Here is a 70,005-nt window from a genome sequence, read left to right as displayed (position 1 = left end):
TCTCCAGGACAACATAAAATCTGGGGCTCTGTGCTTTCTTTCGTTCTGAACAAGTGTTACTGTTTTCTGCACAAAAGCGATTCTTGCGAAGCAATGAGAACACTTCTGTTTCCCAGGCACAGAGAAGGTGCTAGCAGGGAATTCTCTACCTGCATTTCGTCAGTGCTCTGCAAGCTCTCCAGGACAACATAAAATGTGGGGCTCTGTGCTTTCTTTCATTCTGAACAAGTGTTACTGTTTTCTGCACAAAAGCGATTCTGCGAAGCAATGGGAACACTTCTGTTTCCCAGGCACAGAGAAGGTGCTAGCAGGGAATTCTCTGCCTGCCTTTCCCAAGTGCTCCGCAAGCTCTCCAGGACAACAAAAAATGTGGGGCTCTGTGCTTTCTTTCGTTCTGAACAAGTGTTACTGTTTTCTGCACAAAAGCGATTCTGCGAAGCAATGGGAACACTTCTGCTTCCCAGGCACAGAGAAGGTGCTAGCAGGGAATTCTCTACCTGCATTTCCCCAGTGCTCTGCAAGCTCTCCAGGACAACATAAAATCTGGGGCTCTGTGCTTTCTTTTGTTCTGAACAAGTGTTACAGTTTTCTGCACAAAAGCGGTTCTGCGAAGCAATGGGAACACTTCTGCTTCCCAGGCACAGAGAAGGTGCTAGCAGGGAACTCTCTGCCTGCCTTTCCCCAGTGCTCTGCAAGCTCTCCAGGACAACATAAAATCTGGGGCTCTGTGCTTTCTTTCGTTCTGAACAAGTGTTACTGTTTTCTGCACAAAAGCGATTCTGCGAAGCAATGGGAACACTTCTGTTTCCCAGGCACAGAGAAGGTGCTAGCAGGGAATTCTCTGCCTGCCTTTCCCCAGTGCTCTGCAAGCTCTCCAGGACAACATAAAATGTGGGGCTCTGTGCTTTATTTCGTTCTGAACAAGTGTTATTGTTTTCTGCACAAAAGCGATTCTGCGAAGCAATGGGAACACTTCTGTTTCCCAGGCACAGAGAAGGTGCTAGCAGGGAACTCTCTGCCTGCCTTTCCCCAGTGCTCTGCAAGCTCTCCAGGACAACATAAAATGTGGGGCTCTGTGCTTTCTTTCGTTCTGAACAAGTGTTACTGTTTTCTGCACAAAAGCGATTCTGCGAAGCAATGGGAACACTTCTGCTTCCCAGGCACAGAGAAGGTGCTAGCAGGGAATTCTCTACCTGCATTTCCCCAGTGCTCTGCAAGCTCTCCAGGACAACATAAAATGTGGGGCTCTGTGCTTTATTTCGTTCTGAACAAGTGTTACTGTTTTCTGCACAAAAGCGATTCTGCGAAGCAATGGGAACACTTCTGTTTCCCAGGCACAGAGAAGGTGCTAGCAGGGAACTCTCTGCCTGCCTTTCCCCAGTGCTCTGCAAGCTCTCCAGGACAACATAAAATGTGGGGCTCTGTGCTTTCTTTCGTTCTGAACAAGTGTTACTGTTTTCTGCACAAAAGCGATTCTGCGAAGCAATGGGAACACTTCTGCTTCCCAGGCACAGAGAAGGTGCTAGCAGGGAATTCTCTACCTGCATTTCCCCAGTGCTCTGCAAGCTCTCCAGGACAACATAAAATGTGGGGCTCTGTGCTTTCTTTCGTTCTGAACAAGTGTTACTGTTTTCTGCACAAAAGCGATTCTGCGAAGCAATGGCAACACTTCTGTTTCCCAGGCACAGAGAAGGTGCTAGGAGGAATTCTCTGCCTGCCTTTTCCCAGTGCTCTGCAAGCTCTCCAGGACAACATAAAATGTGGGGCTCTGTGCTTTCTTTCGTTCTGAACAAGTGTTACTGTTTTCTGCACAAAAGCGATTCTGCGAAGCAATGGGAACACTTCTGCTTCCCAGGCACAGAGAAGGTGCTAGCAGGGAATTCTCTACCTGCATTTCCCCAGTGCTCTGCAAGCTCTGCAGGACAACATAAAATGTGGGGCTCTGTGCTTTCTTTCGTTCTGAACAAGTGTTACAGTTTTCTGCACAAAAGCGGTTCTGCGAAGCAATGGGAACACTTCTGCTTCCCAGGCACAGAGAAGGTGCTAGCAGGGAACTCTCTGCCTGCCTTTCCCCAGTGCTCTGCAAGCTCTCCAGGACAACAGCAAATGTGGGGCTCTGTGCTTTCTTTCGTTCTGAACAAGTGTTACTGTTTTCTGCACAAAAGCGATTCTGCGAAGCAATGGGAACACTTCTGTTTCCCAGGCACAGAGAAGGTGCTAGGAGGAATTCTCTGCCTGCCTTTCCCCAGTGCTCTGCAAGCTCTCCAGGACAACATAAAATGTGGGGCTCTGTGCTTTCTTTCGTTCTGAACAAGTGTTACAGTTTTCTGCACAAAAGCGATTCTGCGAAGGAATGGGAACACTTCTGCTTCCCAGGCACAGAGAAGGTGCTAGGAGGAAATCTCTGCCTGCCTTTCCCCAGTGCTCTGCAAGCTCTCCAGGAAAACAGCAAATCTGGGGCTCTGTGCTTTCTTTCGTTCTGAACAAGTGTTACTGTTTTCTGCACAAAAGCGATTCTGCGAAGCAATGGGAACACTTCTGTTTCCCAGGCACAGAGAAGGTGCTAGGAGGAATTCTCTGCCTGCCTTTTCCCAGTGCTCTGCAAGCTCTCCAGGACAACATAAAATGTGGGGCTCTGTGCTTTCTTTCGTTCTGAACAAGTGTTACTGTTTTCTGCACAAAAGCGATTCTGCGAAGCAATGAGAACACTTCTGCTTCCCAGGCACAGAGAAGGTGCTAGCAGGGAACTCTCTGCCTGCCTTTCCCCAGTGCTCTGCAAGCTCTCCAGGACAACATAAAATGTGGGGCTCTGTGCTTTCTTTCGTTCTGACAAATATTACTGTTTTCTGCACAAAAGCGATTCTGCGAAGCAATGGGAACACTTCTGTTTCCCAGGCACAGAGAAGGTGCTAGCAGGGAATTCTCTACCTGCATTTCCCCAGTGCTCTGCAAGCTCTCCAGGACAACATAAAATGTGGGGCTCTGTGCTTTCTTTCGTTCTGAACAAGTGTTACTGTTTTCTGCACAAAAGCGATTCTGCGAAGCAATGGGAACACTTCTGCTTCCCAGGCACAGAGAAGGTGCTAGCAGGGAATTCTCTACCTGCATTTCCCCAGTGCTCTGCAAGCTCTGCAGGACAACATAAAATGTGGGGCTCTGTGCTTTCTTTCGTTCTGAACAAGTGTTACTGTTTTCTGCACAAAAGCGATTCTGCGAAGCAATGGGAACACTTCTGCTTCCCAGGCACAGAGAAGGTGCTAGCAGGGAATTCTCTACCTGCATTTCCCCAGTGCTCTGCAAGCTCTCCAGGACAACAGTAAATCTGGGGCTCTGTGCTTTCTTTCGTTCTGAACAAGTGTTACTGTTTTCTGCACAAAAGCGATTCTGCGAAGCAGTGGGAACACTTCTGCTTCCCAGGCACAGAGAAGGTGCTAGCAGGGAATTCTCTGCCTGCCTTTCCCCAGTGCTCTGCAAGCTCTCCAGGACAACATAAAATCTGGGGCTCTGTGCTTTCTTTCGTTCTGAACAAGTGTTACTGTTTTCTGCACAAAAGCGATTCTTGCGAAGCAATGAGAACACTTCTGTTTCCCAGGCACAGAGAAGGTGCTAGCAGGGAATTCTCTACCTGCATTTCGTCAGTGCTCTGCAAGCTCTCCAGGACAACATAAAATGTGGGGCTCTGTGCTTTCTTTCGTTCTGAACAAGTGTTACTGTTTTCTGCACAAAAGCGATTCTGCGAAGCAATGGGAACACTTCTGTTTCCCAGGCACAGAGAAGGTGCTAGCAGGGAATTCTCTACCTGCCTTTCCCCAGTGCTCTGCAAGCTCTCCAGGACAACAGCAAATCTGGGGCTCTGTACTTTCTTTCGTTCTGAACAAGTGTTACTGTTTTCTGCACAAAAGCGATTCTGCGAAGCAATGGGAACACTTCTGCTTCCCAGGCACAGAGAAGGTGCTAGCAGGGAATTCTCTACCTGCATTTCCCCAGTGCTCTGCAAGCTCTCCAGGACAACATAAAATCTGGGGCTCTGTGCTTTCTTTTGTTCTGAACAAGTGTTACAGTTTTCTGCACAAAAGCGGTTCTGCGAAGCAATGGGAACACTTCTGCTTCCCAGGCACAGAGAAGGTGCTAGCAGGGAACTCTCTGCCTGCCTTTCCCCAGTGCTCTGCAAGCTCTCCAGGACAACATAAAATCTGGGGCTCTGTGCTTTCTTTCGTTCTGAACAAGTGTTACTGTTTTCTGCACAAAAGCGATTCTGCGAAGCAATGGGAACACTTCTGTTTCCCAGGCACAGAGAAGGTGCTAGCAGGGAATTCTCTGCCTGCCTTTCCCCAGTGCTCTGCAAGCTCTCCAGGACAACATAAAATGTGGGGCTCTGTGCTTTATTTCGTTCTGAACAAGTGTTACTGTTTTCTGCACAAAAGCGATTCTGCGAAGCAATGGGAACACTTCTGTTTCCCAGGCACAGAGAAGGTGCTAGCAGGGAACTCTCTGCCTGCCTTTCCCCAGTGCTCTGCAAGCTCTCCAGGACAACATAAAATGTGGGGCTCTGTGCTTTCTTTCGTTCTGAACAAGTGTTACTGTTTTCTGCACAAAAGCGATTCTGCGAAGCAATGGGAACACTTCTGCTTCCCAGGCACAGAGAAGGTGCTAGCAGGGAATTCTCTACCTGCATTTCCCCAGTACTCTGCAAGCTCTCCAGGACAACATAAAATGTGGGGCTCTGTGCTTTCTTTCGTTCTGAACAAGTGTTACTGTTTTCTGCACAAAAGCGATTCTGCGAAGCAATGGCAACACTTCTGTTTCCCAGGCACAGAGAAGGTGCTAGGAGGAATTCTCTGCCTGCCTTTTCCCAGTGCTCTGCAAGCTCTCCAGGACAACATAAAATGTGGGGCTCTGTGCTTTCTTTCGTTCTGAACAAGTGTTACTGTTTTCTGCACAAAAGCGATTCTGCGAAGCAATGGGAACACTTCTGCTTCCCAGGCACAGAGAAGGTGCTAGCAGGGAATTCTCTACCTGCATTTCCCCAGTGCTCTGCAAGCTCTCCAGGACAACAGTAAATCTGGGGCTCTGTGCTTTCTTTCGTTCTGAACAAGTGTTACTGTTTTCTGCACAAAAGCGATTCTGCGAAGCAGTGGGAACACTTCTGCTTCCCAGGCACAGAGAAGGTGCTAGCAGGGAATTCTCTGCCTGCCTTTCCCCAGTGCTCTGCAAGCTCTCCAGGACAACATAAAATCTGGGGCTCTGTGCTTTCTTTCGTTCTGAACAAGTGTTACTGTTTTCTGCACAAAAGCGATTCTTGCGAAGCAATGAGAACACTTCTGTTTCCCAGGCACAGAGAAGGTGCTAGCAGGGAATTCTCTACCTGCATTTCGTCAGTGCTCTGCAAGCTCTCCAGGACAACATAAAATGTGGGGCTCTGTGCTTTCTTTCATTCTGAACAAGTGTTACTGTTTTCTGCACAAAAGCGATTCTGCGAAGCAATGGGAACACTTCTGTTTCCCAGGCACAGAGAAGGTGCTAGCAGGGAATTCTCTACCTGCCTTTCCCCAGTGCTCTGCAAGCTCTCCAGGACAACAGCAAATCTGGGGCTCTGTACTTTCTTTCGTTCTGAACAAGTGTTACTGTTTTCTGCACAAAAGCGATTCTGCGAAGCAATGGGAACACTTCTGTTTCCCAGGCACAGAGAAGGTGCTAGCAGGGAATTCTCTGCCTGCCTTTCCCAAGTGCTCCGCAAGCTCTCCAGGACAACATAAAATGTGGGGCTCTGTGCTTTCTTTCGTTCTGAACAAGTGTTACTGTTTTCTGCACAAAAGCGATTCTGCGAAGCAATGGGAACACTTCTGCTTCCCAGGCACAGAGAAGGTGCTAGCAGGGAATTCTCTACCTGCATTTCCCCAGTGCTCTGCAAGCTCTCCAGGACAACATAAAATCTGGGGCTCTGTGCTTTCTTTTGTTCTGAACAAGTGTTACAGTTTTCTGCACAAAAGCGGTTCTGCGAAGCAATGGGAACACTTCTGCTTCCCAGGCACAGAGAAGGTGCTAGCAGGGAACTCTCTGCCTGCCTTTCCCCAGTGCTCTGCAAGCTCTCCAGGACAACATAAAATCTGGGGCTCTGTGCTTTCTTTCGTTCTGAACAAGTGTTACTGTTTTCTGCACAAAAGCGATTCTGCGAAGCAATGGGAACACTTCTGTTTCCCAGGCACAGAGAAGGTGCTAGCAGGGAATTCTCTGCCTGCCTTTCCCCAGTGCTCTGCAAGCTCTCCAGGACAACATAAAATGTGGGGCTCTGTGCTTTATTTCGTTCTGAACAAGTGTTACTGTTTTCTGCACAAAAGCGATTCTGCGAAGCAATGGGAACACTTCTGTTTCCCAGGCACAGAGAAGGTGCTAGCAGGGAACTCTCTGCCTGCCTTTCCCCAGTGCTCTGCAAGCTCTCCAGGACAACATAAAATGTGGGGCTCTGTGCTTTCTTTCGTTCTGAACAAGTGTTACTGTTTTCTGCACAAAAGCGATTCTGCGAAGCAATGGGAACACTTCTGCTTCCCAGGCACAGAGAAGGTGCTAGCAGGGAATTCTCTACCTGCATTTCCCCAGTGCTCTGCAAGCTCTCCAGGACAACATAAAATGTGGGGCTCTGTGCTTTATTTCGTTCTGAACAAGTGTTACTGTTTTCTGCACAAAAGCGATTCTGCGAAGCAATGGGAACACTTCTGTTTCCCAGGCACAGAGAAGGTGCTAGCAGGGAACTCTCTGCCTGCCTTTCCCCAGTGCTCTGCAAGCTCTCCAGGACAACATAAAATGTGGGGCTCTGTGCTTTCTTTCGTTCTGAACAAGTGTTACTGTTTTCTGCACAAAAGCGATTCTGCGAAGCAATGGGAACACTTCTGCTTCCCAGGCACAGAGAAGGTGCTAGCAGGGAATTCTCTACCTGCATTTCCCCAGTGCTCTGCAAGCTCTCCAGGACAACATAAAATGTGGGGCTCTGTGCTTTCTTTCGTTCTGAACAAGTGTTACTGTTTTCTGCACAAAAGCGATTCTGCGAAGCAATGGCAACACTTCTGTTTCCCAGGCACAGAGAAGGTGCTAGGAGGAATTCTCTGCCTGCCTTTTCCCAGTGCTCTGCAAGCTCTCCAGGACAACATAAAATGTGGGGCTCTGTGCTTTCTTTCGTTCTGAACAAGTGTTACTGTTTTCTGCACAAAAGCGATTCTGCGAAGCAATGGGAACACTTCTGCTTCCCAGGCACAGAGAAGGTGCTAGCAGGGAATTCTCTACCTGCATTTCCCCAGTGCTCTGCAAGCTCTCCAGGACAACATAAAATGTGGGGCTCTGTGCTTTCTTTCGTTCTGAACAAGTGTTACAGTTTTCTGCACAAAAGCGGTTCTGCGAAGCAATGGGAACACTTCTGCTTCCCAGGCACAGAGAAGGTGCTAGCAGGGAACTCTCTGCCTGCCTTTCCCCAGTGCTCTGCAAGCTCTCCAGGACAACAGCAAATGTGGGGCTCTGTGCTTTCTTTCGTTCTGAACAAGTGTTACTGTTTTCTGCACAAAAGCGATTCTGCGAAGCAATGGGAACACTTCTGTTTCCCAGGCACAGAGAAGGTGCTAGGAGGAATTCTCTGCCTGCCTTTCCCCAGTGCTCTGCAAGCTCTCCAGGACAACATAAAATGTGGGGCTCTGTGCTTTCTTTCGTTCTGAACAAGTGTTACAGTTTTCTGCACAAAAGCGATTCTGCGAAGGAATGGGAACACTTCTGCTTCCCAGGCACAGAGAAGGTGCTAGGAGGAAATCTCTGCCTGCCTTTCCCCAGTGCTCTGCAAGCTCTCCAGGAAAACAGCAAATCTGGGGCTCTGTGCTTTCTTTCGTTCTGAACAAGTGTTACTGTTTTCTGCACAAAAGCGATTCTGCGAAGCAATGGGAACACTTCTGTTTCCCAGGCACAGAGAAGGTGCTAGGAGGAATTCTCTGCCTGCCTTTTCCCAGTGCTCTGCAAGCTCTCCAGGACAACATAAAATGTGGGGCTCTGTGCTTTCTTTCGTTCTGAACAAGTGTTACTGTTTTCTGCACAAAAGCGATTCTGCGAAGCAATGAGAACACTTCTGCTTCCCAGGCACAGAGAAGGTGCTAGCAGGGAACTCTCTGCCTGCCTTTCCCCAGTGCTCTGCAAGCTCTCCAGGACAACATAAAATGTGGGGCTCTGTGCTTTCTTTCGTTCTGACAAATATTACTGTTTTCTGCACAAAAGCGATTCTGCGAAGCAATGGGAACACTTCTGTTTCCCAGGCACAGAGAAGGTGCTAGCAGGGAATTCTCTACCTGCATTTCCCCAGTGCTCTGCAAGCTCTCCAGGACAACATAAAATGTGGGGCTCTGTGCTTTCTTTCGTTCTGAACAAGTGTTACTGTTTTCTGCACAAAAGCGATTCTGCGAAGCAATGGGAACACTTCTGCTTCCCAGGCACAGAGAAGGTGCTAGCAGGGAATTCTCTACCTGCATTTCCCCAGTGCTCTGCAAGCTCTGCAGGACAACATAAAATGTGGGGCTCTGTGCTTTCTTTCGTTCTGAACAAGTGTTACTGTTTTCTGCACAAAAGCGATTCTGCGAAGCAATGGGAACACTTCTGCTTCCCAGGCACAGAGAAGGTGCTAGCAGGGAATTCTCTACCTGCATTTCCCCAGTGCTCTGCAAGCTCTCCAGGACAACAGTAAATCTGGGGCTCTGTGCTTTCTTTCGTTCTGAACAAGTGTTACTGTTTTCTGCACAAAAGCGATTCTGCGAAGCAGTGGGAACACTTCTGCTTCCCAGGCACAGAGAAGGTGCTAGCAGGGAATTCTCTGCCTGCCTTTCCCCAGTGCTCTGCAAGCTCTCCAGGACAACATAAAATCTGGGGCTCTGTGCTTTCTTTCGTTCTGAACAAGTGTTACTGTTTTCTGCACAAAAGCGATTCTTGCGAAGCAATGAGAACACTTCTGTTTCCCAGGCACAGAGAAGGTGCTAGCAGGGAATTCTCTACCTGCATTTCGTCAGTGCTCTGCAAGCTCTCCAGGACAACATAAAATGTGGGGCTCTGTGCTTTCTTTCGTTCTGAACAAGTGTTACTGTTTTCTGCACAAAAGCGATTCTGCGAAGCAATGGGAACACTTCTGTTTCCCAGGCACAGAGAAGGTGCTAGCAGGGAATTCTCTACCTGCCTTTCCCCAGTGCTCTGCAAGCTCTCCAGGACAACAGCAAATCTGGGGCTCTGTACTTTCTTTCGTTCTGAACAAGTGTTACTGTTTTCTGCACAAAAGCGATTCTGCGAAGCAATGGGAACACTTCTGTTTCCCAGGCACAGAGAAGGTGCTAGCAGGGAATTCTCTGCCTGCCTTTCCCAAGTGCTCCGCAAGCTCTCCAGGACAACATAAAATGTGGGGCTCTGTGCTTTCTTTCGTTCTGAACAAGTGTTACTGTTTTCTGCACAAAAGCGATTCTGCGAAGCAATGGGAACACTTCTGCTTCCCAGGCACAGAGAAGGTGCTAGCAGGGAATTCTCTACCTGCATTTCCCCAGTGCTCTGCAAGCTCTCCAGGACAACATAAAATCTGGGGCTCTGTGCTTTCTTTTGTTCTGAACAAGTGTTACAGTTTTCTGCACAAAAGCGGTTCTGCGAAGCAATGGGAACACTTCTGCTTCCCAGGCACAGAGAAGGTGCTAGCAGGGAACTCTCTGCCTGCCTTTCCCCAGTGCTCTGCAAGCTCTCCAGGACAACATAAAATCTGGGGCTCTGTGCTTTCTTTCGTTCTGAACAAGTGTTACTGTTTTCTGCACAAAAGCGATTCTGCGAAGCAATGGGAACACTTCTGTTTCCCAGGCACAGAGAAGGTGCTAGCAGGGAATTCTCTGCCTGCCTTTCCCCAGTGCTCTGCAAGCTCTCCAGGACAACATAAAATGTGGGGCTCTGTGCTTTATTTCGTTCTGAACAAGTGTTACTGTTTTCTGCACAAAAGCGATTCTGCGAAGCAATGGGAACACTTCTGTTTCCCAGGCACAGAGAAGGTGCTAGCAGGGAACTCTCTGCCTGCCTTTCCCCAGTGCTCTGCAAGCTCTCCAGGACAACATAAAATGTGGGGCTCTGTGCTTTCTTTCGTTCTGAACAAGTGTTACTGTTTTCTGCACAAAAGCGATTCTGCGAAGCAATGGGAACACTTCTGCTTCCCAGGCACAGAGAAGGTGCTAGCAGGGAATTCTCTACCTGCATTTCCCCAGTACTCTGCAAGCTCTCCAGGACAACATAAAATGTGGGGCTCTGTGCTTTCTTTCGTTCTGAACAAGTGTTACTGTTTTCTGCACAAAAGCGATTCTGCGAAGCAATGGCAACACTTCTGTTTCCCAGGCACAGAGAAGGTGCTAGGAGGAATTCTCTGCCTGCCTTTTCCCAGTGCTCTGCAAGCTCTCCAGGACAACATAAAATGTGGGGCTCTGTGCTTTCTTTCGTTCTGAACAAGTGTTACTGTTTTCTGCACAAAAGCAATTCTGCGAAGCAATGGGAACACTTCTGCTTCCCAGGCACAGAGAAGGTGCTAGCAGGGAATTCTCTACCTGCATTTCCCCAGTGCTCTGCAAGCTCTCCAGGACAACATAAAATGTGGGGCTCTGTGCTTTCTTTCGTTCTGAACAAGTGTTACTGTTTTCTGCACAAAAGCGATTCTGCGAAGCAATGGCAACACTTCTGCTTCCTAGGCACAGAGAAGGTGCTAGGAGGAATTCTCTGCCTGCCTTTCCCAAGTGCTCCGCAAGCTCTCCAGGACAACATAAAATGTGGGGCTCTGTGCTTTCTTTCGTTCTGAACAAGTGTTACTGTTTTCTGCACAAAAGCGATTCTGCGAAGCAATGGGAACACTTCTGCTTCCCAGGCACAGAGAAGGTGCTAGCAGGGAATTCTCTACCTGCATTTCCCCAGTGCTCTGCAAGCTCTCCAGGACAACATAAAATCTGGGGCTCTGTGCTTTCTTTCGTTCTGAACAAGTGTTACTGTTTTCTGCACAAAAGCGATTCTTGCGAAGCAATGAGAACACTTCTGTTTCCCAGGCACAGAGAAGGTGCTAGCAGGGAATTCTCTACCTGCATTTCGTCAGTGCTCTGCAAGCTCTCCAGGACAACATAAAATGTGGGGCTCTGTGCTTTCTTTCATTCTGAACAAGTGTTACTGTTTTCTGCACAAAAGCGATTCTGCGAAGCAATGGGAACACTTCTGTTTCCCAGGCACAGAGAAGGTGCTAGCAGGGAATTCTCTGCCTGCCTTTCCCAAGTGCTCCGCAAGCTCTCCAGGACAACAAAAAATGTGGGGCTCTGTGCTTTCTTTCGTTCTGAACAAGTGTTACTGTTTTCTGCACAAAAGCGATTCTGCGAAGCAATGGGAACACTTCTGCTTCCCAGGCACAGAGAAGGTGCTAGCAGGGAATTCTCTACCTGCATTTCCCCAGTGCTCTGCAAGCTCTCCAGGACAACATAAAATCTGGGGCTCTGTGCTTTCTTTTGTTCTGAACAAGTGTTACAGTTTTCTGCACAAAAGCGGTTCTGCGAAGCAATGGGAACACTTCTGCTTCCCAGGCACAGAGAAGGTGCTAGCAGGGAACTCTCTGCCTGCCTTTCCCCAGTGCTCTGCAAGCTCTCCAGGACAACATAAAATCTGGGGCTCTGTGCTTTCTTTCGTTCTGAACAAGTGTTACTGTTTTCTGCACAAAAGCGATTCTGCGAAGCAATGGGAACACTTCTGTTTCCCAGGCACAGAGAAGGTGCTAGCAGGGAATTCTCTGCCTGCCTTTCCCCAGTGCTCTGCAAGCTCTCCAGGACAACATAAAATGTGGGGCTCTGTGCTTTATTTCGTTCTGAACAAGTGTTATTGTTTTCTGCACAAAAGCGATTCTGCGAAGCAATGGGAACACTTCTGTTTCCCAGGCACAGAGAAGGTGCTAGCAGGGAACTCTCTGCCTGCCTTTCCCCAGTGCTCTGCAAGCTCTCCAGGACAACATAAAATGTGGGGCTCTGTGCTTTCTTTCGTTCTGAACAAGTGTTACTGTTTTCTGCACAAAAGCGATTCTGCGAAGCAATGGGAACACTTCTGCTTCCCAGGCACAGAGAAGGTGCTAGCAGGGAATTCTCTACCTGCATTTCCCCAGTGCTCTGCAAGCTCTCCAGGACAACATAAAATGTGGGGCTCTGTGCTTTATTTCGTTCTGAACAAGTGTTACTGTTTTCTGCACAAAAGCGATTCTGCGAAGCAATGGGAACACTTCTGTTTCCCAGGCACAGAGAAGGTGCTAGCAGGGAACTCTCTGCCTGCCTTTCCCCAGTGCTCTGCAAGCTCTCCAGGACAACATAAAATGTGGGGCTCTGTGCTTTCTTTCGTTCTGAACAAGTGTTACTGTTTTCTGCACAAAAGCGATTCTGCGAAGCAATGGGAACACTTCTGCTTCCCAGGCACAGAGAAGGTGCTAGCAGGGAATTCTCTACCTGCATTTCCCCAGTGCTCTGCAAGCTCTCCAGGACAACATAAAATGTGGGGCTCTGTGCTTTCTTTCGTTCTGAACAAGTGTTACTGTTTTCTGCACAAAAGCGATTCTGCGAAGCAATGGCAACACTTCTGTTTCCCAGGCACAGAGAAGGTGCTAGGAGGAATTCTCTGCCTGCCTTTTCCCAGTGCTCTGCAAGCTCTCCAGGACAACATAAAATGTGGGGCTCTGTGCTTTCTTTCGTTCTGAACAAGTGTTACTGTTTTCTGCACAAAAGCGATTCTGCGAAGCAATGGGAACACTTCTGCTTCCCAGGCACAGAGAAGGTGCTAGCAGGGAATTCTCTACCTGCATTTCCCCAGTGCTCTGCAAGCTCTGCAGGACAACATAAAATGTGGGGCTCTGTGCTTTCTTTCGTTCTGAACAAGTGTTACAGTTTTCTGCACAAAAGCGGTTCTGCGAAGCAATGGGAACACTTCTGCTTCCCAGGCACAGAGAAGGTGCTAGCAGGGAACTCTCTGCCTGCCTTTCCCCAGTGCTCTGCAAGCTCTCCAGGACAACAGCAAATGTGGGGCTCTGTGCTTTCTTTCGTTCTGAACAAGTGTTACTGTTTTCTGCACAAAAGCGATTCTGCGAAGCAATGGGAACACTTCTGTTTCCCAGGCACAGAGAAGGTGCTAGGAGGAATTCTCTGCCTGCCTTTCCCCAGTGCTCTGCAAGCTCTCCAGGACAACATAAAATGTGGGGCTCTGTGCTTTCTTTCGTTCTGAACAAGTGTTACAGTTTTCTGCACAAAAGCGATTCTGCGAAGGAATGGGAACACTTCTGCTTCCCAGGCACAGAGAAGGTGCTAGGAGGAAATCTCTGCCTGCCTTTCCCCAGTGCTCTGCAAGCTCTCCAGGAAAACAGCAAATCTGGGGCTCTGTGCTTTCTTTCGTTCTGAACAAGTGTTACTGTTTTCTGCACAAAAGCGATTCTGCGAAGCAATGGGAACACTTCTGTTTCCCAGGCACAGAGAAGGTGCTAGGAGGAATTCTCTGCCTGCCTTTTCCCAGTGCTCTGCAAGCTCTCCAGGACAACATAAAATGTGGGGCTCTGTGCTTTCTTTCGTTCTGAACAAGTGTTACTGTTTTCTGCACAAAAGCGATTCTGCGAAGCAATGAGAACACTTCTGCTTCCCAGGCACAGAGAAGGTGCTAGCAGGGAACTCTCTGCCTGCCTTTCCCCAGTGCTCTGCAAGCTCTCCAGGACAACATAAAATGTGGGGCTCTGTGCTTTCTTTCGTTCTGACAAATATTACTGTTTTCTGCACAAAAGCGATTCTGCGAAGCAATGGGAACACTTCTGTTTCCCAGGCACAGAGAAGGTGCTAGCAGGGAATTCTCTACCTGCATTTCCCCAGTGCTCTGCAAGCTCTCCAGGACAACATAAAATGTGGGGCTCTGTGCTTTCTTTCGTTCTGAACAAGTGTTACTGTTTTCTGCACAAAAGCGATTCTGCGAAGCAATGGGAACACTTCTGCTTCCCAGGCACAGAGAAGGTGCTAGCAGGGAATTCTCTACCTGCATTTCCCCAGTGCTCTGCAAGCTCTGCAGGACAACATAAAATGTGGGGCTCTGTGCTTTCTTTCGTTCTGAACAAGTGTTACTGTTTTCTGCACAAAAGCGATTCTGCGAAGCAATGGGAACACTTCTGCTTCCCAGGCACAGAGAAGGTGCTAGCAGGGAATTCTCTACCTGCATTTCCCCAGTGCTCTGCAAGCTCTCCAGGACAACAGTAAATCTGGGGCTCTGTGCTTTCTTTCGTTCTGAACAAGTGTTACTGTTTTCTGCACAAAAGCGATTCTGCGAAGCAGTGGGAACACTTCTGCTTCCCAGGCACAGAGAAGGTGCTAGCAGGGAATTCTCTGCCTGCCTTTCCCCAGTGCTCTGCAAGCTCTCCAGGACAACATAAAATCTGGGGCTCTGTGCTTTCTTTCGTTCTGAACAAGTGTTACTGTTTTCTGCACAAAAGCGATTCTTGCGAAGCAATGAGAACACTTCTGTTTCCCAGGCACAGAGAAGGTGCTAGCAGGGAATTCTCTACCTGCATTTCGTCAGTGCTCTGCAAGCTCTCCAGGACAACATAAAATGTGGGGCTCTGTGCTTTCTTTCGTTCTGAACAAGTGTTACTGTTTTCTGCACAAAAGCGATTCTGCGAAGCAATGGGAACACTTCTGTTTCCCAGGCACAGAGAAGGTGCTAGCAGGGAATTCTCTACCTGCCTTTCCCCAGTGCTCTGCAAGCTCTCCAGGACAACAGCAAATCTGGGGCTCTGTACTTTCTTTCGTTCTGAACAAGTGTTACTGTTTTCTGCACAAAAGCGATTCTGCGAAGCAATGGGAACACTTCTGCTTCCCAGGCACAGAGAAGGTGCTAGCAGGGAATTCTCTACCTGCATTTCCCCAGTGCTCTGCAAGCTCTCCAGGACAACATAAAATCTGGGGCTCTGTGCTTTCTTTTGTTCTGAACAAGTGTTACAGTTTTCTGCACAAAAGCGGTTCTGCGAAGCAATGGGAACACTTCTGCTTCCCAGGCACAGAGAAGGTGCTAGCAGGGAACTCTCTGCCTGCCTTTCCCCAGTGCTCTGCAAGCTCTCCAGGACAACATAAAATCTGGGGCTCTGTGCTTTCTTTCGTTCTGAACAAGTGTTACTGTTTTCTGCACAAAAGCGATTCTGCGAAGCAATGGGAACACTTCTGTTTCCCAGGCACAGAGAAGGTGCTAGCAGGGAATTCTCTGCCTGCCTTTCCCCAGTGCTCTGCAAGCTCTCCAGGACAACATAAAATGTGGGGCTCTGTGCTTTATTTCGTTCTGAACAAGTGTTACTGTTTTCTGCACAAAAGCGATTCTGCGAAGCAATGGGAACACTTCTGTTTCCCAGGCACAGAGAAGGTGCTAGCAGGGAACTCTCTGCCTGCCTTTCCCCAGTGCTCTGCAAGCTCTCCAGGACAACATAAAATGTGGGGCTCTGTGCTTTCTTTCGTTCTGAACAAGTGTTACTGTTTTCTGCACAAAAGCGATTCTGCGAAGCAATGGGAACACTTCTGCTTCCCAGGCACAGAGAAGGTGCTAGCAGGGAATTCTCTACCTGCATTTCCCCAGTACTCTGCAAGCTCTCCAGGACAACATAAAATGTGGGGCTCTGTGCTTTCTTTCGTTCTGAACAAGTGTTACTGTTTTCTGCACAAAAGCGATTCTGCGAAGCAATGGCAACACTTCTGTTTCCCAGGCACAGAGAAGGTGCTAGGAGGAATTCTCTGCCTGCCTTTTCCCAGTGCTCTGCAAGCTCTCCAGGACAACATAAAATGTGGGGCTCTGTGCTTTCTTTCGTTCTGAACAAGTGTTACTGTTTTCTGCACAAAAGCGATTCTGCGAAGCAATGGGAACACTTCTGCTTCCCAGGCACAGAGAAGGTGCTAGCAGGGAATTCTCTACCTGCATTTCCCCAGTGCTCTGCAAGCTCTCCAGGACAACAGTAAATCTGGGGCTCTGTGCTTTCTTTCGTTCTGAACAAGTGTTACTGTTTTCTGCACAAAAGCGATTCTGCGAAGCAGTGGGAACACTTCTGCTTCCCAGGCACAGAGAAGGTGCTAGCAGGGAATTCTCTGCCTGCCTTTCCCCAGTGCTCTGCAAGCTCTCCAGGACAACATAAAATCTGGGGCTCTGTGCTTTCTTTCGTTCTGAACAAGTGTTACTGTTTTCTGCACAAAAGCGATTCTTGCGAAGCAATGAGAACACTTCTGTTTCCCAGGCACAGAGAAGGTGCTAGCAGGGAATTCTCTACCTGCATTTCGTCAGTGCTCTGCAAGCTCTCCAGGACAACATAAAATGTGGGGCTCTGTGCTTTCTTTCATTCTGAACAAGTGTTACTGTTTTCTGCACAAAAGCGATTCTGCGAAGCAATGGGAACACTTCTGTTTCCCAGGCACAGAGAAGGTGCTAGCAGGGAATTCTCTACCTGCCTTTCCCCAGTGCTCTGCAAGCTCTCCAGGACAACAGCAAATCTGGGGCTCTGTACTTTCTTTCGTTCTGAACAAGTGTTACTGTTTTCTGCACAAAAGCGATTCTGCGAAGCAATGGGAACACTTCTGTTTCCCAGGCACAGAGAAGGTGCTAGCAGGGAATTCTCTGCCTGCCTTTCCCAAGTGCTCCGCAAGCTCTCCAGGACAACATAAAATGTGGGGCTCTGTGCTTTCTTTCGTTCTGAACAAGTGTTACTGTTTTCTGCACAAAAGCGATTCTGCGAAGCAATGGGAACACTTCTGCTTCCCAGGCACAGAGAAGGTGCTAGCAGGGAATTCTCTACCTGCATTTCCCCAGTGCTCTGCAAGCTCTCCAGGACAACATAAAATCTGGGGCTCTGTGCTTTCTTTTGTTCTGAACAAGTGTTACAGTTTTCTGCACAAAAGCGGTTCTGCGAAGCAATGGGAACACTTCTGCTTCCCAGGCACAGAGAAGGTGCTAGCAGGGAACTCTCTGCCTGCCTTTCCCCAGTGCTCTGCAAGCTCTCCAGGACAACATAAAATCTGGGGCTCTGTGCTTTCTTTCGTTCTGAACAAGTGTTACTGTTTTCTGCACAAAAGCGATTCTGCGAAGCAATGGGAACACTTCTGTTTCCCAGGCACAGAGAAGGTGCTAGCAGGGAATTCTCTGCCTGCCTTTCCCCAGTGCTCTGCAAGCTCTCCAGGACAACATAAAATGTGGGGCTCTGTGCTTTATTTCGTTCTGAACAAGTGTTACTGTTTTCTGCACAAAAGCGATTCTGCGAAGCAATGGGAACACTTCTGTTTCCCAGGCACAGAGAAGGTGCTAGCAGGGAACTCTCTGCCTGCCTTTCCCCAGTGCTCTGCAAGCTCTCCAGGACAACATAAAATGTGGGGCTCTGTGCTTTCTTTCGTTCTGAACAAGTGTTACTGTTTTCTGCACAAAAGCGATTCTGCGAAGCAATGGGAACACTTCTGCTTCCCAGGCACAGAGAAGGTGCTAGCAGGGAATTCTCTACCTGCATTTCCCCAGTGCTCTGCAAGCTCTCCAGGACAACATAAAATGTGGGGCTCTGTGCTTTATTTCGTTCTGAACAAGTGTTACTGTTTTCTGCACAAAAGCGATTCTGCGAAGCAATGGGAACACTTCTGTTTCCCAGGCACAGAGAAGGTGCTAGCAGGGAACTCTCTGCCTGCCTTTCCCCAGTGCTCTGCAAGCTCTCCAGGACAACATAAAATGTGGGGCTCTGTGCTTTCTTTCGTTCTGAACAAGTGTTACTGTTTTCTGCACAAAAGCGATTCTGCGAAGCAATGGGAACACTTCTGCTTCCCAGGCACAGAGAAGGTGCTAGCAGGGAATTCTCTACCTGCATTTCCCCAGTGCTCTGCAAGCTCTCCAGGACAACATAAAATGTGGGGCTCTGTGCTTTCTTTCGTTCTGAACAAGTGTTACTGTTTTCTGCACAAAAGCGATTCTGCGAAGCAATGGCAACACTTCTGTTTCCCAGGCACAGAGAAGGTGCTAGGAGGAATTCTCTGCCTGCCTTTTCCCAGTGCTCTGCAAGCTCTCCAGGACAACATAAAATGTGGGGCTCTGTGCTTTCTTTCGTTCTGAACAAGTGTTACTGTTTTCTGCACAAAAGCGATTCTGCGAAGCAATGGGAACACTTCTGCTTCCCAGGCACAGAGAAGGTGCTAGCAGGGAATTCTCTACCTGCATTTCCCCAGTGCTCTGCAAGCTCTCCAGGACAACATAAAATGTGGGGCTCTGTGCTTTCTTTCGTTCTGAACAAGTGTTACAGTTTTCTGCACAAAAGCGGTTCTGCGAAGCAATGGGAACACTTCTGCTTCCCAGGCACAGAGAAGGTGCTAGCAGGGAACTCTCTGCCTGCCTTTCCCCAGTGCTCTGCAAGCTCTCCAGGACAACAGCAAATGTGGGGCTCTGTGCTTTCTTTCGTTCTGAACAAGTGTTACTGTTTTCTGCACAAAAGCGATTCTGCGAAGCAATGGGAACACTTCTGTTTCCCAGGCACAGAGAAGGTGCTAGGAGGAATTCTCTGCCTGCCTTTCCCCAGTGCTCTGCAAGCTCTCCAGGACAACATAAAATGTGGGGCTCTGTGCTTTCTTTCGTTCTGAACAAGTGTTACAGTTTTCTGCACAAAAGCGATTCTGCGAAGGAATGGGAACACTTCTGCTTCCCAGGCACAGAGAAGGTGCTAGGAGGAAATCTCTGCCTGCCTTTCCCCAGTGCTCTGCAAGCTCTCCAGGAAAACAGCAAATCTGGGGCTCTGTGCTTTCTTTCGTTCTGAACAAGTGTTACTGTTTTCTGCACAAAAGCGATTCTGCGAAGCAATGGGAACACTTCTGTTTCCCAGGCACAGAGAAGGTGCTAGGAGGAATTCTCTGCCTGCCTTTTCCCAGTGCTCTGCAAGCTCTCCAGGACAACATAAAATGTGGGGCTCTGTGCTTTCTTTCGTTCTGAACAAGTGTTACTGTTTTCTGCACAAAAGCGATTCTGCGAAGCAATGAGAACACTTCTGCTTCCCAGGCACAGAGAAGGTGCTAGCAGGGAACTCTCTGCCTGCCTTTCCCCAGTGCTCTGCAAGCTCTCCAGGACAACATAAAATGTGGGGCTCTGTGCTTTCTTTCGTTCTGACAAATATTACTGTTTTCTGCACAAAAGCGATTCTGCGAAGCAATGGGAACACTTCTGTTTCCCAGGCACAGAGAAGGTGCTAGCAGGGAATTCTCTACCTGCATTTCCCCAGTGCTCTGCAAGCTCTCCAGGACAACATAAAATGTGGGGCTCTGTGCTTTCTTTCGTTCTGAACAAGTGTTACTGTTTTCTGCACAAAAGCGATTCTGCGAAGCAATGGGAACACTTCTGCTTCCCAGGCACAGAGAAGGTGCTAGCAGGGAATTCTCTACCTGCATTTCCCCAGTGCTCTGCAAGCTCTGCAGGACAACATAAAATGTGGGGCTCTGTGCTTTCTTTCGTTCTGAACAAGTGTTACTGTTTTCTGCACAAAAGCGATTCTGCGAAGCAATGGGAACACTTCTGCTTCCCAGGCACAGAGAAGGTGCTAGCAGGGAATTCTCTACCTGCATTTCCCCAGTGCTCTGCAAGCTCTCCAGGACAACAGTAAATCTGGGGCTCTGTGCTTTCTTTCGTTCTGAACAAGTGTTACTGTTTTCTGCACAAAAGCGATTCTGCGAAGCAGTGGGAACACTTCTGCTTCCCAGGCACAGAGAAGGTGCTAGCAGGGAATTCTCTGCCTGCCTTTCCCCAGTGCTCTGCAAGCTCTCCAGGACAACATAAAATCTGGGGCTCTGTGCTTTCTTTCGTTCTGAACAAGTGTTACTGTTTTCTGCACAAAAGCGATTCTTGCGAAGCAATGAGAACACTTCTGTTTCCCAGGCACAGAGAAGGTGCTAGCAGGGAATTCTCTACCTGCATTTCGTCAGTGCTCTGCAAGCTCTCCAGGACAACATAAAATGTGGGGCTCTGTGCTTTCTTTCGTTCTGAACAAGTGTTACTGTTTTCTGCACAAAAGCGATTCTGCGAAGCAATGGGAACACTTCTGTTTCCCAGGCACAGAGAAGGTGCTAGCAGGGAATTCTCTACCTGCCTTTCCCCAGTGCTCTGCAAGCTCTCCAGGACAACAGCAAATCTGGGGCTCTGTACTTTCTTTCGTTCTGAACAAGTGTTACTGTTTTCTGCACAAAAGCGATTCTGCGAAGCAATGGGAACACTTCTGTTTCCCAGGCACAGAGAAGGTGCTAGCAGGGAATTCTCTGCCTGCCTTTCCCAAGTGCTCCGCAAGCTCTCCAGGACAACATAAAATGTGGGGCTCTGTGCTTTCTTTCGTTCTGAACAAGTGTTACTGTTTTCTGCACAAAAGCGATTCTGCGAAGCAATGGGAACACTTCTGCTTCCCAGGCACAGAGAAGGTGCTAGCAGGGAATTCTCTACCTGCATTTCCCCAGTGCTCTGCAAGCTCTCCAGGACAACATAAAATCTGGGGCTCTGTGCTTTCTTTTGTTCTGAACAAGTGTTACAGTTTTCTGCACAAAAGCGGTTCTGCGAAGCAATGGGAACACTTCTGCTTCCCAGGCACAGAGAAGGTGCTAGCAGGGAACTCTCTGCCTGCCTTTCCCCAGTGCTCTGCAAGCTCTCCAGGACAACATAAAATCTGGGGCTCTGTGCTTTCTTTCGTTCTGAACAAGTGTTACTGTTTTCTGCACAAAAGCGATTCTGCGAAGCAATGGGAACACTTCTGTTTCCCAGGCACAGAGAAGGTGCTAGCAGGGAATTCTCTGCCTGCCTTTCCCCAGTGCTCTGCAAGCTCTCCAGGACAACATAAAATGTGGGGCTCTGTGCTTTATTTCGTTCTGAACAAGTGTTACTGTTTTCTGCACAAAAGCGATTCTGCGAAGCAATGGGAACACTTCTGTTTCCCAGGCACAGAGAAGGTGCTAGCAGGGAACTCTCTGCCTGCCTTTCCCCAGTGCTCTGCAAGCTCTCCAGGACAACATAAAATGTGGGGCTCTGTGCTTTCTTTCGTTCTGAACAAGTGTTACTGTTTTCTGCACAAAAGCGATTCTGCGAAGCAATGGGAACACTTCTGCTTCCCAGGCACAGAGAAGGTGCTAGCAGGGAATTCTCTACCTGCATTTCCCCAGTACTCTGCAAGCTCTCCAGGACAACATAAAATGTGGGGCTCTGTGCTTTCTTTCGTTCTGAACAAGTGTTACTGTTTTCTGCACAAAAGCGATTCTGCGAAGCAATGGCAACACTTCTGTTTCCCAGGCACAGAGAAGGTGCTAGGAGGAATTCTCTGCCTGCCTTTTCCCAGTGCTCTGCAAGCTCTCCAGGACAACATAAAATGTGGGGCTCTGTGCTTTCTTTCGTTCTGAACAAGTGTTACTGTTTTCTGCACAAAAGCAATTCTGCGAAGCAATGGGAACACTTCTGCTTCCCAGGCACAGAGAAGGTGCTAGCAGGGAATTCTCTACCTGCATTTCCCCAGTGCTCTGCAAGCTCTCCAGGACAACATAAAATGTGGGGCTCTGTGCTTTCTTTCGTTCTGAACAAGTGTTACTGTTTTCTGCACAAAAGCGATTCTGCGAAGCAATGGCAACACTTCTGCTTCCTAGGCACAGAGAAGGTGCTAGGAGGAATTCTCTGCCTGCCTTTCCCAAGTGCTCCGCAAGCTCTCCAGGACAACATAAAATGTGGGGCTCTGTGCTTTCTTTCGTTCTGAACAAGTGTTACTGTTTTCTGCACAAAAGCGATTCTGCGAAGCAATGGGAACACTTCTGCTTCCCAGGCACAGAGAAGGTGCTAGCAGGGAATTCTCTACCTGCATTTCCCCAGTGCTCTGCAAGCTCTCCAGGACAACATAAAATGTGGGGCTCTGTGCTTTCTTTCGTTCTGAACAAGTGTTACAGTTTTCTGCACAAAAGCGGTTCTGCGAAGCAATGGGAACACTTCTGCTTCCCAGGCACAGAGAAGGTGCTAGCAGGGAACTCTCTGCCTGCCTTTCCCCAGTGCTCTGCAAGCTCTCCAGGACAACATAAATTGTGGGGCTCTGTGCTTTCTTTCGTTCTGAACAAGTGTTACTGTTTTCTGCACAAAAGCGATTCTGCGAAGCAATGGAAACACTTCTGCTTCCCAGGCACAGAGAAGGTGCTAGCAGGGAATTCTCTACCTGCCTTTCCCCAGTGCTCTGCAAGCTCTCCAGGACAACAGCAAATGTGGGGCTCTGTGCTTTCTTTCGTTCTGAACAAGTGTTACTGTTTTCTGCACAAAAGCGATTCTGCGAAGCAATGGGAACACTTCTGTTTCCCAGGCACAGAGAAGGTGCTAGGAGGAATTCTCTGCCTGCCTTTCCCCAGTGCTCTGCAAGCTCTCCAGGACAACATAAAATGTGGGGCTCTGTGCTTTCTTTCGTTCTGAACAAGTGTTACAGTTTTCTGCACAAAAGCGATTCTGCGAAGGAATGGGAACACTTCTGTTTCCCAGGCACAGAGAAGGTGCTAGGAGGAATTCTCTGCCTGCCTTTTCCCAGTGCTCTGCAAGCTCTCCAGGACAACATAAAATGTGGGGCTCTGTGCTTTCTTTCGTTCTGAACAAGTGTTACTGTTTTCTGCACAAAAGCGATTCTGCGAAGCAATGGGAACACTTCTGCTTCCCAGGCACAGAGAAGGTGCTAGCAGGGAATTCTCTACCTGCATTTCCCCAGTGCTCTGCAAGCTCTCCAGGACAACATAAAATGTGGGGCTCTGTGCTTTCTTTCGTTCTGAACAAGTGTTACTGTTTTCTGCACAAAAGCGATTCTGCGAAGCAATGGCAACACTTCTGCTTCCTAGGCACAGAGAAGGTGCTAGGAGGAATTCTCTGCCTGCCTTTCCCAAGTGCTCCGCAAGCTCTCCAGGACAACATAAAATGTGGGGCTCTGTGCTTTCTTTCGTTCTGAACAAGTGTTACTGTTTTCTGCACAAAAGCGATTCTGCGAAGCAATGGGAACACTTCTGCTTCCCAGGCACAGAGAAGGTGCTAGCAGGGAATTCTCTACCTGCATTTCCCCAGTGCTCTGCAAGCTCTCCAGGAAAACAGCAAATGTGGGGCTCTGTGCTTTCTTTCGTTCTGAACAAGTGTTACTGTTTTCTGCACAAAAGCGATTCTGCGAAGCAATGGGAACACTTCTGCTTCCCAGGCACAGAGAAGGTGCTAGCAGGGAACTCTCTGCCTGCCTTTCCCCAGTGCTCTGCAAGCTCTCCAGGACAACATAAATTGTGGGGCTCTGTGCTTTCTTTCGTTCTGAACAAGTGTTACTGTTTTCTGCACAAAAGCGATTCTGCGAAGCAATGGAAACACTTCTGCTTCCCAGGCACAGAGAAGGTGCTAGCAGGGAATTCTCTACCTGCCTTTCCCCAGTGCTCTGCAAGCTCTCCAGGACAACAGCAAATGTGGGGCTCTGTGCTTTCTTTCGTTCTGAACAAGTGTTACTGTTTTCTGCACAAAAGCGATTCTGCGAAGCAATGGGAACACTTCTGTTTCCCAGGCACAGAGAAGGTGCTAGGAGGAATTCTCTGCCTGCCTTTCCCCAGTGCTCTGCAAGCTCTCCAGGACAACATAAAATGTGGGGCTCTGTGCTTTCTTTCGTTCTGAACAAGTGTTACAGTTTTCTGCACAAAAGCGATTCTGCGAAGGAATGGGAACACTTCTGCTTCCCAGGCACAGAGAAGGTGCTAGGAGGAAATCTCTGCCTGCCTTTCCCCAGTGCTCTGCAAGCTCTCCAGGAAAACAGCAAATCTGGGGCTCTGTGCTTTCTTTCGTTCTGAACAAGTGTTACTGTTTTCTGCACAAAAGCGATTCTGCGAAGCAATGGGAACACTTCTGTTTCCCAGGCACAGAGAAGGTGCTAGGAGGAATTCTCTGCCTGCCTTTTCCCAGTGCTCTGCAAGCTCTCCAGGACAACATAAAATGTGGGGCTCTGTGCTTTCTTTCGTTCTGAACAAGTGTTACTGTTTTCTGCACAAAAGCGATTCTGCGAAGCAATGAGAACACTTCTGCTTCCCAGGCACAGAGAAGGTGCTAGCAGGGAACTCTCTGCCTGCCTTTCCCCAGTGCTCTGCAAGCTCTCCAGGACAACATAAAATGTGGGGCTCTGTGCTTTCTTTCGTTCTGACAAATATTACTGTTTTCTGCACAAAAGCGATTCTGCGAAGCAATGGGAACACTTCTGTTTCCCAGGCACAGAGAAGGTGCTAGCAGGGAATTCTCTACCTGCATTTCCCCAGTGCTCTGCAAGCTCTCCAGGACAACATAAAATGTGGGGCTCTGTGCTTTCTTTCGTTCTGAACAAGTGTTACTGTTTTCTGCACAAAAGCGATTCTGCGAAGCAATGGGAACACTTCTGCTTCCCAGGCACAGAGAAGGTGCTAGCAGGGAATTCTCTACCTGCATTTCCCCAGTGCTCTGCAAGCTCTGCAGGACAACATAAAATGTGGGGCTCTGTGCTTTCTTTCGTTCTGAACAAGTGTTACTGTTTTCTGCACAAAAGCGATTCTGCGAAGCAATGGGAACACTTCTGCTTCCCAGGCACAGAGAAGGTGCTAGCAGGGAATTCTCTACCTGCATTTCCCCAGTGCTCTGCAAGCTCTCCAGGACAACAGTAAATCTGGGGCTCTGTGCTTTCTTTCGTTCTGAACAAGTGTTACTGTTTTCTGCACAAAAGCGATTCTGCGAAGCAGTGGGAACACTTCTGCTTCCCAGGCACAGAGAAGGTGCTAGCAGGGAATTCTCTGCCTGCCTTTCCCCAGTGCTCTGCAAGCTCTCCAGGACAACATAAAATCTGGGGCTCTGTGCTTTCTTTCGTTCTGAACAAGTGTTACTGTTTTCTGCACAAAAGCGATTCTTGCGAAGCAATGAGAACACTTCTGTTTCCCAGGCACAGAGAAGGTGCTAGCAGGGAATTCTCTACCTGCATTTCGTCAGTGCTCTGCAAGCTCTCCAGGACAACATAAAATGTGGGGCTCTGTGCTTTCTTTCGTTCTGAACAAGTGTTACTGTTTTCTGCACAAAAGCGATTCTGCGAAGCAATGGGAACACTTCTGTTTCCCAGGCACAGAGAAGGTGCTAGCAGGGAATTCTCTACCTGCCTTTCCCCAGTGCTCTGCAAGCTCTCCAGGACAACAGCAAATCTGGGGCTCTGTACTTTCTTTCGTTCTGAACAAGTGTTACTGTTTTCTGCACAAAAGCGATTCTGCGAAGCAATGGGAACACTTCTGTTTCCCAGGCACAGAGAAGGTGCTAGCAGGGAATTCTCTGCCTGCCTTTCCCAAGTGCTCCGCAAGCTCTCCAGGACAACATAAAATGTGGGGCTCTGTGCTTTCTTTCGTTCTGAACAAGTGTTACTGTTTTCTGCACAAAAGCGATTCTGCGAAGCAATGGGAACACTTCTGCTTCCCAGGCACAGAGAAGGTGCTAGCAGGGAATTCTCTACCTGCATTTCCCCAGTGCTCTGCAAGCTCTCCAGGACAACATAAAATCTGGGGCTCTGTGCTTTCTTTTGTTCTGAACAAGTGTTACAGTTTTCTGCACAAAAGCGGTTCTGCGAAGCAATGGGAACACTTCTGCTTCCCAGGCACAGAGAAGGTGCTAGCAGGGAACTCTCTGCCTGCCTTTCCCCAGTGCTCTGCAAGCTCTCCAGGACAACATAAAATCTGGGGCTCTGTGCTTTCTTTCGTTCTGAACAAGTGTTACTGTTTTCTGCACAAAAGCGATTCTGCGAAGCAATGGGAACACTTCTGTTTCCCAGGCACAGAGAAGGTGCTAGCAGGGAACTCTCTACCTGCATTTCCCCAGTGCTCTGCAAGCTCTCCAGGACAACATAAAATGTGGGGCTCTGTGCTTTCTTTCGTTCTGAACAAGTGTTACTGTTTTCTGCACAAAAGCGATTCTGCGAAGCAATGGGAACACTTCTGCTTCCCAGGCACAGAGAAGGTGCTAGCAGGGAACTCTCTGCCTGCCTTTCCCCAGTGCTCTGCAAGCTCTCCAGGACAACATAAAATGTGGGGCTCTGTGCTTTCTTTCGTTCTGAACAAGTGTTACTGTTTTCTGCACAAAAGCGATTCTGCGAAGCAATGGCAACACTTCTGTTTCCCAGGCACAGAGAAGGTGCTAGGAGGAATTCTCTGCCTGCCTTTTCCCAGTGCTCTGCAAGCTCTCCAGGACAACATAAAATGTGGGGCTCTGTGCTTTCTTTCGTTCTGAACAAGTGTTACTGTTTTCTGCACAAAAGCGATTCTGCGAAGCAATGGGAACACTTCTGCTTCCCAGGCACAGAGAAGGTGCTAGCAGGGAATTCTCTACCTGCATTTCCCCAGTGCTCTGCAAGCTCTCCAGGACAACATAAAATGTGGGGCTCTGTGCTTTCTTTCGTTCTGAACAAGTGTTACAGTTTTCTGCACAAAAGCGGTTCTGCGAAGCAATGGGAACACTTCTGCTTCCCAGGCACAGAGAAGGTGCTAGCAGGGAACTCTCTGCCTGCCTTTCCCCAGTGCTCTGCAAGCTCTCCAGGACAACATAAAATCTGGGGCTCTGTGCTTTCTTTCGTTCTGAACAAGTGTTACTGTTTTCTGCACAAAAGCGATTCTGCGAAGCAATGGGAACACTTCTGTTTCCCAGGCACAGAGAAGGTGCTAGCAGGGAATTCTCTGCCTGCCTTTCCCCAGTGCTCTGCAAGCTCTCCAGGACAACATAAAATGTGGGGCTCTGTGCTTTATTTCGTTCTGAACAAGTGTTACTGTTTTCTGCACAAAAGCGATTCTGCGAAGCAATGGGAACACTTCTGTTTCCCAGGCACAGAGAAGGTGCTAGCAGGGAACTCTCTGCCTGCCTTTCCCCAGTGCTCTGCAAGCTCTCCAGGACAACATAAAATGTGGGGCTCTGTGCTTTCTTTCGTTCTGAACAAGTGTTACTGTTTTCTGCACAAAAGCGATTCTGCGAAGCAATGGGAACACTTCTGCTTCCCAGGCACAGAGAAGGTGCTAGCAGGGAATTCTCTACCTGCATTTCCCCAGTACTCTGCAAGCTCTCCAGGACAACATAAAATGTGGGGCTCTGTGCTTTCTTTCGTTCTGAACAAGTGTTACTGTTTTCTGCACAAAAGCGATTCTGCGAAGCAATGGCAACACTTCTGTTTCCCAGGCACAGAGAAGGTGCTAGGAGGAATTCTCTGCCTGCCTTTTCCCAGTGCTCTGCAAGCTCTCCAGGACAACATAAAATGTGGGGCTCTGTGCTTTCTTTCGTTCTGAACAAGTGTTACTGTTTTCTGCACAAAAGCGATTCTGCGAAGCAATGGGAACACTTCTGCTTCCCAGGCACAGAGAAGGTGCTAGCAGGGAATTCTCTACCTGCATTTCCCCAGTGCTCTGCAAGCTCTCCAGGACAACATAAAATGTGGGGCTCTGTGCTTTCTTTCGTTCTGAACAAGTGTTACTGTTTTCTGCACAAAAGCGATTCTGCGAAGCAATGGCAACACTTCTGCTTCCTAGGCACAGAGAAGGTGCTAGGAGGAATTCTCTGCCTGCCTTTCCCAAGTGCTCCGCAAGCTCTCCAGGACAACATAAAATGTGGGGCTCTGTGCTTTCTTTCGTTCTGAACAAGTGTTACTGTTTTCTGCACAAAAGCGATTCTGCGAAGCAATGGGAACACTTCTGCTTCCCAGGCACAGAGAAGGTGCTAGCAGGGAATTCTCTACCTGCATTTTCCCAGTGCTCTGCAAGCTCTCCAGGACAACATAAAATCTGGGGCTCTGTGCTTTCTTTCGTTCTGAACAAGTGTTACAGTTTTCTGCACAAAAGCGGTTCTGCGAAGCAATGGGAACACTTCTGCTTCCCAGGCACAGAGAAGGTGCTAGCAGGGAACTCTCTGCCTGCCTTTCCCCAGTGCTCTGCAAGCTCTCCAGGACAACATAAATTGTGGGGCTCTGTGCTTTCTTTCGTTCTGAACAAGTGTTACTGTTTTCTGCACAAAAGCGATTCTGCGAAGCAATGGAAACACTTCTGCTTCCCAGGCACAGAGAAGGTGCTAGCAGGGAATTCTCTACCTGCCTTTCCCCAGTGCTCTGCAAGCTCTCCAGGACAACAGCAAATCTGGGGCTCTGTGCTTTCTTTCGTTCTGAACAAGTGTTACTGTTTTCTGCACAAAAGCGATTCTGCGAAGCAATGGGAACACTTCTGTTTCCCAGGCACAGAGAAGGTGCTAGGAGGAATTCTCTGCCTGCCTTTCCCCAGTGCTCTGCAAGCTCTCCAGGACAACATAAAATGTGGGGCTCTGTGCTTTCTTTCGTTCTGAACAAGTGTTACAGTTTTCTGCACAAAAGCGATTCTGCGAAGGAATGGGAACACTTCTGCTTCCCAGGCACAGAGAAGGTGCTAGGAGGAAATCTCTGCCTGCCTTTCCCCAGTGCTCTGCAAGCTCTCCAGGAAAACAGCAAATCTGGGGCTCTGTGCTTTCTTTCGTTCTGAACAAGTGTTACTGTTTTCTGCACAAAAGCGATTCTGCGAAGCAATGGGAACACTTCTGTTTCCCAGGCACAGAGAAGGTGCTAGGAGGAATTCTCTGCCTGCCTTTCCCCAGTGCTCTGCAAGCTCTCCAGGACAACATAAAATGTGGGGCTCTGTGCTTTCTTTCGTTCTGAACAAGTGTTACTGTTTTCTGCACAAAAGCGATTCTGCGAAGCAATGAGAACACTTCTGCTTCCCAGGCACAGAGAAGGTGCTAGCAGGGATCTCTCTGCCTGCATTTCCCCAGTGCTCTGCAAGCTCTCCAGGACAACATAAAATGTGGGGCTCTGTGCTTTCTTTCGTTCTGACAAATATTACTGTTTTCTGCACAAAAGCGATTCTGCGAAGCAATGGGAACACTTCTGTTTCCCAGGCACAGAGAAGGTGCTAGCAGGGAATTCTCTACCTGCATTTCCCCAGTGCTCTGCAAGCTCTGCAGGACAACATAAAATGTGGGGCTCTGTGCTTTCTTTCGTTCTGAACAAGTGTTACTGTTTTCTGCACAAAAGCGATTCTGCGAAGCAATGGGAACACTTCTGCTTCCCAGGCACAGAGAAGGTGCTAGCAGGGAATTCTCTACCTGCATTTCCCCAGTGCTCTGCAAGCTCTGCAGGACAACATAAAATGTGGGGCTCTGTGCTTTCTTTCGTTCTGAACAAGTGTTACTGTTTTCTGCACAAAAGCGATTCTGCGAAGCAATGGGAACACTTCTGCTTCCCAGGCACAGAGAAGGTGCTAGCAGGGAATTCTCTACCTGCATTTCCCCAGTGCTCTGCAAGCTCTCCAGGACAACAGTAAATCTGGGGCTCTGTGCTTTCTTTCGTTCTGAACAAGTGTTACTGTTTTCTGCACAAAAGCGATTCTGCGAAGCAGTGGGAACACTTCTGCTTCCCAGGCACAGAGAAGGTGCTAGCAGGGAATTCTCTGCCTGCCTTTCCCCAGTGCTCTGCAAGCTCTCCAGGACAACATAAAATCTGGGGCTCTGTGCTTTCTTTCGTTCTGAACAAGTGTTACTGTTTTCTGCACAAAAGCGATTCTTGCGAAGCAATGAGAACACTTCTGTTTCCCAGGCACAGAGAAGGTGCTAGCAGGGAATTCTCTACCTGCATTTCGCCAGTGCTCTGCAAGCTCTCCAGGACAACATAAAATGTGGGGCTCTGTGCTTTCTTTCGTTCTGAACAAGTGTTACTGTTTTCTGCACAAAAGCGATTCTGCGAAGCAATGGGAACACTTCTGTTTCCCAGGCACAGAGAAGGTGCTAGCAGGGAATTCTCTACCTGCCTTTCCCCAGTGCTCTGCAAGCTCTCCAGGACAACAGCAAATCTGGGGCTCTGTACTTTCTTTCGTTCTGAACAAGTGTTACTGTTTTCTGCACAAAAGCGATTCTGCGAAGCAATGGGAACACTTCTGTTTCCCAGGCACAGAGAAGGTGCTAGCAGGGAATTCTCTGCCTGCCTTTCCCAAGTGCTCCGCAAGCTCTCCAGGACAACATAAAATGTGGGGCTCTGTGCTTTCTTTCGTTCTGAACAAGTGTTACTGTTTTCTGCACAAAAGCGATTCTGCGAAGCAATGGGAACACTTCTGCTTCCCAGGCACAGAGAAGGTGCTAGCAGGGAATTCTCTACCTGCATTTCCCCAGTGCTCTGCAAGCTCTCCAGGACAACATAAAATCTGGGGCTCTGTGCTTTCTTTTGTTCTGAACAAGTGTTACAGTTTTCTGCACAAAAGCGGTTCTGCGAAGCAATGGGAACAATTCTGCTTCCCAGGCACAGAGAAGGTGCTAGCAGGGAACTCTCTGCCTGCCTTTCCCCAGTGCTCTGCAAGCTCTCCAGGACAACATAAAATCTGGGGCTCTGTGCTTTCTTTCGTTCTGAACAAGTGTTACTGTTTTCTGCACAAAAGCGATTCTGCGAAGCAATGGGAACACTTCTGTTTCCCAGGCACAGAGAAGGTGCTAGCAGGGAATTCTCTGCCTGCCTTTCCCCAGTGCTCTGCAAGCTCTCCAGGACAACATAAAATGTGGGGCTCTGTGCTTTCTTTCGTTCTGAACAAGTGTTACTGTTTTCTGCACAAAAGCGATTCTGCGAAGCAATGGGAACACTTCTGCTTCCCAGGCACAGAGAAGGTGCTAGCAGGGAATTCTCTACCTGCATTTCCCCAGTGCTCTGCAAGCTCTCCAGGACAACATAAAATGTGGGGCTCTGTGCTTTCTTTCGTTCTGAACAAGTGTTACTGTTTTCTGCACAAAAGCGATTCTGCGAAGCAATGGCAACACTTCTGTTTCCCAGGCACAGAGAAGGTGCTAGGAGGAATTCTCTGCCTGCCTTTTCCCAGTGCTCTGCAAGCTCTCCAGGACAACATAAAATGTGGGGCTCTGTGCTTTCTTTCGTTCTGAACAAGTGTTACAGTTTTCTGCACAAAAGCGATTCTGCGAAGCAATGAGAACACTTCTGCTTCCCAGGCACAGAGAAGGTGCTAGCAGGGAACTCTCTGCCTGCCTTTCCCCAGTGCTCTGCAAGCTCTCCAGGACAACAGCAAATCTGGGGCTCTGTGCTTTCTTTCGTTCTGACAAATATTACTGTTTTCTGCACAAAAGCGATTCTGCGAAGCAATGGGAACACTTCTGTTTCCCAGGCACAGAGAAGGTGCTAGCAGGGAATTCTCTACCTGCCTTTCGCCACTGCTCTGCAAGCTCTCCAGGACAACATAAAATGTGGGGCTCTGTGCTTTCTTTCGTTCTGAACAAGTGTTACTGTTTTCTGCACAAAAGCGATTCTGCGAAGCAATGGGAACACTTCTGTTTCCCAGGCACAGAGAAGGTGCTAGCAGGGAATTCTCTACCTGCCTTTCCCCAGTGCTCTGCAAGCTCTCCAGGACAAGAGCAAATCTGGGGCTCTGTGCTTTCTTTCGTTCTGAACAAGTGTTACTGTTTTCTGCACAAAAGCGATTCTGCGAAGCAATTGGAACACTTCTGTTTCCCAGGCACAGAGAAGGTGCTAGCAGGGAATTCTCTACCTGCATTTCCCCAGTGCTCTGCAAGCTCTCCAGGACAACAGCAAATCTGGGGCTCTGTGCTTTCTTTCGTTCTGAACAAGTGTTACTGTTTTCTGCACAAAAGCGGTTCTGCGAAGCAATGGGAACACTTCTGCTTCCCAGGCACAGAGAAGGTGCTAGCAGGGAACTCTCTGCCTGCCTTTCCCCAGTGCTCTGCAAGCTCTCCAGGACAACATAAAATGTGGGGCTCTGTGCTTTCTTTCGTTCTGACAAATATTACTGTTTTCTGCACAAAAGCGATTCTGCGAAGCAATGGGAACACTTCTGTTTCCCAGGCACAGAGAAGGTGCTAGCAGGGAATTCTCTACCTGCATTTCCCCAGTGCTCTGCAAGCTCTCCAGGACAACATAAAATGTGGGGCTCTGTGCTTTCTTTCGTTCTGAACAAGTGTTACTGTTTTCTGCACAAAAGCGATTCTGCGAAGCAATGGGAACACTTCTGCTTCCCAGGCACAGAGAAGGTGCTAGCAGGGAATTCTCTACCTGCATTTCCCCAGTGCTCTGCAAGCTCTGCAGGACAACATAAAATGTGGGGCTCTGTGCTTTCTTTCGTTCTGAACAAGTGTTACTGTTTTCTGCACAAAAGCGATTCTGCGAAGCAATGGGAACACTTCTGCTTCCCAGGCACAGAGAAGGTGCTAGCAGGGAATTCTCTACCTGCATTTCCCCAGTGCTCTGCAAGCTCTCCAGGACAACAGTAAATCTGGGGCTCTGTGCTTTCTTTCGTTCTGAACAAGTGTTACTGTTTTCTGCACAAAAGCGATTCTGCGAAGCAGTGGGAACACTTCTGCTTCCCAGGCACAGAGAAGGTGCTAGCAGGGAATTCTCTGCCTGCCTTTCCCCAGTGCTCTGCAAGCTCTCCAGGACAACATAAAATCTGGGGCTCTGTGCTTTCTTTCGTTCTGAACAAGTGTTACTGTTTTCTGCACAAAAGCGATTCTTGCGAAGCAATGAGAACACTTCTGTTTCCCAGGCACAGAGAAGGTGCTAGCAGGGAATTCTCTACCTGCATTTCGCCAGTGCTCTGCAAGCTCTCCAGGACAACATAAAATGTGGGGCTCTGTGCTTTCTTTCGTTCTGAACAAGTGTTACTGTTTTCTGCACAAAAGCGATTCTGCGAAGCAATGGGAACACTTCTGTTTCCCAGGCACAGAGAAGGTGCTAGCAGGGAATTCTCTACCTGCCTTTCCCCAGTGCTCTGCAAGCTCTCCAGGACAACAGCAAATCTGGGGCTCTGTACTTTCTTTCGTTCTGAACAAGTGTTACTGTTTTCTGCACAAAAGCGATTCTGCGAAGCAATGGGAACACTTCTGTTTCCCAGGCACAGAGAAGGTGCTAGCAGGGAATTCTCTGCCTGCCTTTCCCAAGTGCTCCGCAAGCTCTCCAGGACAACATAAAATGTGGGGCTCTGTGCTTTCTTTCGTTCTGAACAAGTGTTACTGTTTTCTGCACAAAAGCGATTCTGCGAAGCAATGGGAACACTTCTGCTTCCCAGGCACAGAGAAGGTGCTAGCAGGGAATTCTCTACCTGCATTTCCCCAGTGCTCTGCAAGCTCTCCAGGACAACATAAAATCTGGGGCTCTGTGCTTTCTTTTGTTCTGAACAAGTGTTACAGTTTTCTGCACAAAAGCGGTTCTGCGAAGCAATGGGAACAATTCTGCTTCCCAGGCACAGAGAAGGTGCTAGCAGGGAACTCTCTGCCTGCCTTTCCCCAGTGCTCTGCAAGCTCTCCAGGACAACATAAAATCTGGGGCTCTGTGCTTTCTTTCGTTCTGAACAAGTGTTACTGTTTTCTGCACAAAAGCGATTCTGCGAAGCAATGGGAACACTTCTGTTTCCCAGGCACAGAGAAGGTGCTAGCAGGGAATTCTCTGCCTGCCTTTCCCCAGTGCTCTGCAAGCTCTCCAGGACAACATAAAATGTGGGGCTCTGTGCTTTCTTTCGTTCTGAACAAGTGTTACTGTTTTCTGCACAAAAGCGATTCTGCGAAGCAATGGGAACACTTCTGCTTCCCAGGCACAGAGAAGGTGCTAGCAGGGAATTCTCTACCTGCATTTCCCCAGTGCTCTGCAAGCTCTCCAGGACAACATAAAATGTGGGGCTCTGTGCTTTCTTTCGTTCTGAACAAGTGTTACTGTTTTCTGCACAAAAGCGATTCTGCGAAGCAATGGCAACACTTCTGTTTCCCAGGCACAGAGAAGGTGCTAGGAGGAATTCTCTGCCTGCCTTTTCCCAGTACTCTGCAAGCTCTCCAGGACAACATAAAATGTGGGGCTCTGTGCTTTCTTTCGTTCTGAACAAGTGTTACAGTTTTCTGCACAAAAGCGATTCTGCGAAGCAATGAGAACACTTCTGCTTCCCAGGCACAGAGAAGGTGCTAGCAGGGAACTCTCTGCCTGCCTTTCCCCAGTGCTCTGCAAGCTCTCCAGGACAACAGCAAATCTGGGGCTCTGTGCTTTCTTTCGTTCTGACAAATATTACTGTTTTCTGCACAAAAGCGATTCTGCGAAGCAATGGGAACACTTCTGTTTCCCAGGCACAGAGAAGGTGCTAGCAGGGAATTCTCTACCTGCCTTTCGCCACTGCTCTGCAAGCTCTCCAGGACAACATAAAATGTGGGGCTCTGTGCTTTCTTTCGTTCTGAACAAGTGTTACTGTTTTCTGCACAAAAGCGATTCTGCGAAGCAATGGGAACACTTCTGTTTCCCAGGCACAGAGAAGGTGCTAGCAGGGAATTCTCTACCTGCCTTTCCCCAGTGCTCTGCAAGCTCTCCAGGACAAGAGCAAATCTGGGGCTCTGTGCTTTCTTTCGTTCTGAACAAGTGTTACTGTTTTCTGCACAAAAGCGATTCTGCGAAGCAATTGGAACACTTCTGTTTCCCAGGCACAGAGAAGGTGCTAGCAGGGAATTCTCTACCTGCATTTCCCCAGTGCTCTGCAAGCTCTCCAGGACAACAGCAAATCTGGGGCTCTGTGCTTTCTTTCGTTCTGAACAAGTGTTACTGTTTTCTGCACAAAAGCGGTTCTGCGAAGCAATGGGAACACTTCTGCTTCCCAGGCACAGAGAAGGTGCTAGCAGGGAACTCTCTGCCTGCCTTTCCCCAGTGCTCTGCAAGCTCTCCAGGACAACATAAAATGTGGGGCTCTGTGCTTTCTTTCGTTCTGACAAATATTACTGTTTTCTGCACAAAAGCGATTCTGCGAAGCAATGGGAACACTTCTGTTTCCCAGGCACAGAGAAGGTGCTAGCAGGGAATTCTCTACCTGCATTTCCCCAGTGCTCTGCAAGCTCTCCAGGACAACATAAAATGTGGGGCTCTGTGCTTTCTTTCGTTCTGAACAAGTGTTACTGTTTTCTGCACAAAAGCGATTCTGCGAAGCAATGGGAACACTTCTGCTTCCCAGGCACAGAGAAGGTGCTAGCAGGGAATTCTCTACCTGCATTTCCCCAGTGCTCTGCAAGCTCTGCAGGACAACATAAAATGTGGGGCTCTGTGCTTTCTTTCGTTCTGAACAAGTGTTACTGTTTTCTGCACAAAAGCGATTCTGCGAAGCAATGGGAACACTTCTGCTTCCCAGGCACAGAGAAGGTGCTAGCAGGGAATTCTCTACCTGCATTTCCCCAGTGCTCTGCAAGCTCTCCAGGACAACAGTAAATCTGGGGCTCTGTGCTTTCTTTCGTTCTGAACAAGTGTTACTGTTTTCTGCACAAAAGCGATTCTGCGAAGCAATGGGAACACTTCTGCTTCCCAGGCACAGAGAAGGTGCTAGCAGGGAATTCTCTGCCTGCCTTTCCCCAGTGCTCTGCAAGCTCTCCAGGACAACATAAAATCTGGGGCTCTGTGCTTTCTTTCGTTCTGAACAAGTGTTACTGTTTTCTGCACAAAAGCGATTCTTGCGAAGCAATGAGAACACTTCTGTTTCCCAGGCACAGAGAAGGTGCTAGCAGGGAATTCTCTACCTGCATTTCGCCAGTGCTCTGCAAGCTCTCCAGGACAACATAAAATGTGGGGCTCTGTGCTTTCTTTCGTTCTGAACAAGTGTTACTGTTTTCTGCACAAAAGCGATTCTGCGAAGCAATGGGAACACTTCTGTTTCCCAGGCACAGAGAAGGTGCTAGCAGGGAATTCTCTACCTGCCTTTCCCCAGTGCTCTGCAAGCTCTCCAGGACAACATAAAATGTGGGGCTCTGTGCTTTCTTTCGTTCTGAACAAGTGTTACTGTTTTCTGCACAAAAGCGATTCTGCGAAGCAATGGCAACACTTCTGCTTCCTAGGCACAGAGAAGGTGCTAGGAGGAATTCTCTGCCTGCCTTTCCCAAGTGCTCCGCAAGCTCTCCAGGACAACATAAAATGTGGGGCTCTGTGCTTTCTTTCGTTCTGAACAAGTGTTACTGTTTTCTGCACAAAAGCGATTCTGCGAAGCAATGGGAACACTTCTGCTTCCCAGGCACAGAGAAGGTGCTAGCAGGGAATTCTCTACCTGCATTTCCCCAGTGCTCTGCAAGCTCTCCAGGACAACATAAAATCTGGGGCTCTGTGCTTTCTTTCGTTCTGAACAAGTGTTACAGTTTTCTGCACAAAAGCGGTTCTGCGAAGCAATGGGAACACTTCTGCTTCCCAGGCACAGAGAAGGTGCTAGCAGGGAACTCTCTGCCTGCCTTTCCCCAGTGCTCTGCAAGCTCTCCAGGAAAACAGCAAATCTGGGGCTCTGTGCTTTCTTTCGTTCTGAACAAGTGTTACTGTTTTCTGCACAAAAGCGATTCTGCGAAGCAATGGGAACACTTCTGTTTCCCAGGCACAGAGAAGGTGCTAGCAGGGAACTCTCTGCCTGCCTTTCCCCAGTGCTCTGCAAGCTCTCCAGGACAACATAAAATGTGGGGCTCTGTGCTTTCTTTCGTTCTGACAAATATTACTGTTTTCTGCACAAAAGCGATTCTGCGAAGCAATGGGAACACTTCTGTTTCCCAGGCACAGAGAAGGTGCTAGCAGGGAATTCTCTACCTGCATTTCCCCAGTGCTCTGCAAGCTCTCCAGGACAACATAAAATGTGGGGCTCTGTGCTTTCTTTCGTTCTGAACAAGTGTTACTGTTTTCTGCACAAAAGCGATTCTGCGAAGCAATGGGAACACTTCTGCTTCCCAGGCACAGAGAAGGTGCTAGCAGGGAATTCTCTACCTGCATTTCCCCAGTGCTCTGCAAGCTCTGCAGGACAACATAAAATGTGGGGCTCTGTGCTTTCTTTCGTTCTGAACAAGTGTTACTGTTTTCTGCACAAAAGCGGTTCTGCGAAGCAATGGGAACAATTCTGCTTCCCAGGCACAGAGAAGGTGCTAGCAGGGAACTCTCTGCCTGCCTTTCCCCAGTGCTCTGCAAGCTCTCCAGGACAACATAAAATCTGGGGCTCTGTGCTTTCTTTCGTTCTGAACAAGTGTTACTGTTTTCTGCACAAAAGCGATTCTGCGAAGCAATGGGAACACTTCTGTTTCCCAGGCACAGAGAAGGTGCTAGCAGGGAATTCTCTGCCTGCCTTTCCCCAGTGCTCTGCAAGCTCTCCAGGACAACATAAAATGTGGGGCTCTGTGCTTTATTTCGTTCTGAACAAGTGTTACTGTTTTCTGCACAAAAGCGATTCTGCGAAGCAATGGGAACACTTCTGTTTCCCAGGCACAGAGAAGGTGCTAGCAGGGAACTCTCTGCCTGCCTTTCCCCAGTGCTCTGCAAGCTCTCCAGGACAACATAAAATGTGGGGCTCTGTGCTTTCTTTCGTTCTGAACAAGTGTTACTGTTTTCTGCACAAAAGCGATTCTGCGAAGCAATGGGAACACTTCTGCTTCCCAGGCACAGAGAAGGTGCTAGCAGGGAATTCTCTACCTGCATTTCCCCAGTGCTCTGCAAGCTCTCCAGGACAACATAAAATGTGGGGCTCTGTGCTTTCTTTCGTTCTGAACAAGTGTTACTGTTTTCTGCACAAAAGCGATTCTGCGAAGCAATGGCAACACTTCTGTTTCCCAGGCACAGAGAAGGTGCTAGGAGGAATTCTCTGCCTGCCTTTTCCCAGTGCTCTGCAAGCTCTCCAGGACAACATAAAATGTGGGGCTCTGTGCTTTCTTTCGTTCTGAACAAGTGTTACAGTTTTCTGCACAAAAGCGATTCTGCGAAGCAATGAGAACACTTCTGCTTCCCAGGCACAGAGAAGGTGCTAGCAGGGAACTCTCTGCCTGCCTTTCCCCAGTGCTCTGCAAGCTCTCCAGGACAACAGCAAATCTGGGGCTCTGTGCTTTCTTTCGTTCTGACAAATATTACTGTTTTCTGCACAAAAGCGATTCTGCGAAGCAATGGGAACACTTCTGTTTCCCAGGCACAGAGAAGGTGCTAGCAGGGAATTCTCTACCTGCCTTTCCCCAGTGCTCTGCAAGCTCTCCAGGACAAGAGTAAATCTGGGGCTCTGTGCTTTCTTTCGTTCTGAACAAGTGTTACTGTTTTCTGCACAAAAGCGATTCTGCGAAGCAATTGGAACACTTCTGTTTCCCAGGCACAGAGAAGGTGCTAGCAGGGAATTCTCTACCTGCATTTCCCCAGTGCTCTGCAAGCTCTCCAGGACAACAGCAAATCTGGGGCTCTGTGCTTTCTTTCGTTCTGAACAAGTGTTACTGTTTTCTGCACAAAAGCGGTTCTGCGAAGCAATGGGAACACTTCTGCTTCCCAGGCACAGAGAAGGTGCTAGCAGGGAACTCTCTGCCTGCCTTTCCCCAGTGCTCTGCAAGCTCTCCAGGACAACATAAAATGTGGGGCTCTGTGCTTTCTTTCGTTCTGACAAATATTACTGTTTTCTGCACAAAAGCGATTCTGCGAAGCAATGGGAACACTTCTGTTTCCCAGGCACAGAGAAGGTGCTAGCAGGGAATTCTCTACCTGCATTTCCCCAGTGCTCTGCAAGCTCTCCAGGACAACATAAAATGTGGGGCTCTGTGCTTTCTTTCGTTCTGAACAAGTGTTACTGTTTTCTGCACAAAAGCGATTCTGCGAAGCAATGGGAACACTTCTGCTTCCCAGGCACAGAGAAGGTGCTAGCAGGGAATTCTCTACCTGCATTTCCCCAGTGCTCTGCAAGCTCTGCAGGACAACATAAAATGTGGGGCTCTGTGCTTTCTTTCGTTCTGAACAAGTGTTACTGTTTTCTGCACAAAAGCGATTCTGCGAAGCAATGGGAACACTTCTGCTTCCCAGGCACAGAGAAGGTGCTAGCAGGGAATTCTCTACCTGCATTTCCCCAGTGCTCTGCAAGCTCTCCAGGACAACAGTAAATCTGGGGCTCTGTGCTTTCTTTCGTTCTGAACAAGTGTTACTGTTTTCTGCACAAAAGCGATTCTGCGAAGCAATGGGAACACTTCTGCTTCCCAGGCACAGAGAAGGTGCTAGCAGGGAATTCTCTGCCTGCCTTTCCCCAGTGCTCTGCAAGCTCTCCAGGACAACATAAAATCTGGGGCTCTGTGCTTTCTTTCGTTCTGAACAAGTGTTACTGTTTTCTGCACAAAAGCGATTCTTGCGAAGCAATGAGAACACTTCTGTTTCCCAGGCACAGAGAAGGTGCTAGCAGGGAATTCTCTACCTGCATTTCGCCAGTGCTCTGCAAGCTCTCCAGGACAACATAAAATGTGGGGCTCTGTGCTTTCTTTCGTTCTGAACAAGTGTTACTGTTTTCTGCACAAAAGCGATTCTGCGAAGCAATGGGAACACTTCTGTTTCCCAGGCACAGAGAAGGTGCTAGCAGGGAATTCTCTACCTGCCTTTCCCCAGTGCTCTGCAAGCTCTCCAGGACAACATAAAATGTGGGGCTCTGTGCTTTCTTTCGTTCTGAACAAGTGTTACTGTTTTCTGCACAAAAGCGATTCTGCGAAGCAATGGCAACACTTCTGCTTCCTAGGCACAGAGAAGGTGCTAGGAGGAATTCTCTGCCTGCCTTTCCCAAGTGCTCCGCAAGCTCTCCAGGACAACATAAAATGTGGGGCTCTGTGCTTTCTTTCGTTCTGAACAAGTGTTACTGTTTTCTGCACAAAAGCGATTCTGCGAAGCAATGGGAACACTTCTGCTTCCCAGGCACAGAGAAGGTGCTAGCAGGGAATTCTCTACCTGCATTTCCCCAGTGCTCTGCAAGCTCTCCAGGACAACATAAAATCTGGGGCTCTGTGCTTTCTTTCGTTCTGAACAAGTGTTACAGTTTTCTGCACAAAAGCGGTTCTGCGAAGCAATGGGAACACTTCTGCTTCCCAGGCACAGAGAAGGTGCTAGCAGGGAACTCTCTGCCTGCCTTTCCCCAGTGCTCTGCAAGCTCTCCAGGACAACATAAATTGTGGGGCTCTGTGCTTTCTTTCGTTCTGAACAAGTGTTACTGTTTTCTGCACAAAAGCGATTCTGCGAAGCAGTGTGAACACTTCTGCTTCCCAGGCACAGAGAAGGTGATAGCAGGGAATGCTCTGCCTGCCTTTCCCCAGTGCTCTGCAAGCTCTCCAGGACAACAGCAAATCTGGGGCTCTGTGCTTTCTTTCGTTCTGAACAAGTGTTACTGTTTTCTGCACAAAAGCGATTCTGCGAAGCAATGGGAACACTTCTGTTTCCCAGGCACAGAGAAGGTGCTAGGAGGAATTCTCTGCCTGCCTTTCCCCAGTGCTCTGCAAGCTCTCCAGGACAACATAAAATGTGGGGCTCTGTGCTTTCTTTCGTTCTGAACAAGTGTTACAGTTTTCTGCACAAAAGCGATTCTGCGAAGGAATGGGAACACTTCTGCTTCCCAGGCACAGAGAAGGTGCTAGGAGGAAATCTCTGCCTGCCTTTCCCCAGTGCTCTGCAAGCTCTCCAGGAAAACAGCAAATCTGGGGCTCTGTGCTTTCTTTCGTTCTGAACAAGTGTTACTGTTTTCTGCACAAAAGCGATTCTGCGAAGCAATGGGAACACTTCTGTTTCCCAGGCACAGAGAAGGTGCTAGGAGGAATTCTCTGCCTGCCTTTTCCCAGTGCTCTGCAAGCTCTCCAGGACAACATAAAATGTGGGGCTCTGTGCTTTCTTTCGTTCTGAACAAGTGTTACTGTTTTCTGCACAAAAGCGATTCTGCGAAGCAATGAGAACACTTCTGCTTCCCAGGCACAGAGAAGGTGCTAGCAGGGAACTCTCTGCCTGCCTTTCCCCAGTGCTCTGCAAGCTCTCCAGGACAACATAAAATGTGGGGCTCTGTGCTTTCTTTCGTTCTGACAAATATTACTGTTTTCTGCACAAAAGCGATTCTGCGAAGCAATGGGAATACTTCTGTTTCCCAGGCACAGAGAAGGTGCTAGCAGGGAATTCTCTACCTGCATTTCCCCAGTGCTCTGCAAGCTCTCCAGGACAACATAAAATGTGGGGCTCTGTGCTTTCTTTCGTTCTGAACAAGTGTTACTGTTTTCTGCACAAAAGCGATTCTGCGAAGCAATGGGAACACTTCTGCTTCCCAGGCACAGAGAAGGTGCTAGCAGGGAATTCTCTACCTGCATTTCCCCAGTGCTCTGCAAGCTCTGCAGGACAACATAAAATGTGGGGCTCTGTGCTTTCTTTCGTTCTGAACAAGTGTTACTGTTTTCTGCACAAAAGCGATTCTGCGAAGCAATGGGAACACTTCTGCTTCCCAGGCACAGAGAAGGTGCTAGCAGGGAATTCTCTACCTGCATTTCCGCAGTGCTCTGCAAGCTCTCCAGGACAACAGTAAATCTGGGGCTCTGTGCTTTCTTTCGTTCTGAACAAGTGTTACTGTTTTCTGCACAAAAGCGATTCTGCGAAGCAATGGGAACACTTCTGCTTCCCAGGCACAGAGAAGGTGCTAGCAGGGAATTCTCTGCCTGCCTTTCCCCAGTGCTCTGCAAGCTCTCCAGGACAACAGCAAATCTGGGGCTCTGTGCTTTCTTTCGTTCTGAACAAGTGTTACTGTTTTCTGCACAAAAGCGATTCTTGCGAAGCAATGAGAACACTTCTGTTTCCCAGGCACAGAGAAGGTGCTAGCAGGGAATTCTCTACCTGCATTTCGCCAGTGCTCTGCAAGCTCTCCAGGACAACATAAAATGTGGGGCTCTGTGCTTTCTTTCGTTCTGAACAAGTGTTACTGTTTTCTGCACAAAAGCGATTCTGCGAAGCAATGGGAACACTTCTGTTTCCCAGGCACAGAGAAGGTGCTAGCAGGGAATTCTCTACCTGCCTTTCCCCAGTGCTCTGCAAGCTCTCCAGGACAACATAAAATGTGGGGCTCTGTGCTTTCTTTCGTTCTGAACAAGTGTTACTGTTTTCTGCACAAAAGCGATTCTGCGAAGCAATGGCAACACTTCTGCTTCCTAGGCACAGAGAAGGTGCTAGGAGGAATTCTCTGCCTGCCTTTCCCAAGTGCTCCGCAAGCTCTCCAGGACAACATAAAATGTGGGGCTCTGTGCTTTCTTTCGTTCTGAACAAGTGTTACTGTTTTCTGCACAAAAGCGATTCTGCGAAGCAATGGGAACACTTCTGCTTCCCAGGCACAGAGAAGGTGCTAGCAGGGAATTCTCTACCTGCATTTCCCCAGTGCTCTGCAAGCTCTCCAGGACAACATAAAATCTGGGGCTCTGTGCTTTCTTTCGTTCTGAACAAGTGTTACAGTTTTCTGCACAAAAGCGGTTCTGCGAAGCAATGGGAACACTTCTGCTTCCCAGGCACAGAGAAGGTGCTAGCAGGGAACTCTCTGCCTGCCTTTCCCCAGTGCTCTGCAAGCTCTCCAGGACAACATAAATTGTGGGGCTCTGTGCTTTCTTTCGTTCTGAACAAGTGTTACTGTTTTCTGCACAAAAGCGATTCTGCGAAGCAGTGTGAACACTTCTGCTTCCCAGGCACAGAGAAGGTGATAGCAGGGAATGCTCTGCCTGCCTTTCCCCAGTGCTCTGCAAGCTCTCCAGGACAACAGCAAATCTGGGGCTCTGTGCTTTCTTTCGTTCTGAACAAGTGTTACTGTTTTCTGCACAAAAGCGATTCTGCGAAGCAATGGGAACACTTCTGTTTCCCAGGCACAGAGAAGGTGCTAGGAGGAATTCTCTGCCTGCCTTTCCCCAGTGCTCTGCAAGCTCTCCAGGACAACATAAAATGTGGGGCTCTGTGCTTTCTTTCGTTCTGAACAAGTGTTACAGTTTTCTGCACAAAAGCGATTCTGCGAAGGAATGGGAACACTTCTGCTTCCCAGGCACAGAGAAGGTGCTAGGAGGAAATCTCTGCCTGCCTTTCCCCAGTGCTCTGCAAGCTCTCCAGGAAAACAGCAAATCTGGGGCTCTGTGCTTTCTTTCGTTCTGAACAAGTGTTACTGTTTTCTGCACAAAAGCGATTCTGCGAAGCAATGGGAACACTTCTGTTTCCCAGGCACAGAGAAGGTGCTAGGAGGAATTCTCTGCCTGCCTTTTCCCAGTGCTCTGCAAGCTCTCCAGGACAACATAAAATGTGGGGCTCTGTGCTTTCTTTCGTTCTGAACAAGTGTTACTGTTTTCTGCACAAAAGCGATTCTGCGAAGCAATGAGAACACTTCTGCTTCCCAGGCACAGAGAAGGTGCTAGCAGGGAACTCTCTGCCTGCCTTTCCCCAGTGCTCTGCAAGCTCTCCAGGACAACATAAAATGTGGGGCTCTGTGCTTTCTTTCGTTCTGACAAATATTACTGTTTTCTGCACAAAAGCGATTCTGCGAAGCAATGGGAACACTTCTGTTTCCCAGGCACAGAGAAGGTGCTAGCAGGGAATTCTCTACCTGCATTTCCCCAGTGCTCTGCAAGCTCTCCAGGACAACATAAAATGTGGGGCTCTGTGCTTTCTTTCGTTCTGAACAAGTGTTACAGTTTTCTGCACAAAAGCGGTTCTGCGAAGCAATGGGAACACTTCTGCTTCCCAGGCACAGAGAAGGTGCTAGCAGGGAATTCTCTACCTGCATTTCCCCAGTGCTCTGCAAGCTCTCCAGGACAACATAAAATGTGGGGCTCTGTGCTTTCTTTCGTTCTGAACAAGTGTTACTGTTTTCTGCACAAAAGCGATTCTGCGAAGCAATGGGAACACTTCTGCTTCCCAGGCACAGAGAAGGTGCTAGCAGGGAATTCTCTACCTGCATTTCCCCAGTGCTCTGCAAGCTCTCCAGGACAACATAAAATGTGGGGCTCTGTGCTTTCTTTCGTTCTGAACAAGTGTTACTGTTTTCTGCACAAAAGCGATTCTGCGAAGCAATGGGAACACTTCTGCTTCCCAGGCACAGAGAAGGTGCTAGCAGGGAATTCTCTACCTGCCTTTCCCCAGTGCTCTGCAAGCTCTCCAGGACAACAGCAAATCTGGGGCTCTGTACTTTCTTTCGTTCTGAACAAGTGTTACTGTTTTCTGCACAAAAGCGATTCTGCGAAGCAATGGGAACACTTCTGTTTCCCAGGCACAGAGAAGGTGCTAGCAGGGAATTCTCTGCCTGCCTTTCCCAAGTGCTCCGCAAGCTCTCCAGGACAACATAAAATGTGGGGCTCTGTGCTTTCTTTCGTTCTGAACAAGTGTTACTGTTTTCTGCACAAAAGCGATTCTGCGAAGCAATGGGAACACTTCTGCTTCCCAGGCACAGAGAAGGTGCTAGCAGGGAATTCTCTACCTGCCTTTCCCCAGTGCTCTGCAAGCTCTTGAGGACAACATAAAATCTGGGGCTCTGTGCTTTCTTTTGTTCTGAACAAGTGTTACAGTTTTCTGCACAAAAGCGGTTCTGCGAAGCAATGGGAACACTTCTGCTTCCCAGGCACAGAGAAGGTGCTAGCAGGGAACTCTCTGCCTGCCTTTCCCCAGTGCTCTGCAAGCTCTCCAGGACAACATAAAATGTGGGGCTCTGTGCTTTCTTTCGTTCTGAACAAGTGTTACTGTTTTCTGCACAAAAGCGATTCTGCGAAGCAATGGGAACACTTCTGTTTCCCAGGCACAGAGAAGGTGCTAGCAGGGAATTCTCTGCCTGACTTTCCCCAGTGCTCTGCAAGCTCTCCAGGACAACATAAAATGTGGGGCTCTGTGCTTTATTTCGTTCTGAACAAGTGTTACTGTTTTCTGCACAAAAGCGATTCTGCGAAGCAATGGGAACACTTCTGTTTCCCAGGCACAGAGAAGGTGCTAGCAGGGAATTCTCTGCCTGCCTTTCCCCAGTGCTCTGCAAGCTCTCCAGGACAACATAAAATGTGGGGCTCTGTGCTTTCTTTCGTTCTGAACAAGTGTTACTGTTTTCTGCACAAAAGCGATTCTGCGAAGCAATGGGAACACTTCTGCTTCCCAGGCACAGAGAAGGTGCTAGCAGGGAATTCTCTACCTGCATTTCCCCAGTGCTCTGCAAGCTCTCCAGGACAACATAAAATGTGGGGCTCTGTGCTTTCTTTCGTTCTGAACAAGTGTTACTGTTTTCTGCACAAAAGCGATTCTGCGAAGCAATGGCAACACTTCTGTTTCCCAGGCACAGAGAAGGTGCTAGGAGGAATTCTCTGCCTGCCTTTTCCCAGTGCTCTGCAAGCTCTCCAGGACAACATAAAATGTGGGGCTCTGTGCTTTCTTTCGTTCTGAACAAGTGTTACAGTTTTCTGCACAAAAGCGATTCTGCGAAGCGATGAGAACACTTCTGCTTCCCAGGCACAGAGAAGGTGCTAGCAGGGAACTCTCTGCCTGCCTTTCCCCAGTGCTCTGCAAGCTCTCCAGGACAACAGCAAATCTGGGGCTCTGTGCTTTCTTTCGTTCTGACAAATATTACTGTTTTCTGCACAAAAGCGATTCTGCGAAGCAATGGGAACACTTCTGTTTCCCAGGCACAGAGAAGGTGCTAGCAGGGAATTCTCTACCTGCCTTTCGCCACTGCTCTGCAAGCTCTCCAGGACAACATAAAATGTGGGGCTCTGTGCTTTCTTTCGTTCTGAACAAGTGTTACTGTTTTCTGCACAAAAGCGATTCTGCGAAGCAATGGGAACACTTCTGTTTCCCAGGCACAGAGAAGGTGCTAGCAGGGAATTCTCTACCTGCCTTTCCCCAGTGCTCTGCAAGCTCTCCAGGACAAGAGCAAATCTGGGGCTCTGTGCTTTCTTTCGTTCTGAACAAGTGTTACTGTTTTCTGCACAAAAGCGATTCTGCGAAGCAATTGGAACACTTCTGTTTCCCAGGCACAGAGAAGGTGCTAGCAGGGAATTCTCTACCTGCATTTCCCCAGTGCTCTGCAAGCTCTCCAGGACAACAGCAAATTTGGGGCTCTGTGCTTTCTTTCGTTCTGAACAAGTGTTACTGTTTTCTGCACAAAAGCGATTCTGCGAAGCAATGGGAACACTTCTGTTTCCCAGGCACAGAGAAGGTGCTAGCAGGGAATTCTCTGCCTGCCTTTCCCAAGTGCTCCGCAAGCTCTCCAGGACAACATAAAATGTGGGGCTCTGTGCTTTCTTTCGTTCTGAACAAGTGTTACAGTTTTCTGCACAAAAGCGGTTCTGCGAAGCAATGGGAACACTTCTGCTTCCCAGGCACAGAGAAGGTGCTAGCAGGGAACTCTCTGCCTGCCTTTCCCCAGTGCTCTGCAAGCTCTCCAGGACAACATAAAATGTGGGGCTCTGTGCTTTATTTCGTTCTGAACAAGTGTTACTGTTTTCTGCACAAAAGCGATTCTGCGAAGCAATGGGAACACTTCTGTTTCCCAGGCACAGAGAAGGTGCTAGCAGGGAATTCTCTGCCTGCCTTTCCCCAGTGCTCTGCAAGCTCTCCAGGACAACATAAAATGTGGGGCTCTGTGCTTTCTTTCGTTCTGAACAAGTGTTACTGTTTTCTGCACAAAAGCGATTCTGCGAAGCAATGGGAACACTTCTGTTTCCCAGGCACAGAGAAGGTGGTAGCAGGGAATTCTCTGCCTGCCTTTCCCCAGTGCTCTGCAAGCTCTCCAGGACAACATAAAATGTGGGGCTCTGTGCTTTCTTTCGTTCTGAACAAGTGTTACTGTTTTCTGCACAAAAGCGATTCTGCGAAGCAATGGGAACACTTCTGCTTCCCAGGCACAGAGAAGGTGCTAGCAGGGAATTCTCTACCTGCATTTCCCCAGTGCTCTGCAAGCTCTCCAGGACAACATAAAATGTGGGGCTCTGTGCTTTCTTTCGTTCTGAACAAGTGTTACTGTTTTCTGCACAAAAGCGATTCTGCGAAGCAATGGGAACACTTCTGTTTCCCAGGCACAGAGAAGGTGCTAGCAGGGAATTCTCTGCCTGCCTTTTCCCAGTGCTCTGCAAGCTCTCCAGGACAACATAAAATGTGGGGCTCTGTGCTTTCTTTCGTTCTGAACAAGTGTTACAGTTTTCTGCACAAAAGCGATTCTGCGAAGCAATGAGAACACTTCTGCTTCCCAGGCACAGAGAAGGTGCTAGCAGGGAACTCTCTGCCTGCCTTTCCCCAGTGCTCTGCAAGCTCTCCAGGACAACATAAAATGTGGGGCTCTGTGCTTTCTTTCGTTCTGACAAATATTACTGTTTTCTGTACAAAAGCGATTCTGCGAAGCAATGGGAACACTTCTGTTTCCCAGGCACAGAGAAGGTGCTAGCAGGGAATTCTCTACCTGCATTTCCCCAGTGCTCTGCAAGCTCTCCAGGACAACATAAAATCTGGGGCTCTGTGCTTTCTTTCGTTCTGAACAAGTGTTACTGTTTTCTGCACAAAAGCGATTCTGCGAAGCAATGAGAACACTTCTGTTTCCCAGGCACAGAGAAGGTGCTAGCAGGGAATTCTCTACCTGCCTTTCGCCAGTGCTCTGCAAGCTCTCCAGGACAACATAAAATGTGGGGCTCTGTGCTTTCTTTCGTTCTGAACAAGTGTTACTGTTTTCTGCACAAAAGCGATTCTGCGAAGCAATGGGAACACTTCTGTTTCCCAGGCACAGAGAAGGTGCTAGCAGGGAATTCTCTACCTGCCTTTCCCCAGTGCTCTGCAAGCTCTCCAGGACAAGAGCAAATCTGGGGCTCTGTGCTTTCTTTCGTTCTGAACAAGTGTTACTGTTTTCTGCACAAAAGCGATTCTGCGAAGCAATTGGAACACTTCTGTTTCCCAGGCACAGAGAAGGTGCTAGCAGGGAATTCTCTGCCTGCCTTTCCCCAGTGCTCTGCAAGCTCTCCAGGACAACATAAAATGTGGGGCTCTGTGCTTTCTTTCGTTCTGAACAAGTGTTACTGTTTTCTGCACAAAAGCGATTCTGCGAAGCAATGGGAACACTTCTGCTTCCCAGGCACAGAGAAGGTGCTAGCAGGGAATTCTCTACCTGCATTTCCCCAGTGCTCTGCAAGCTCTCCAGGACAACATAAAATCTGGGGCTCTGTGCTTTCTTTCGTTCTGAACAAGTGTTAGAGTTTTCTGCACAAAAGCGGTTCTGCGAAGCAATGGGAACACTTCTGTTTCCCAGGCACAGAGAAGGTGCTAGCAGGGAATTCTCTACCTGCCTTTCCCCAGTGCTCTGCAAGCTCTCCAGGACAACAGCAAATCTGGGGCTCTGTGCTTTCTTTCGTTCTGAACAAGTGTTACTGTTTTCTGCACAAAAGCGATTCTGCGAAGCAATGGGAACACTTCTGTTTCCCAGGCACAGAGAAGGTGCTAGCAGGGAATTCTCTGCCTGCCTTTCCCAAGTGCTCCGCAAGCTCTCCAGGACAACATAAAATGTGGGGCTCTGTGCTTTCTTTCGTTCTGAACAAGTGTTACTGTTTTCTGCACAAAAGCGATTCTGCGAAGCAATGGGAACACTTCTGCTTCCCAGGCACAGAGAAGGTGCTAGCAGGGAAATCTCTACCTGCATTTCCCCAGTGCTCTGCAAGCTCTCCAGGACAACATAAAATCTGGGGCTCTGTGCTTTCTTTCGTTCTGAACAAGTGTTACAGTTTTCTGCACAAAAGCGGTTCTGCGAAGCAATGGGAACACTTCTGCTTCCCAGGCACAGAGAAGGTGCTAGCAGGGAACTCTCTGCCTGCCTTTCCCCAGTGCTCTGCAAGCTCTCCAGGACAGCATAAAATGTGGGGCTCTGTGCTTTCTTTCGTTCTGAACAAGTGTTACTGTTTTCTGCACAAAAGCGATTCTGCGAAGCAATGGGAACACTTCTGCTTCCCAGGCACAGAGAAGGTGCTAGCAGGGAATTCTCTGCCTACCTTTCGCCAGTGCTCTGCAAGCTCTCCAGGACAACATAAAATGTGGGGCTCTGTGCTTTCTTTCGTTCTGAACAAGTGTTACTGTTTTCTGCACAAAAGCGATTCTGCGAAGCAATGGGAACACTTCTGTTTCCCAGGCACAGAGAAGGTGCTAGCAGGGAATTCTCTACCTGCATTTCCCCAGTGCTCTGCAAGCTCTCCAGGACAACATAAAATGTGGGGCTCTGTGCTTTCTTTCGTTCTGAACAAGTGTTACTGTTTTCTGCACAAAAGCGATTCTGCGAAGCAATGGCAACACTTCTGTTTCCCAGGCACAGAGAAGGTGCTAGGAGGAATTCTCTGCCTGCCTTTCCCCAGTGCTCTGCAAGCTCTCCAGGACAACAGCAAATCTGGGGCTCTGTGCTTTCTTTCGTTCTGAACAAGTGTTACTGTTTTCTGCACAAAAGCGGTTCTGCGAAGCAATGGGAACACTTCTGCTTCCCAGGCACAGAGAAGGTGCTAGCAGGGAACTCTCTGCCTGCCTTTCCCCAGTGCTCTGCAAGCTCTCCAGGACAACATAAAATGTGGGGCTCTGTGCTTTCTTTCGTTCTGACAAATATTACTGTTTTCTGCACAAAAGCGATTCTGCGAAGCAATGGGAACACTTCTGTTTCCCAGGCACAGAGAAGGTGCTAGCAGGGAATTCTCTACCTGCATTTCCCCAGTGCTCTGCAAGCTCTCCAGGACAACATAAAATGTGGGGCTCTGTGCTTTCTTTCGTTCTGAACAAGTGTTACTGTTTTCTGCACAAAAGCGATTCTGCGAAGCAATGGGAACACTTCTGCTTCCCAGGCACAGAGAAGGTGCTAGCAGGGAATTCTCTACCTGCATTTCCCCAGTGCTCTGCAAGCTCTGCAGGACAACATAAAATGTGGGGCTCTGTGCTTTCTTTCGTTCTGAACAAGTGTTACTGTTTTCTGCACAAAAGCGATTCTGCGAAGCAATGGGAACACTTCTGCTTCCCAGGCACAGAGAAGGTGCTAGCAGGGAATTCTCTACCTGCATTTCCCCAGTGCTCTGCAAGCTCTCCAGGACAACAGTAAATCTGGGGCTCTGTGCTTTCTTTCGTTCTGAACAAGTGTTACTGTTTTCTGCACAAAAGCGATTCTGCGAAGCAATGGGAACACTTCTGCTTCCCAGGCACAGAGAAGGTGCTAGCAGGGAATTCTCTGCCTGCCTTTCCCCAGTGCTCTGCAAGCTCTCCAGGACAACATAAAATCTGGGGCTCTGTGCTTTCTTTCGTTCTGAACAAGTGTTACTGTTTTCTGCACAAAAGCGATTCTTGCGAAGCAATGAGAACACTTCTGTTTCCCAGGCACAGAGAAGGTGCTAGCAGGGAATTCTCTACCTGCATTTCGCCAGTGCTCTGCAAGCTCTCCAGGACAACATAAAATGTGGGGCTCTGTGCTTTCTTTCGTTCTGAACAAGTGTTACTGTTTTCTGCACAAAAGCGATTCTGCGAAGCAATGGGAACACTTCTGTTTCCCAGGCACAGAGAAGGTGCTAGCAGGGAATTCTCTACCTGCCTTTCCCCAGTGCTCTGCAAGCTCTCCAGGACAACATAAAATGTGGGGCTCTGTGCTTTCTTTCGTTCTGAACAAGTGTTACTGTTTTCTGCACAAAAGCGATTCTGCGAAGCAATGGCAACACTTCTGCTTCCTAGGCACAGAGAAGGTGCTAGGAGGAATTCTCTGCCTGCCTTTCCCAAGTGCTCCGCAAGCTCTCCAGGACAACATAAAATGTGGGGCTCTGTGCTTTCTTTCGTTCTGAACAAGTGTTACTGTTTTCTGCACAAAAGCGATTCTGCGAAGCAATGGGAACACTTCTGCTTCCCAGGCACAGAGAAGGTGCTAGCAGGGAATTCTCTACCTGCATTTCCCCAGTGCTCTGCAAGCTCTCCAGGACAACATAAAATCTGGGGCTCTGTGCTTTCTTTCGTTCTGAACAAGTGTTACAGTTTTCTGCACAAAAGCGGTTCTGCGAAGCAATGGGAACACTTCTGCTTCCCAGGCACAGAGAAGGTGCTAGCAGGGAACTCTCTGCCTGCCTTTCCCCAGTGCTCTGCAAGCTCTCCAGGACAACATAAATTGTGGGGCTCTGTGCTTTCTTTCGTTCTGAACAAGTGTTACTGTTTTCTGCACAAAAGCGATTCTGCGAAGCAGTGTGAACACTTCTGCTTCCCAGGCACAGAGAAGGTGATAGCAGGGAATGCTCTGCCTGCCTTTCCCCAGTGCTCTGCAAGCTCTCCAGGACAACAGCAAATCTGGGGCTCTGTGCTTTCTTTCGTTCTGAACAAGTGTTACTGTTTTCTGCACAAAAGCGATTCTGCGAAGCAATGGGAACACTTCTGCTTCCCAGGCACAGAGAAGGTGCTAGCAGGGAAATCTCTACCTGCATTTCCCCAGTGCTCTGCAAGCTCTCCAGGACAACATAAAATCTGGGGCTCTGTGCTTTCTTTCGTTCTGAACAAGTGTTACAGTTTTCTGCACAAAAGCGGTTCTGCGAAGCAATGGGAACACTTCTGCTTCCCAGGCACAGAGAAGGTGCTAGCAGGGAACTCTCTGCCTGCCTTTCCCCAGTGCTCTGCAAGCTCTCCAGGACAGCATAAAATGTGGGGCTCTGTGCTTTCTTTCGTTCTGAACAAGTGTTACTGTTTTCTGCACAAAAGCGATTCTGCGAAGCAATGGGAACACTTCTGCTTCCCAGGCACAGAGAAGGTGCTAGCAGGGAATTCTCTGCCTACCTTTCGCCAGTGCTCTGCAAGCTCTCCAGGACAACATAAAATGTGGGGCTCTGTGCTTTCTTTCGTTCTGAACAAGTGTTACTGTTTTCTGCACAAAAGCGATTCTGCGAAGCAATGGGAACACTTCTGTTTCCCAGGCACAGAGAAGGTGCTAGCAGGGAATTCTCTACCTGCATTTCCCCAGTGCTCTGCAAGCTCTCCAGGACAACATAAAATGTGGGGCTCTGTGCTTTCTTTCGTTCTGAACAAGTGTTACTGTTTTCTGCACAAAAGCGATTCTGCGAAGCAATGGCAACACTTCTGTTTCCCAGGCACAGAGAAGGTGCTAGGAGGAATTCTCTGCCTGCCTTTCCCCAGTGCTCTGCAAGCTCTCCAGGACAACAGCAAATCTGGGGCTCTGTGCTTTCTTTCGTTCTGAACAAGTGTTACTGTTTTCTGCACAAAAGCGGTTCTGCGAAGCAATGGGAACACTTCTGCTTCCCAGGCACAGAGAAGGTGCTAGCAGGGAACTCTCTGCCTGCCTTTCCCCAGTGCTCTGCAAGCTCTCCAGGACAACATAAAATGTGGGGCTCTGTGCTTTCTTTCGTTCTGACAAATATTACTGTTTTCTGCACAAAAGCGATTCTGCGAAGCAATGGGAACACTTCTGTTTCCCAGGCACAGAGAAGGTGCTAGCAGGGAATTCTCTACCTGCATTTCCCCAGTGCTCTGCAAGCTCTCCAGGACAACATAAAATGTGGGGCTCTGTGCTTTCTTTCGTTCTGAACAAGTGTTACTGTTTTCTGCACAAAAGCGATTCTGCGAAGCAATGGGAACACTTCTGCTTCCCAGGCACAGAGAAGGTGCTAGCAGGGAATTCTCTACCTGCATTTCCCCAGTGCTCTGCAAGCTCTGCAGGACAACATAAAATGTGGGGCTCTGTGCTTTCTTTCGTTCTGAACAAGTGTTACTGTTTTCTGCACAAAAGCGATTCTGCGAAGCAATGGGAACACTTCTGCTTCCCAGGCACAGAGAAGGTGCTAGCAGGGAATTCTCTACCTGCATTTCCCCAGTGCTCTGCAAGCTCTCCAGGACAACAGTAAATCTGGGGCTCTGTGCTTTCTTTCGTTCTGAACAAGTGTTACTGTTTTCTGCACAAAAGCGATTCTGCGAAGCAATGGGAACACTTCTGCTTCCCAGGCACAGAGAAGGTGCTAGCAGGGAATTCTCTGCCTGCCTTTCCCCAGTGCTCTGCAAGCTCTCCAGGACAACATAAAATCTGGGGCTCTGTGCTTTCTTTCGTTCTGAACAAGTGTTACTGTTTTCTGCACAAAAGCGATTCTTGCGAAGCAATGAGAACACTTCTGTTTCCCAGGCACAGAGAAGGTGCTAGCAGGGAATTCTCTACCTGCATTTCGCCAGTGCTCTGCAAGCTCTCCAGGACAACATAAAATGTGGGGCTCTGTGCTTTCTTTCGTTCTGAACAAGTGTTACTGTTTTCTGCACAAAAGCGATTCTGCGAAGCAATGGGAACACTTCTGTTTCCCAGGCACAGAGAAGGTGCTAGCAGGGAATTCTCTACCTGCCTTTCCCCAGTGCTCTGCAAGCTCTCCAGGACAACATAAAATGTGGGGCTCTGTGCTTTCTTTCGTTCTGAACAAGTGTTACTGTTTTCTGCACAAAAGCGATTCTGCGAAGCAATGGCAACACTTCTGCTTCCTAGGCACAGAGAAGGTGCTAGGAGGAATTCTCTGCCTGCCTTTCCCAAGTGCTCCGCAAGCTCTCCAGGACAACATAAAATGTGGGGCTCTGTGCTTTCTTTCGTTCTGAACAAGTGTTACTGTTTTCTGCACAAAAGCGATTCTGCGAAGCAATGGGAACACTTCTGCTTCCCAGGCACAGAGAAGGTGCTAGCAGGGAATTCTCTACCTGCATTTCCCCAGTGCTCTGCAAGCTCTCCAGGACAACATAAAATCTGGGGCTCTGTGCTTTCTTTCGTTCTGAACAAGTGTTACAGTTTTCTGCACAAAAGCGGTTCTGCGAAGCAATGGGAACACTTCTGCTTCCCAGGCACAGAGAAGGTGCTAGCAGGGAACTCTCTGCCTGCCTTTCCCCAGTGCTCTGCAAGCTCTCCAGGACAACATAAATTGTGGGGCTCTGTGCTTTCTTTCGTTCTGAACAAGTGTTACTGTTTTCTGCACAAAAGCGATTCTGCGAAGCAGTGTGAACACTTCTGCTTCCCAGGCACAGAGAAGGTGATAGCAGGGAATGCTCTGCCTGCCTTTCCCCAGTGCTCTGCAAGCTCTCCAGGACAACAGCAAATCTGGGGCTCTGTGCTTTCTTTCGTTCTGAACAAGTGTTACTGTTTTCTGCACAAAAGCGATTCTGCGAAGCAATGGGAACACTTCTGTTTCCCAGGCACAGAGAAGGTGCTAGGAGGAATTCTCTGCCTGCCTTTCCCCAGTGCTCTGCAAGCTCTCCAGGACAACATAAAATGTGGGGCTCTGTGCTTTCTTTCGTTCTGAACAAGTGTTACAGTTTTCTGCACAAAAGCGATTCTGCGAAGGAATGGGAACACTTCTGCTTCCCAGGCACAGAGAAGGTGCTAGGAGGAAATCTCTGCCTGCCTTTCCCCAGTGCTCTGCAAGCTCTCCAGGAAAACAGCAAATCTGGGGCTCTGTGCTTTCTTTCGTTCTGAACAAGTGTTACTGTTTTCTGCACAAAAGCGATTCTGCGAAGCAATGGGAACACTTCTGTTTCCCAGGCACAGAGAAGGTGCTAGGAGGAATTCTCTGCCTGCCTTTTCCCAGTGCTCTGCAAGCTCTCCAGGACAACATAAAATGTGGGGCTCTGTGCTTTCTTTCGTTCTGAACAAGTGTTACTGTTTTCTGCACAAAAGCGATTCTGCGAAGCAATGAGAACACTTCTGCTTCCCAGGCACAGAGAAGGTGCTAGCAGGGAACTCTCTGCCTGCCTTTCCCCAGTGCTCTGCAAGCTCTCCAGGACAACATAAAATGTGGGGCTCTGTGCTTTCTTTCGTTCTGACAAATATTACTGTTTTCTGCACAAAAGCGATTCTGCGAAGCAATGGGAATACTTCTGTTTCCCAGGCACAGAGAAGGTGCTAGCAGGGAATTCTCTACCTGCATTTCCCCAGTGCTCTGCAAGCTCTCCAGGACAACATAAAATGTGGGGCTCTGTGCTTTCTTTCGTTCTGAACAAGTGTTACTGTTTTCTGCACAAAAGCGATTCTGCGAAGCAATGGGAACACTTCTGCTTCCCAGGCACAGAGAAGGTGCTAGCAGGGAATTCTCTACCTGCATTTCCCCAGTGCTCTGCAAGCTCTGCAGGACAACATAAAATGTGGGGCTCTGTGCTTTCTTTCGTTCTGAACAAGTGTTACTGTTTTCTGCACAAAAGCGATTCTGCGAAGCAATGGGAACACTTCTGCTTCCCAGGCACAGAGAAGGTGCTAGCAGGGAATTCTCTACCTGCATTTCCGCAGTGCTCTGCAAGCTCTCCAGGACAACAGTAAATCTGGGGCTCTGTGCTTTCTTTCGTTCTGAACAAGTGTTACTGTTTTCTGCACAAAAGCGATTCTGCGAAGCAATGGGAACACTTCTGCTTCCCAGGCACAGAGAAGGTGCTAGCAGGGAATTCTCTGCCTGCCTTTCCCCAGTGCTCTGCAAGCTCTCCAGGACAACAGCAAATCTGGGGCTCTGTGCTTTCTTTCGTTCTGAACAAGTGTTACTGTTTTCTGCACAAAAGCGATTCTTGCGAAGCAATGAGAACACTTCTGTTTCCCAGGCACAGAGAAGGTGCTAGCAGGGAATTCTCTACCTGCATTTCGCCAGTGCTCTGCAAGCTCTCCAGGACAACATAAAATGTGGGGCTCTGTGCTTTCTTTCGTTCTGAACAAGTGTTACTGTTTTCTGCACAAAAGCGATTCTGCGAAGCAATGGGAACACTTCTGTTTCCCAGGCACAGAGAAGGTGCTAGCAGGGAATTCTCTACCTGCCTTTCCCCAGTGCTCTGTAAGCTCTCCAGGACAACATAAAATGTGGGGCTCTGTGCTTTCTTTCGTTCTGAACAGGTGTTACTGTTTTCTGCACAAAAGCGATTCTGCGAAGCAATGGCAACACTTCTGCTTCCTAGGCACAGAGAAGGTGCTAGGAGGAATTCTCTGCCTGCCTTTCCCAAGTGCTCCGCAAGCTCTCCAGGACAACATAAAATGTGGGGCTCTGTGCTTTCTTTCGTTCTGAACAAGTGTTACTGTTTTCTGCACAAAAGCGATTCTGCGAAGCAATGGGAACACTTCTGCTTCCCAGGCACAGAGAAGGTGCTAGCAGGGAATTCTCTACCTGCATTTCCCCAGTGCTCTGCAAGCTCTCCAGGACAACATAAAATCTGGGGCTCTGTGCTTTCTTTCGTTCTGAACAAGTGTTACAGTTTTCTGCACAAAAGCGGTTCTGCGAAGCAATGGGAACACTTCTGCTTCCCAGGCACAGAGAAGGTGCTAGCAGGGAACTCTCTGCCTGCCTTTCCCCAGTGCTCTGCAAGCTCTCCAGGACAACATAAATTGTGGGGCTCTGTGCTTTCTTTCGTTCTGAACAAGTGTTACTGTTTTCTGCACAAAAGCGATTCTGCGAAGCAGTGTGAACACTTCTGCTTCCCAGGCACAGAGAAGGTGATAGCAGGGAATGCTCTGCCTGCCTTTCCCCAGTGCTCTGCAAGCTCTCCAGGACAACAGCAAATCTGGGGCTCTGTGCTTTCTTTCGTTCTGAACAAGTGTTACTGTTTTCTGCACAAAAGCGATTCTGCGAAGCAATGGGAACACTTCTGTTTCCCAGGCACAGAGAAGGTGCTAGGAGGAATTCTCTGCCTGCCTTTCCCCAGTGCTCTGCAAGCTCTCCAGGACAACATAAAATGTGGGGCTCTGTGCTTTCTTTCGTTCTGAACAAGTGTTACAGTTTTCTGCACAAAAGCGATTCTGCGAAGGAATGGGAACACTTCTGCTTCCCAGGCACAGAGAAGGTGCTAGGAGGAAATCTCTGCCTGCCTTTCCCCAGTGCTCTGCAAGCTCTCCAGGACAACATAAAATGTGGGGCTCTGTGCTTTCTTTCGTTCTGAACAAGTGTTACTGTTTTCTGCACAAAAGCGATTCTGCGAAGCAATGGGAACACTTCTGTTTCCCAGGCACAGAGAAGGTGCTAGGAGGAATTCTCTGCCTGCCTTTTCCCAGTGCTCTGCAAGCTCTCCAGGACAACATAAAATGTGGGGCTCTGTGCTTTCTTTCGTTCTGAACAAGTGTTACTGTTTTCTGCACAAAAGCGATTCTGCGAAGCAATGAGAACACTTCTGCTTCCCAGGCACAGAGAAGGTGCTAGCAGGGAACTCTCTGCCTGCCTTTCCCCAGTGCTCTGCAAGCTCTCCAGGACAACATAAAATGTGGGGCTCTGTGCTTTCTTTCGTTCTGACAAATATTACTGTTTTCTGCACAAAAGCGATTCTGCGAAGCAATGGGAACACTTCTGTTTCCCAGGCACAGAGAAGGTGCTAGCAGGGAATTCTCTACCTGCATTTCCCCAGTGCTCTGCAAGCTCTCCAGGACAACATAAAATGTGGGGCTCTGTGCTTTCTTTCGTTCTGAACAAGTGTTACAGTTTTCTGCACAAAAGCGGTTCTGCGAAGCAATGGGAACACTTCTGCTTCCCAGGCACAGAGAAGGTGCTAGCAGGGAATTCTCTACCTGCATTTCCCCAGTGCTCTGCAAGCTCTCCAGGACAACATAAAATGTGGGGCTCTGTGCTTTCTTTCGTTCTGAACAAGTGTTACTGTTTTCTGCACAAAAGCGATTCTGCGAAGCAATGGGAACACTTCTGCTTCCCAGGCACAGAGAAGGTGCTAGCAGGGAATTCTCTACCTGCATTTCCCCAGTGCTCTGCAAGCTCTCCAGGACAACAGTAAATCTGGGGCTCTGTGCTTTCTTTCGTTCTGAACAAGTGTTACTGTTTTCTGCACAAAAGCGATTCTGCGAAGCAATGGGAACACTTCTGCTTCCCAGGCACAGAGAAGGTGCTAGCAGGGAATTCTCTACCTGCCTTTCCCCAGTGCTCTGCAAGCTCTCCAGGACAACAGCAAATCTGGGGCTCTGTACTTTCTTTCGTTCTGAACAAGTGTTACTGTTTTCTGCACAAAAGCGATTCTGCGAAGCAATGGGAACACTTCTGTTTCCCAGGCACAGAGAAGGTGCTAGCAGGGAATTCTCTGCCTGCCTTTCCCAAGTGCTCCGCAAGCTCTCCAGGACAACATAAAATGTGGGGCTCTGTGCTTTCTTTCGTTCTGAACAAGTGTTACTGTTTTCTGCACAAAAGCGATTCTGCGAAGCAATGGGAACACTTCTGCTTCCCAGGCACAGAGAAGGTGCTAGCAGGGAATTCTCTACCTGCCTTTCCCCAGTGCTCTGCAAGCTCTTGAGGACAACATAAAATCTGGGGCTCTGTGCTTTCTTTTGTTCTGAACAAGTGTTACAGTTTTCTGCACAAAAGCGGTTCTGCGAAGCAATGGGAACACTTCTGCTTCCCAGGCACAGAGAAGGTGCTAGCAGGGAACTCTCTGCCTGCCTTTCCCCAGTGCTCTGCAAGCTCTCCAGGACAACATAAAATGTGGGGCTCTGTGCTTTCTTTCGTTCTGAACAAGTGTTACTGTTTTCTGCACAAAAGCGATTCTGCGAAGCAATGGGAACACTTCTGTTTCCCAGGCACAGAGAAGGTGCTAGCAGGGAATTCTCTGCCTGACTTTCCCCAGTGCTCTGCAAGCTCTCCAGGACAACATAAAATGTGGGGCTCTGTGCTTTATTTCGTTCTGAACAAGTGTTACTGTTTTCTGCACAAAAGCGATTCTGCGAAGCAATGGGAACACTTCTGTTTCCCAGGCACAGAGAAGGTGCTAGCAGGGAATTCTCTGCCTGCCTTTCCCCAGTGCTCTGCAAGCTCTCCAGGACAACATAAAATGTGGGGCTCTGTGCTTTCTTTCGTTCTGAACAAGTGTTACTGTTTTCTGCACAAAAGCGATTCTGCGAAGCAATGGGAACACTTCTGCTTCCCAGGCACAGAGAAGGTGCTAGCAGGGAATTCTCTACCTGCATTTCCCCAGTGCTCTGCAAGCTCTCCAGGACAACATAAAATGTGGGGCTCTGTGCTTTCTTTCGTTCTGAACAAGTGTTACTGTTTTCTGCACAAAAGCGATTCTGCGAAGCAATGGCAACACTTCTGTTTCCCAGGCACAGAGAAGGTGCTAGGAGGAATTCTCTGCCTGCCTTTTCCCAGTGCTCTGCAAGCTCTCCAGGACAACATAAAATGTGGGGCTCTGTGCTTTCTTTCGTTCTGAACAAGTGTTACAGTTTTCTGCACAAAAGCGATTCTGCGAAGCAATGAGAACACTTCTGCTTCCCAGGCACAGAGAAGGTGCTAGCAGGGAACTCTCTGCCTGCCTTTCCCCAGTGCTCTGCAAGCTCTCCAGGACAACAGCAAATCTGGGGCTCTGTGCTTTCTTTCGTTCTGACAAATATTACTGTTTTCTGCACAAAAGCGATTCTGCGAAGCAATGGGAACACTTCTGTTTCCCAGGCACAGAGAAGGTGCTAGCAGGGAATTCTCTACCTGCCTTTCGCCACTGCTCTGCAAGCTCTCCAGGACAACATAAAATGTGGGGCTCTGTGCTTTCTTTCGTTCTGAACAAGTGTTACTGTTTTCTGCACAAAAGCGATTCTGCGAAGCAATGGGAACACTTCTGTTTCCCAGGCACAGAGAAGGTGCTAGCAGGGAATTCTCTACCTGCCTTTCCCCAGTGCTCTGCAAGCTCTCCAGGACAAGAGCAAATCTGGGGCTCTGTGCTTTCTTTCGTTCTGAACAAGTGTTACTGTTTTCTGCACAAAAGCGATTCTGCGAAGCAATTGGAACACTTCTGTTTCCCAGGCACAGAGAAGGTGCTAGCAGGGAATTCTCTACCTGCATTTCCCCAGTGCTCTGCAAGCTCTCCAGGACAACAGCAAATTTGGGGCTCTGTGCTTTCTTTCGTTCTGAACAAGTGTTACTGTTTTCTGCACAAAAGCGATTCTGCGAAGCAATGGGAACACTTCTGTTTCCCAGGCACAGAGAAGGTGCTAGCAGGGAATTCTCTGCCTGCCTTTCCCAAGTGCTCCGCAAGCTCTCCAGGACAACATAAAATGTGGGGCTCTGTGCTTTCTTTCGTTCTGAACAAGTGTTACAGTTTTCTGCACAAAAGCGGTTCTGCGAAGCAATGGGAACACTTCTGCTTCCCAGGCACAGAGAAGGTGCTAGCAGGGAACTCTCTGCCTGCCTTTCCCCAGTGCTCTGCAAGCTCTCCAGGACAACATAAAATGTGGGGCTCTGTGCTTTATTTCGTTCTGAACAAGTGTTACTGTTTTCTGCACAAAAGCGATTCTGCGAAGCAATGGGAACACTTCTGTTTCCCAGGCACAGAGAAGGTGCTAGCAGGGAATTCTCTGCCTGCCTTTCCCCAGTGCTCTGCAAGCTCTCCAGGACAACATAAAATGTGGGGCTCTGTGCTTTCTTTCGTTCTGAACAAGTGTTACTGTTTTCTGCACAAAAGCGATTCTGCGAAGCAATGGGAACACTTCTGTTTCCCAGGCACAGAGAAGGTGGTAGCAGGGAATTCTCTGCCTGCCTTTCCCCAGTGCTCTGCAAGCTCTCCAGGACAACATAAAATGTGGGGCTCTGTGCTTTCTTTCGTTCTGAACAAGTGTTACTGTTTTCTGCACAAAAGCGATTCTGCGAAGCAATGGGAACACTTCTGCTTCCCAGGCACAGAGAAGGTGCTAGCAGGGAATTCTCTACCTGCATTTCCCCAGTGCTCTGCAAGCTCTCCAGGACAACATAAAATGTGGGGCTCTGTGCTTTCTTTCGTTCTGAACAAGTGTTACTGTTTTCTGCACAAAAGCGATTCTGCGAAGCAATGGCAACACTTCTGTTTCCCAGGCACAGAGAAGGTGCTAGCAGGGAATTCTCTGCCTGCCTTTTCCCAGTGCTCTGCAAGCTCTCCAGGACAACATAAAATGTGGGGCTCTGTGCTTTCTTTCGTTCTGAACAAGTGTTACAGTTTTCTGCACAAAAGCGATTCTGCGAAGCAATGAGAACACTTCTGCTTCCCAGGCACAGAGAAGGTGCTAGCAGGGAACTCTCTGCCTGCCTTTCCCCAGTGCTCTGCAAGCTCTCCAGGACAACATAAAATGTGGGGCTCTGTGCTTTCTTTCGTTCTGACAAATATTACTGTTTTCTGTACAAAAGCGATTCTGCGAAGCAATGGGAACACTTCTGTTTCCCAGGCACAGAGAAGGTGCTAGCAGGGAATTCTCTACCTGCATTTCCCCAGTGCTCTGCAAGCTCTCCAGGACAACATAAAATCTGGGGCTCTGTGCTTTCTTTCGTTCTGAACAAGTGTTACTGTTTTCTGCACAAAAGCGATTCTGCGAAGCAATGAGAACACTTCTGTTTCCCAGGCACAGAGAAGGTGCTAGCAGGGAATTCTCTACCTGCCTTTCGCCAGTGCTCTGCAAGCTCTCCAGGACAACATAAAATGTGGGGCTCTGTGCTTTCTTTCGTTCTGAACAAGTGTTACTGTTTTCTGCACAAAAGCGATTCTGCGAAGCAATGGGAACACTTCTGTTTCCCAGGCACAGAGAAGGTGCTAGCAGGGAATTCTCTACCTGCCTTTCCCCAGTGCTCTGCAAGCTCTCCAGGACAAGAGCAAATCTGGGGCTCTGTGCTTTCTTTCGTTCTGAACAAGTGTTACTGTTTTCTGCACAAAAGCGATTCTGCGAAGCAATTGGAACACTTCTGTTTCCCAGGCACAGAGAAGGTGCTAGCAGGGAATTCTCTGCCTGCCTTTCCCCAGTGCTCTGCAAGCTCTCCAGGACAACATAAAATGTGGGGCTCTGTGCTTTCTTTCGTTCTGAACAAGTGTTACTGTTTTCTGCACAAAAGCGATTCTGCGAAGCAATGGGAACACTTCTGCTTCCCAGGCACAGAGAAGGTGCTAGCAGGGAATTCTCTACCTGCATTTCCCCAGTGCTCTGCAAGCTCTCCAGGACAACATAAAATCTGGGGCTCTGTGCTTTCTTTCGTTCTGAACAAGTGTTAGAGTTTTCTGCACAAAAGCGGTTCTGCGAAGCAATGGGAACACTTCTGTTTCCCAGGCACAGAGAAGGTGCTAGCAGGGAATTCTCTACCTGCCTTTCCCCAGTGCTCTGCAAGCTCTCCAGGACAACAGCAAATCTGGGGCTCTGTGCTTTCTTTCGTTCTGAACAAGTGTTACTGTTTTCTGCACAAAAGCGATTCTGCGAAGCAATGGGAACACTTCTGTTTCCCAGGCACAGAGAAGGTGCTAGCAGGGAATTCTCTGCCTGCCTTTCCCAAGTGCTCCGCAAGCTCTCCAGGACAACATAAAATGTGGGGCTCTGTGCTTTCTTTCGTTCTGAACAAGTGTTACTGTTTTCTGCACAAAAGCGATTCTGCGAAGCAATGGGAACACTTCTGCTTCCCAGGCACAGAGAAGGTGCTAGCAGGGAAATCTCTACCTGCATTTCCCCAGTGCTCTGCAAGCTCTCCAGGACAACATAAAATCTGGGGCTCTGTGCTTTCTTTCGTTCTGAACAAGTGTTACAGTTTTCTGCACAAAAGCGGTTCTGCGAAGCAATGGGAACACTTCTGCTTCCCAGGCACAGAGAAGGTGCTAGCAGGGAACTCTCTGCCTGCCTTTCCCCAGTGCTCTGCAAGCTCTCCAGGACAGCATAAAATGTGGGGCTCTGTGCTTTCTTTCGTTCTGAACAAGTGTTACTGTTTTCTGCACAAAAGCGATTCTGCGAAGCAATGGGAACACTTCTGCTTCCCAGGCACAGAGAAGGTGCTAGCAGGGAATTCTCTGCCTACCTTTCGCCAGTGCTCTGCAAGCTCTCCAGGACAACATAAAATGTGGGGCTCTGTGCTTTCTTTCGTTCTGAACAAGTGTTACTGTTTTCTGCACAAAAGCGATTCTGCGAAGCAATGGGAACACTTCTGTTTCCCAGGCACAGAGAAGGTGCTAGCAGGGAATTCTCTACCTGCATTTCCCCAGTGCTCTGCAAGCTCTCCAGGACAACATAAAATGTGGGGCTCTGTGCTTTCTTTCGTTCTGAACAAGTGTTACTGTTTTCTGCACAAAAGCGATTCTGCGAAGCAATGGCAACACTTCTGTTTCCCAGGCACAGAGAAGGTGCTAGGAGGAATTCTCTGCCTGCCTTTTCACAGTGCTCTGCAAGCTCTCCAGGACAACATAAAATGTGGGGCTCTGTGCTTTCTTTCGTTCTGAACAAGTGTTACAGTTTTCTGCACAAAAGCGATTCTGCGAAGCAATGATAACACTTCTGCTTCCCAGGCACAGAGAAGGTGCTAGCAGGGAACTCTCTGCCTGCCTTTCCCCAGTGCTCTGCAAGCTCTCCAGGACAACATAAAATGTGGGGCTCTGTGCTTTCTTTCGTTCTGACAAATATTACTGTTTTCTGCACAAAAGCGATTCTGCGAAGCAGTGTGAGAACACTTCTGCTTCCCAGGCACAGAGAAGGTGATAGCAGGGAATTCTCTGCCTGCCTTTCCCCAGTGCTCTGCAAGCTCTCCAGGACAACAGCAAATCTGGGGCTCTGTGCTTTCTTTCGTTCTGAACAAGTGTTACTGTTTTCTGCACAAAAGCGATTCTGCGAAGCAATGGGAACACTTCTGTTTCCCAGGCACAGAGAAGGTGCTAGGAGGAATTCTCTGCCTGCCTTTCCCCAGTGCTCTGCAAGCTCTCCAGGACAACATAAAATGTGGGGCTCTGTGCTTTCTTTCGTTCTGAACAAGTGTTACAGTTTTCTGCACAAAAGCGATTCTGCGAAGCAATGGGAACACTTCTGCTTCCCAGGCACAGAGAAGGTGCTAGGAGGAAATCTCTGCCTGCCTTTCCCCAGTGCTCTGCAAGCTCTCCAGGAAAACAGCAAATCTGGGGCTCTGTGCTTTCTTTCGTTCTGAACAAGTGTTACTGTTTTCTGCACAAAAGCGATTCTGCGAAGCAATGGGAACACTTCTGTTTCCCAGGCACAGAGAAGGTGCTAGGAGGAATTCTCTGCCTGCCTTTTCCCAGTGCTCTGCAAGCTCTCCAGGACAACATAAAATGTGGGGCTCTGTGCTTTCTTTCGTTCTGAACAAGTGTTACTGTTTTCTGCACAAAAGCGATTCTGCGAAGCAATGAGAACACTTCTGTTTCCCAGGCACAGAGAAGGTGCTAGCAGGGAATTCTCTACCTGCATTTCCCCAGTGCTCTGCAAGCTCTCCAGGACAACATAAAATGTGGGGCTCTGTGCTTTCTTTCGTTCTGAACAAGTGTTACTGTTTTCTGCACAAAAGCGATTCTGCGACGCAATGGGAACACTTCTGCTTCCCCGGCACAGAGAAGGTGCTAGCAGGGAATTCTCTACCTGCATTTCCCCAGTGCTCTGCAAGCTCTGCAGGACAACATAAAATGTGGGGCTCTGTGCTTTCTTTCGTTCTGAACAAGTGTTATTGTTTTCTGCACAAAAGCGATTCTGCGAAGCAATGGGAACACTTCTGCTTCCCAGGCACAGAGAAGGTGCTAGCAGGGAATTCTCTACCTGCATTTCCCCAGTGCTCTGCAAGCTCTCCAGGACAACAGTAAATCTGGGGCTCTGTGCTTTCTTTCGTTCTGAACAAGTGTTACTGTTTTCTGCACAAAAGCGATTCTGCGAAGCAATGGGAACACTTCTGCTTCCCAGGCACAGAGAAGGTGCTAGCAGGGAATTCTCTGCCTGCCTTTCCCCAGTGCTCTGCAAGCTCTCCAGGACAACATAAAATCTGGGGCTCTGTGCTTTCTTTCGTTCTGAACAAGTGTTACTGTTTTCTGCACAAAAGCGATTCTTGCGAAGCAATGAGAACACTTCTGTTTCCCAGGCACAGAGAAGGTGCTAGCAGGGAATTCTCTACCTGCATTTCGCCAGTGCTCTGCAAGCTCTCCAGGACAACATAAAATGTGGGGCTCTGTGCTTTCTTTCGTTCTGAACAAGTGTTACTGTTTTCTGCACAAAAGCGATTCTGCGAAGCAATGGGAACACTTCTGTTTCCCAGGCACAGAGAAGGTGCTAGCAGGGAATTCTCTACCTGCCTTTCCCCAGTGCTCTGCAAGCTCTCTAGGACAACAGCAAATCTGGGGCTCTGTGCTTTCTTTCGTTCTGAACAAGTGTTACTGTTTTCTGCACAAAAGCGATTCTGCGAAGCAATGGGAACACTTCTGTTTCCCAGGCACAGAGAAGGTGCTAGCAGGGAATTCTCTGCCTGCCTTTCCCAAGTGCTCCGCAAGCTCTCCATGACAACATAAAATGTGGGGCTCTGTGCTTTCTTTCGTTCTGAACAAGTGTTACTGTTTTCTGCACAAAAGCGATTCTGCGAAGCAATGGGAACACTTCTGCTTCCCAGGCACAGAGAAGGTGCTAGCAGGGAATTCTCTACCTGCCTTTCGCCAGTGCTCTGCAAGCTCTCCAGGACAACATAAAATCTGGGGCTCTGTGCTTTCTTTCGTTCTGAACAAGTGTTATAGTTTTCTGCACAAAAGCGATTCTGCGAAGCAATGGGAACACTTCTGCTTCCCAGGCACAGAGAAGGTGCTAGCAGGGAATTCTCTACCTGCATTTCCCCAGTGCTCTGCAAGCTCTCCAGGACAACAGCAAATCTGGGGCTCTGTGCTTTCTTTCGTTCTGACAAATATTACTGTTTTCTGCACAAAAGCGATTCTGCGAAGCAATGGGAACACTTCTGTTTCCCAGGCACAGAGAAGGTGCTAGCAGGGAATTCTCTACCTGCATTTCGCCACTGCTCTGCAAGCTCTCCAGGACAACATAAAATGTGGGGCTCTGTGCTTTCTTTCGTTCTGAACAAGTGTTACTGTTTTCTGCACAAAAGCGATTCTGCGAAGCAATGGGAACACTTCTGTTTCCCAGGCACAGAGAAGGTGCTAGCAGGGAATTCTCTACCTGCCTTTCCCCAGTGCTCTGCAAGCTCTCCAGGACAAGAGCAAATCTGGGGCTCTGTGCTTTCTTTCGTTCTGAACAAGTGTTACTGTTTTCTGCACAAAAGCGATTCTGCGAAGCAATTGGAACACTTCTGTTTCCCAGGCACAGAGAAGGTGCTAGCAGGGAATTCTCTACCTGCATTTCCCCAGTGCTCTGCAAGCTCTCCAGGACAACAGCAAATTTGGGGCTCTGTGCTTTCTTTCGTTCTGAACAAGTGTTACTGTTTTCTGCACAAAAGCGATTCTGCGAAGCAATGGGAACACTTCTGTTTCCCAGGCACAGAGAAGGTGCTAGCAGGGAATTCTCTGCCTGCCTTTCCCAAGTGCTCCGCAAGCTCTCCAGGACAACATAAAATGTGGGGCTCTGTGCTTTCTTTCGTTCTGAACAAGTGTTACAGTTTTCTGCACAAAAGCGGTTCTGCGAAGCAATGGGAACACTTCTGCTTCCCAGGCACAGAGAAGGTGCTAGCAGGGAACTCTCTGCCTGCCTTTCCCCAGTGCTCTGCAAGCTCTCCAGGACAACATAAAATGTGGGGCTCTGTGCTTTATTTCGTTCTGAACAAGTGTTACTGTTTTCTGCACAAAAGCGATTCTGCGAAGCAATGGGAACACTTCTGTTTCCCAGGCACAGAGAAGGTGCTAGCAGGGAATTCTCTGCCTGCCTTTCCCCAGTGCTCTGCAAGCTCTCCAGGACAACATAAAATGTGGGGCTCTGTGCTTTCTTTCGTTCTGAACAAGTGTTACTGTTTTCTGCACAAAAGCGATTCTGCGAAGCAATGGGAACACTTCTGTTTCCCAGGCACAGAGAAGGTGGTAGCAGGGAATTCTCTGCCTGCCTTTCCCCAGTGCTCTGCAAGCTCTCCAGGACAACATAAAATGTGGGGCTCTGTGCTTTCTTTCGTTCTGAACAAGTGTTACTGTTTTCTGCACAAAAGCGATTCTGCGAAGCAATGGGAACACTTCTGCTTCCCAGGCACAGAGAAGGTGCTAGCAGGGAATTCTCTACCTGCATTTCCCCAGTGCTCTGCAAGCTCTCCAGGACAACATAAAATGTGGGGCTCTGTGCTTTCTTTCGTTCTGAACAAGTGTTACTGTTTTCTGCACAAAAGCGATTCTGCGAAGCAATGGCAACACTTCTGTTTCCCAGGCACAGAGAAGGTGCTAGCAGGGAATTCTCTGCCTGCCTTTTCCCAGTGCTCTGCAAGCTCTCCAGGACAACATAAAATGTGGGGCTCTGTGCTTTCTTTCGTTCTGAACAAGTGTTACAGTTTTCTGCACAAAAGCGATTCTGCGAAGCAATGAGAACACTTCTGCTTCCCAGGCACAGAGAAGGTGCTAGCAGGGAACTCTCTGCCTGCCTTTCCCCAGTGCTCTGCAAGCTCTCCAGGACAACATAAAATGTGGGGCTCTGTGCTTTCTTTCGTTCTGACAAATATTACTGTTTTCTGTACAAAAGCGATTCTGCGAAGCAATGGGAACACTTCTGTTTCCCAGGCACAGAGAAGGTGCTAGCAGGGAATTCTCTACCTGCATTTCCCCAGTGCTCTGCAAGCTCTCCAGGACAACATAAAATCTGGGGCTCTGTGCTTTCTTTCGTTCTGAACAAGTGTTACTGTTTTCTGCACAAAAGCGATTCTGCGAAGCAATGAGAAGACTTCTGTTTCCCAGGCACAGAGAAGGTGCTAGCAGGGAATTCTCTACCTGCCTTTCGCCAGTGCTCTGCAAGCTCTCCAGGACAACATAAAATGTGGGGCTCTGTGCTTTCTTTCGTTCTGAACAAGTGTTACTGTTTTCTGCACAAAAGCGATTCTGCGAAGCAATGGGAACACTTCTGTTTCCCAGGCACAGAGAAGGTGCTAGCAGGGAATTCTCTACCTGCCTTTCCCCAGTGCTCTGCAAGCTCTCCAGGACAAGAGCAAATCTGGGGCTCTGTGCTTTCTTTCGTTCTGAACAAGTGTTACTGTTTTCTGCACAAAAGCGATTCTGCGAAGCAATTGGAACACTTCTGTTTCCCAGGCACAGAGAAGGTGCTAGCAGGGAATTCTCTGCCTGCCTTTCCCCAGTGCTCTGCAAGCTCTCCAGGACAACATAAAATGTGGGGCTCTGTGCTTTCTTTCGTTCTGAACAAGTGTTACTGTTTTCTGCACAAAAGCGATTCTGCGAAGCAATGGGAACACTTCTGCTTCCCAGGCACAGAGAAGGTGCTAGCAGGGAATTCTCTACCTGCATTTCCCCAGTGCTCTGCAAGCTCTCCAGGACAACATAAAATCTGGGGCTCTGTGCTTTCTTTCGTTCTGAACAAGTGTTAGAGTTTTCTGCACAAAAGCGGTTCTGCGAAGCAATGGGAACACTTCTGTTTCCCAGGCACAGAGAAGGTGCTAGCAGGGAATTCTCTACCTGCCTTTCCCCAGTGCTCTGCAAGCTCTCCAGGACAACAGCAAATCTGGGGCTCTGTGCTTTCTTTCGTTCTGAACAAGTGTTACTGTTTTCTGCACAAAAGCGATTCTGCGAAGCAATGGGAACACTTCTGTTTCCCAGGCACAGAGAAGGTGCTAGCAGGGAATTCTCTGCCTGCCTTTCCCAAGTGCTCCGCAAGCTCTCCAGGACAACATAAAATGTGGGGCTCTGTGCTTTCTTTCGTTCTGAACAAGTGTTACTGTTTTCTGCACAAAAGCGATTCTGCGAAGCAATGGGAACACTTCTGCTTCCCAGGCACAGAGAAGGTGCTAGCAGGGAAATCTCTACCTGCATTTCCCCAGTGCTCTGCAAGCTCTCCAGGACAACATAAAATCTGGGGCTCTGTGCTTTCTTTCGTTCTGAACAAGTGTTACAGTTTTCTGCACAAAAGCGGTTCTGCGAAGCAATGGGAACACTTCTGCTTCCCAGGCACAGAGAAGGTGCTAGCAGGGAACTCTCTGCCTGCCTTTCCCCAGTGCTCTGCAAGCTCTCCAGGACAGCATAAAATGTGGGGCTCTGTGCTTTCTTTCGTTCTGAACAAGTGTTACTGTTTTCTGCACAAAAGCGATTCTGCGAAGCAATGGGAACACTTCTGCTTCCCAGGCACAGAGAAGGTGCTAGCAGGGAATTCTCTGCCTACCTTTCGCCAGTGCTCTGCAAGCTCTCCAGGACAACATAAAATGTGGGGCTCTGTGCTTTCTTTCGTTCTGAACAAGTGTTACTGTTTTCTGCACAAAAGCGATTCTGCGAAGCAATGGGAACACTTCTGTTTCCCAGGCACAGAGAAGGTGCTAGCAGGGAATTCTCTACCTGCATTTCCCCAGTGCTCTGCAAGCTCTCCAGGACAACATAAAATGTGGGGCTCTGTGCTTTCTTTCGTTCTGAACAAGTGTTACTGTTTTCTGCACAAAAGCGATTCTGCGAAGCAATGGCAACACTTCTGTTTCCCAGGCACAGAGAAGGTGCTAGGAGGAATTCTCTGCCTGCCTTTCCCCAGTGCTCTGCAAGCTCTCCAGGACAACAGCAAATCTGGGGCTCTGTGCTTTCTTTCGTTCTGAACAAGTGTTACTGTTTTCTGCACAAAAGCGGTTCTGCGAAGCAATGGGAACACTTCTGCTTCCCAGGCACAGAGAAGGTGCTAGCAGGGAACTCTCTGCCTGCCTTTCCCCAGTGCTCTGCAAGCTCTCCAGGACAACATAAAATGTGGGGCTCTGTGCTTTCTTTCGTTCTGACAAATATTACTGTTTTCTGCACAAAAGCGATTCTGCGAAGCAATGGGAACACTTCTGTTTCCCAGGCACAGAGAAGGTGCTAGCAGGGAATTCTCTACCTGCATTTCCCCAGTGCTCTGCAAGCTCTCCAGGACAACATAAAATGTGGGGCTCTGTGCTTTCTTTCGTTCTGAACAAGTGTTACTGTTTTCTGCACAAAAGCGATTCTGCGAAGCAATGGGAACACTTCTGCTTCCCAGGCACAGAGAAGGTGCTAGCAGGGAATTCTCTACCTGCATTTCCCCAGTGCTCTGCAAGCTCTGCAGGACAACATAAAATGTGGGGCTCTGTGCTTTCTTTCGTTCTGAACAAGTGTTACTGTTTTCTGCACAAAAGCGATTCTGCGAAGCAATGGGAACACTTCTGCTTCCCAGGCACAGAGAAGGTGCTAGCAGGGAATTCTCTACCTGCATTTCCCCAGTGCTCTGCAAGCTCTCCAGGACAACAGTAAATCTGGGGCTCTGTGCTTTCTTTCGTTCTGAACAAGTGTTACTGTTTTCTGCACAAAAGCGATTCTGCGAAGCAATGGGAACACTTCTGCTTCCCAGGCACAGAGAAGGT

This window comes from Strix aluco, chromosome 3 (genome assembly GCF_031877795.1).
Source record: "Strix aluco isolate bStrAlu1 chromosome 3, bStrAlu1.hap1, whole genome shotgun sequence".
NCBI lineage: Eukaryota > Metazoa > Chordata > Aves > Strigiformes > Strigidae > Strix > Strix aluco.
This window is presented reverse-complemented; position numbering follows the sequence as displayed.